At 38.4% G+C, this 60,948-nt stretch overlaps 2 protein-coding genes across 2 annotated transcripts; one reads left to right on the top strand and one right to left on the bottom strand.

Moving 5' to 3' along the window:
- Positions 1-3,362: 3,362 nt before the first annotated feature.
- SPRTN (SprT-like N-terminal domain) lies at positions 3,363-23,412 on the bottom strand. Its single transcript, XM_072647480.1, has 5 exons — positions 23,075-23,412; positions 15,306-15,405; positions 11,209-11,337; positions 8,941-9,214; positions 3,363-4,217 (listed from the first exon to the last, which is right to left on the bottom strand). Exons 1-5 carry the CDS (start codon positions 23,296-23,298, stop codon positions 3,745-3,747), a joined length of 1,200 nt encoding a protein of 399 aa, XP_072503581.1. The 5' UTR covers positions 23,299-23,412; the 3' UTR covers positions 3,363-3,744.
- Positions 23,413-23,795: 383 nt separating this feature from the next.
- Positions 23,796-28,630, top strand: EXOC8 (exocyst complex component 8). Its single transcript, XM_072647478.1, has one exon. The coding sequence runs from the start codon at positions 23,796-23,798 to the stop codon at positions 25,980-25,982; it is 2,187 nt and encodes a 728-aa protein (XP_072503579.1). The 3' UTR covers positions 25,983-28,630.
- Positions 28,631-60,948: the final 32,318 nt, after the last annotated feature.

Raw genomic sequence — 60,948 nt, 5'->3', positions numbered from 1 at the left:
ATCTTGGTACCCTGAAGTAGCCAGAATATAGGTAGCACCCCTAAAATGACACTTCTGTGAAAGGGAATATTTGTGTATAACTAGAAAAGAAATTAAGTAAAATTAGTATGTGAAATATTCACTATGGATGGTTTAATTTCTTTTCATTAAAAAATATTTTAAACCATTTTTCCTTCCCTTTCTTCACTGTCATTAATATCTAAAACATGTTTTAAAATCTGCTGTTTCAAAATCTGAATTATTGTAGCTCAATCTCTAATAGCTTAAAAAAAGTGATCCATAGTTTTTATCTAAAAATTACATGAAACTACTGGAATCTTTTCACAGTAAACAGCTCACCAGGCAACTAGTACCACCTGTCAGGGTGGATGAACTTTTTTATGAAGGTTAGCAAAAACACCTAACTTCCTTATGGTTCCTGAGGTCTCCTCTCCAGTTCAATTCAACACATAAAAAGCACCTACTTTGCACAATGTGCTCAAGGTTGAAAAATTGACACTTGCTGCCTTCTAGCATTGTTACATGTACAGAGAAGTAGAATACAAGGAAATCTGAGAATCAGAAAGACATGATGGAGGTGGTATTACCTGAAGCTTAGAAAAAGACCAAGTGGGCTAGTATTCCAGAGAGTATAGGAAGTGGCATAATGTGAGAGATCGACGCAAAGATAGGTTAGGGAAAGACTGCAGTGAACCTGGAGCGCTAAGTTTGTATTCTATCCTAGAGAAAATAGGGTAACTTAAAGGTATTCAGGGACGGGGGTAATGTGGTCAGATCTGTGCCAGCGAAAACTTTCTTTTGTCAGCTATTTTAAAGGACAGAGTCAGGGGGAAGAAGACAACTTGGTGGCACAATGGATAGATCACTGAGCCTAGAGGAAGATTCCTTTTCCTGAGTTCAAATCTGGCGTCCGACACTTACTAGCTATGTGACCCTGGGCAAGTCACTTAACCCTGTTTGCTCAGTTTCCTCATAGGTAAAATGAGCTGGAGAAGGAAATGGCAAACTATTATAGTGTCTTTGCCAAAAAAACTCCAAATGGGGTCAAAAAGAGCTGAATAACTGAAAAACTATGCAACAATGGAAGGAGAAAAGATGAAAGGAGACCAAGTAAGAAGTTATTACAAAAGTCCAGCTGAGGGATGATGAAGTACAGACCAAGGAAGGGTTCAGGTAGGGGAGCCGAGAATACTGCTGAGTCTGAAATATCAATAAGACATCCAATTGGAGATGTCTAGCAGCAAGTTAGAAATATGGGACTGGAATTCAAAAGATTTTTTGGTTAGTTGTGTGGTGTTTGACTCTGTGACCCCATCTGGGGTTTCCTTAGCAAAGATGCTGGAGGGACTTGACATTTCCTTCTCCACTTCATTTTACAGATGAAGAAACTGAGTCAAATAGTGTTGAGTGACTTGCCCAAGTTCACAAAGCTAGAGTCTGAAGAGACTTAAACTTAGGTCTCCCTGATTCCAGGTCCAGTGCTCTATCCACCACACCACCTAGTGCCCAGGAGAGAAATTACAGGAGACAGATTTGGAAGTCAAATGGAGATGAGAACTGAATTCAAGGCAGCAGATAAGGAATCCAGGAACAGCTGGAGGAATAGTCACATTTAGGAGGCAGGAAATAAATAACGATCCAACCAGAGAGACTGAAAAAGGGTCAGAAGAGTAAGTTTTTGTCAGTACAGAGAACGAGCAGGTGAGGGGACTTCCCTCTAACAATGCAGGTCAGCAACTTCTTTGCAACTTGAGACTTTCTGTGGGTCACAGAGCCAGTAGGTTTCAGATGTAGCACTTACACCCAGGTCTTCCTGGTTCCCAGGCTGGATCTCTTATTCACTAAGCTACAGCTGCCTCTCCTGTCAGGCATCAGGAACTGATGGAGTTTGTTATGTGAGAAATCAGAGACAGTTTGGTCATAGGGCATGTGAAGAGGAGAAACGTCTAATACTGGAAAAGAACCTTGGGACCAAGTTTGAAGGGCTTTAAATGTCAAACAGAGGAGTTTATATTTGATCCCAAGACTGAAGGTGAGTGATTGAGATTGAAGACTTGAGAGATTGAAAACAAGAAGCCTGAGACAGTGAAAATGAGATGATGAGAGATGTTGATGTGATTGAAGATAACTGACATTTATAGAATAGCTTTATAGAGCATTTTAAGATTTAAGTAGCACTCTACAACATTATTTTTATTCTCCTAACCCTGGGAGGTAGGTGCTATTATTATTATTTCATTTTACAAGTGAGGAAATTGGGGCACAGAAGTTAAGTGACTTGGCTCAGAATCCCAGAGCTAGTATCTGAGGCCATATTTGAATTCAGGTATTCCTCACTCTAGGTGCAGCACTGTGTGGTGTACTACTTAGATCTTCTTTGAGTTAAAACCTATTAAGGTTCTGTTCTGTGCTTGCATAGCCTTCAAGAGCCTCAAGGTCATCACATCACAATGAGACTTTGAAGGACTTTTGTGGAGGTTAACATACTCATGGATTCTAATATTTCTACCAGAACAGCAACATTTCTCCATAATTAGATTTTATTCTTAAAAAAGTAAAATGCATTAGAAAATTATCGTTTCGTCATTACAACTTAAGAAATTTTTCAAGAAAATTGCCAGAACTGTATACTGTACTCCAAAAAATTCTGCTTTAAAGTCTGTACAATTTTCTACTGTGGGTGTACTCAGATCAGTCCTTTGTTATGCATATGTAACTCCAACATACTTAACTAAATTTGGTAATTTAGCATACAAATTTATAACGGCTTTTAAATTATTCAGCAATATGGTTAAGTGCAATTAAGTCGGTTGAACCTCAATTAAGCCTGAAATCTACTTATCTTGCTCTAAGTCTTCACAAAATATTAATGAACTAAAATGTTTTCAAAAAACCCTATTATTTTTATTCTTGAAGGTTATAGTTAGATGTTCAAAAAAATGCTTTAAACTGTTTTGTCCTCTATGTTTGCAACTCTGAAAACTATTCTCAGCTTTAAAAGTAGCATCTCAATTTTATAGCTTAGCTTAGGGTCTCTTTATTTGCTAATTTTATCTTTAGAGCTGTTAATTCCCCAAGATGAATTTGATTTTTCTCTGTTTTACGATTGGATCTTGTAGCACTCAGTGGGCAGTTTTGATTAAGCAGTCCTTGTGTTTTATTAATGACACGTGGGTTGCTGAGTTTCCCAACTGAGGATGCACTGCTTGTGCCTCATAGGAGATAGCCTTTTCCATGGACTCAACATACGTGTGTGTGTGTGTGTGTGTGTGTTTTTCAACTTTGAAATGGCATAGTTTTGATGAAGACATACCGATAATACATTTAAATGTCTGAAAAACAAGTCACTACCTTAACTATAATATTTTGAAATGTTTTTATTCATAAGTGTCAAAATTACAAAATACTAAAACTCAGTTAAAAAACTGTGAACTGTGCCATATGAAGTATATAAATTTAGCACCACTTTACAGGGTGTTTCAAAATAATTTAAAAACTTCTGGGACATCTCTATAGAACCAGTATTTATCTAAATTGTGATAAGAGAACAATACAGAATCAACTTTGGAGCTCGCAGAAAGAGCCCTCTCAATTTTATAATCCAACCATATATAGATAGATATTTTATTATTACTCTTTAACTTCTTGATTATTTAGCAGGACACACTTATGAATGAACTTTTGCTACTAAGACAAATTAGTTTTCCAAAGACATTTGCAACTCTTGGCTTTGGCAGTGGTTTCTCACGTAAGGCAGGAATCCAAGTGTTCATTAATTTCTGTCTCCAAAACCTGGGCCTGGCAAACAGGGCAGCTCACTGCTTTTTTATGACTAATTAAACTGCTGGAATTCTGAGATGAGGTGACAGGGAATGAACTGCATTTTGAGTCATTACCATTTGTACATATGTTGTTCACATGCTTTTTCTTGATAAAAAAATTGGCAAAATCAGTTTTGTTTTCGACTTTGGGTCTCTTATTTGCTAATTTATCTTCAGAGCTGTTAATTCCTCGAGATGAATTTGATTTCAACTCAGTTTTAGGCTTAGGTCTTGTGGCAACCAGTGGATAGTTTGGATCAGGCAGTTCTTGGGTTTTATTAATGGCATGTGGGTTGCTGGGTTTCCCAAATGATGACATACTGCTTGTTCCTCCCAGGAGATAGCCTTTTCCACTGAAAGGAGTCAAGAGCGGGCTCCCCGCTTCCTTTGGTTTACCTGCAAAAGAAGGTAATTAATTAGGAGATTTTTTCCATTTACTTAAGGCCAGGAACACATTTAAGCTAAAGGAGACTTCATAATGTAGAGGTTATGTTGTGATAATGAAGTGGAGCTAGACAGTAAGAAGCTAATAATGATGGAAAAGCGAATTTCTTTAAAAGCAGTTTTTTAGGTTAAGGTTTTTTAAATTTTACCATTCTTTAGGATCTAATTCTCTGTGGAATTAAGATAGAAATCCACCATGATCAAAAATAAAGTGAAGAAAAAAAGACAGATGGCTAGAAAACATCAAGAATGAAAGAATAAGACAGTAATTTTTACATAGGAAATAGATACTATATATGAATCTTACATAATATTTGTCAAAATATCCTTTATATATTCTATCTAAGCACTTCCTTAGCATAGCAAATCTTCAAAGAAAAAGTAAATTCCAGAAATACAATTCTTCCTCCATCCTGAGTAGTAGGGAAAAGCCTGATTTAAAGTCTTTCATATTATTGCTCTCAGAAGTTTAGGGTGAGGGCAGTGAAGTAGTTTGTGGACCACCCTCTCCTCTAAGTCACTGCCTTCTATTGAAGAAGGCTATAGAAAGCCATTAAAGAAAAAAAATGTGTGTAGGAACAGCATAGTCTTATAAGAATTTGCAAGTCCTGTGGCACTGGCACACAGAGTCACAAGGGGCTGAGGTAGGGAGGGCAATGCCCTTTTGCAGTCACTCCTCTGCCTGCCAGAAGAGACTTCTGGCCCAGGGCAAGGGGAGGTCAGTATTACCATCAAAGTAGGGCATCTGTAAAAACTGAATTGAAGCTTTTGTAGTGTGCATTTTGGTTGCCCACAATACTCTCATATTTATCAGGTGGTTCCCAATAAACTAAGGAGGAAAGTGGTACCAGTGGAAAAAGCAAATGGCTATGAAAGCAAAGGACCTGGGTTCAAATCATGCCTTTGACTATACTCTTTATGACCTTGGGAAAGACCCTTCATCATCCTGGATCTCAGGCCCCTCATCTGAGAATTGAGTGTTAGACTGGATGGCCTCTCAGTTCCCTTCCTATCAGCCTACAGGCATTTGTTAAGTACTTACACTGTGCCAGCATCATACCAGGGATTCAAAGAAAGGCAAAAACAGCTCCTGCCTGCAAAAAGTTTCTATTCTAACAGAGCAGACAATACATCAACAGGTGTCCAAGATTTATACAGAGTGGATGGAAGATAACCTACGATGGGAAGATTCAAACCCTCTAGCTCTAGACTTAGGATCTTATGGATGAAGTGTCTCCTGTGATGTCCTTTCACCTAACGTGTGTTTTACAAAGTAATCACTGATGTAAGATGGAGGTATACCTCGACTGAATTTGGTGTGACATTACTATTGCGGAAAAAATACAGCGGTAATATATTATTACACCTTGAAGTCTCACACTTGTGCTAAATAATTTCCTATACCTCTATGTAGAGACAAAGTTCACCCCTATATTTCTTCAGATGGCACCAATCACTCACAAACAGGAAGCATAGTTTTTTAATAGATTTATATATATATACATATATATGTATGTATGTATGTAAGTATGTAGTGTTCTGTAGGTCTTTTGCTTCTTTCCGATTTGAAAAATACTATCATGAATAACAACTTACATATATAAAGCGTTTTCTTATACAGAATAATTTCCATATATCATCTCTGATTTGTGAGTAAGGCAGGGCAGATATTACTGTTTCCATTATTCACAGAGGAGGAAATAGAGCGGGGGTGGGGAACATGGGGCCTTCTGGGTCCTTGGGTGTGGCTCTGTGACTGAATCCAAACTTTACAGAATATATCCCCTTAACAAATGGATTTGTTCTGTAAAACTTGAAGGCCGCACACTAGAGGGTCGCAGGGTCCCCACCCCTGAAACAAAGCCTTTGGAATGAGTGACTTACAGAAGTCACCCAGCTTCTAAGTGGCTGAGTCAGGACTCAAACCCAGACTGTCCAACACCATATTCTCAAAAATTTCCCACCAAAATTGGTCACAGATCAAAGATATCCCTCATAACATAAGGAGAGGAGCATTCCTTTCAGAGAAGAATAATCTGACAGATGACCCATTACTCACTGAACAGGTGGAGTGCAAGAATACCATATTACTTCCTGAAAAGTAAAATATTAATAGAGAATAAAATCAAAACAGAGAATAAAATTATACAAGATGAAATTACTAGTAACTGTATGCCACTAATTCCAAGCTATACCATCTCCATTTTGATCTTCATCCTCACTGGAAATCTGGACGGCCAAGGGAACCAGTTGGCTTTTACTCCTGAACTGGGCCTTGTCTTCCATGGAATCGTGCTTTCACCTCACTTTCTAGCCCATCAGTTCCAAAACTGCTCTCTTTCATGACACTCCTTACTTTCTAGCTCCTCCTTAAGAGGTGTTTCCCCTCATCAGAAAGTACACTCCTCCTTTTTTCTTAATATCTTTCTCCATTGACCTATTCTTCTACAACTTCCAGCTCTCTCATTATACCTACAATAATGCCTGTCAATTTCTGTTTGATAAGGAAGCCAAAGAGAGTTTCTTCCTTGTTCTTTTCTTCTAAATATGAAACTAGTCCTTTGAGTCTGCAGAGGTTCACATCTAGCAACCAAGGACAACTGAATCCCTTTAAGTTATCAGCCAGTTCAAAAGAATCAATTATTTCAGTAAATTCAACATCAAGTAATATTTTAGATAATATGAAGAAATTATCCAAGAAATCTACTGTGTCTAATCAAACTGCAAATAAGGAAAAATCCCTGGTTTTAAAGCCTCTGATTCCAAAACCAAAGACTAAGCAGGTCCCAGTAACAAATTTTTTTTAGGCCTGTACATCCCAAACAGATAAAATAGTAGAAGAGAAAGAAAATCCATTATCTGAAAGCCCTGCTACATCTGCTCAAAATATTGAAAATGAAAGGCCAAAGACTGGATTCCAGATGTGGCTGGAAGAAAACAGAAATGATATTTTGGCTGATCATCCTGATTTATCAGAGGAACCAGATATAATAAAAGAGGGAATGAATAGATTTAGAATGTTGTCAGATGAAGAAAGGAAGGGATGGGTCAACAAAGCCAAAGGAGGAGCTATAAAAGAAGCTGAAACCAAAAAATGAAAAGAGTCCAGCGGTGATAATACAGAGAGGACAAGAAAAATCAAAGGAGAATCTGAATTTGTCAAAAAAACGAAAACCCCTAGATATCTCCACCAACCAGAAGCTATCAGCTTTTGCATTTAAGAAAGAATAACATAAAAAATTAACTGGCCTTAAAAAACTAATGTTTTTTCATTATCAGATTAGATCATGTTTTAGCTAAGCAATATGTGTTTAAGTGTTTGCAGACAGTGACTAGTGAGCCTGTCTTTTAAAATACTGTGATTCTATCTGTACTTGTTATTTCATTCGTAAAAAAAATGTTGCTATTTACTGTTTACCCTACCCAAATGTGAAGGGCCATTTCGGACCATTTATAACTACTGGCATTGACTAAGATAAATAGAATGAACCAATCTTTACCCAACTGGAAATTCGTTCTAATTTGTTTTTCTGCCTTTTAAAGTCTAAAGTCTGCCTTGTCAAAGTCTAAGTGTCTCAGAAATACCCTCTACCAAACTGTGTTTATTCTAATCACAAATAACAGGTATCACAGATCAATAGAGATTTGACATTTGGCCCACTAAGTACGTTTTCAAAATGTGCTGACATAAAATGGCTTTTTCCATCTGTCTAGGACTTGTCAGGCCGTTTTCAGAGAGACATTGTTATAAAGATTGATGTTTTATGTATATGTCTTTGTCTATTATCTTTAAGAAATTTCTTAGTGTCTAACTTTTTATGGTTTGTTTTTATAGCTCATTTAAAATAATAAAGCAGTATTTCTACGATTTAAAAAAAAAAAAAAAGAAAGAAAGTGCACTCCTTGAGGGCAGGGCTTACTTGCCCAATACTTAGTACAGCGCCTAACAAACAGCAAGTGTTTAATAAATGCTTTTCCACCTAAGACAGGTAGCAAGTACTCAAGCACCTACTAAAGTCTCACCATGTGCCAGGTACTAGTGATATGGACACAAAGACAAAAGCCCTTAAAAATCAACAGAAATCATCTAGGCACAACCTGACAACAGGCAGGGTATAAGTCAGGCATCATAGTGTAGCCCTGCTACTTGAATTACTGCTTTTGTTTGGATAATCCTTTTGTCTTCCATTTCTTCATAATTGTGAGTACCGTTCAATGAAAGGCATTATAGGGAGGGGTATCCAAAGCAAATATAAATGGGAAATATTTTCACTTTTGCTCACTTGAGTAAACTAAAATCCAAATTCCCCTAACGATTTCATGAAAACTAGTCTTCTGTCAGAAATTTAAAGTATTTTTTTATTTCAAACTCATATTAAAATGAAGTTAAAATCTATCTGAATACCAATGAATAATATAAATGGTACTAACTTTACATCACAGAGGCAGGAGGCACAGTAGAGTGGTAAATTTGAAATCAGGTAGACCAGAATTCAAATCCTGACTCAGGGCCTCAGTTTCTTCTTCTGCAAAATGGGGAAAGCACCTACCTCAGTGTTGTGAGGATCATATGGGACAACACAAGTAAAGAGTTTTGCAAACCTTAAAGTTTACCACTTGGTAGCTATTACTTTTATACCTTGGAGAAAAGGTAGAAGAATGTAAGCCAACGTACCTTTATCTTTACTTTCTTTCCCAGAGTTTGGCCGCTTTTCTAGACCTGTCATTTTCTTGCCTGTTTTTGAATAGCCCTCTGGTTCTTTGACCTTTATGTATGTGCCTCCACAGGTTCTCTGATGCTCAGCCCACCAAAAGTCAGTAGCTGAGGGTGCTCTGTTCATTGCCCGTTTCACATAGCCATAGTAGGGTTTTCTATTCCGGCAGGGCCCATTGCAACGCCACCAATGTTGACGATATGCATCTACCTCATCGTGAAAATTGTGGTATATCTGCATTAAAAGAAAACATGTTAGCATTTATTCATCACCTTAACAATAACAACTGCAAAATCACTTAAAATGGGCAACCTTATTGTGCTTTACAAAATTAATTAGAGACTAGAAGGCAGCATAGTATGATGGAAAGAGCCAGAAAACCCAAGCTCTAAGCAGCACTGACACTCCCACAGCCCATGACGCTGGCCTGACAGTATATCACCTTTCTCTGAGTGTTGGTTTCTTCATCATCTTCTGTAAAATAAGAAAAGCTAAAGTAAATAACATCTAAATTCCTTTAAACTCCAAAATTCTAAGGTTAATATTTTACTTCTTAGTTTCTCCTGGGCTTCTGGAAAGGTTCTAATTTTGGACAGAAAGCATGAGAGTTTCACTTCTATCAAAAGATGAATTTTAATCATAAACAGAGGAATTCTTTCTGAGTTGAATAAATTTAAGGAAATGTGAAGCTTCAATCATTCAACAAACATATATTACGTTATTGTGTTGGGTGTATGGGATAAGAAAGAGACAAAATTTGGATTAGAACACAATCTCCCCTGCTCTCATGGAACTTAATCTGAAATATAATATAAATACCTCTGAATTCTATTGCTTTCAGCAGTCAGATGGAAAATTATCAAAACCTAAGGTAAGAAAAGTTCATGTACCATCAAAATAAGGGTGACAATATTAAATTGGATACTATATTATCAGAGATAAAATCACAGCATAGAAAATACTATTCAAACAAAAAGTACTAAGTGACTTAATGTTTCTAATGGAGAAATCATTGTAGTACACAATTTTCTACAGTAAGTATTCTTTTTGCTCCCTTCCATGTAACAAGACAGTAGGAGTGGGAATGGAAAAAAAAAATCAGTGTCTAGTTGTTTGTGGTTTTGCTTAGAATAACTAATTCCCTAATTTTTGATCAACAATAAGCTAATAGTGGGGAGGAAAGCTGAATTAAAAAAAAACCCCTCTATCTTGCAGCAATCTCTGTTCCTGGTCCCTTATTCCTGCCCACTCAAACACTGTAACCATTCATCCTTCCAAAAGCAAACCGCATTTATTCAGCAAGCATTAATTTAATTCACACTGCACTAAACATGATGGAACTTGAGATGAAGAAAGTACCAAAAGCAAAGATGTTGGTGGAGAGCTCAGGACTGCTCTCTCTTAGTACCATAAAATTAATCATCAAAGAAAGGCTGGACCAGAGTATCAGACATTTAGTGCCAAGAGGAAGCAGTTCTTCCTATATTCGTTTCATAAGATGTGAGTGTGTGCACGCTTATGCGTGTGCGTATGTATCTCTTTATGGATATCTGGTTCAGTCAGGACTCATTAGCTGAATACCCCCAGAGTTTCTATCAGGGCAGAACAAGTCCTGCTTGTGATGCCAGCAGCGAAACCATACCAGCCTAACTTAACCTAAATCACCACAGAGCTGGTCTCCAGTTCCTATTTCCTAAAGAGCACCTGGGATAGAACATTATGTGGCTGAACAGATCTTTCAAAAAGTATTGTCAACATCAGCCACTTTTCCTGATTACGGAACTAACTGATTAAAATTAAGACATCTAACTGTGCAGAAAGGAAATTCTTGGCATGTTTTGTTCTCCATCAACATATTCTTATTGCCACCAGAAGTCAATAAATATAATTGTTTTGAAAATATTTTCTTTCACTTTTCACCTGAGATCTGTATAAATACATGAAAACACAATTAACACAAAAATGTGTATTTATTCCGTGAAGAAAACTGCGTCGAGTAAAATACATGGCATTCATCTGGAAATGGAAGACAGAAGTCCTGAGACTTATTTTTGGCTCTCCCACTGATTCAACTGCACGGTCCTAGATAAATGACAACTTCTCAATGACTCAATTTTTTGATCCGTAAATAGAAGAGAACATCTTCCCTCTACCCAGCTCCTTGAATTTTATTAATGAGATGCCTAAATAAATACAAACACAGAATTTCCCAAATGTAGTGTACTTACTGTTATATTGGCTCCAGTCAGGTAATTGATGCGATGCATATGTTTACAAAACTCTGGCCCATGACTTTCCCGATCTTTATCATTATTAGTGACAAATAAATATGCATGTATCATTTCATGTAACAGTGTCTGAAACAGGATAAAAGCAAATCAAATTAACTTTTATGAGAAAAATTAAATTGTTAAACTAAGCTGATGCTTATGCTTTAATTTTTCTTCTTTGGAGGAAGGGAAGGAAGGTAGTGAACAGAAGGAAAACAAAATTTACAAAAGCCCTAATGCTGTTACATCACTGTATATTTACTCAATATTCATATGATCTCCAGCGTGCTAGAGGTTTTGACTTTCTCCTGATATTGTGCACACCAGCCATCTATGACCTGCTCATATTCTCTGTGTCACATAATTCTTTGATGACACCTTTTACTCCTGTTCTTCTCTGGATTCTGACTTGTCTTACACTGCAGCCTGCTCATGCTCCTACCTTTCCACTGCCCTGTAAGTGACATTCATTTTTAGTTCTTCTGAGCCAGTGGTATTCCACATCTCACTGCCACTCACCACCACCAATAAGATGTTTGTATAGAAAAGGCGTGCCTTTGCTTTTATGGGAAGCTTGAGGTCAATAAAAGTGCTTTGCCATTTCCTAAAAGCAATCCAAGCCCATTCTCCTCCTTTTTCTCAGCTCTGGGCCCAGTTTATATTCCATCTATATACTGTCTGTCCCAGACGCACATACTGTTGGACAAGCTCTACCAGGTGACCGTTCAGATACCTGCTGAAATCCGAGCAACAGACATTCTCATTTGTTTGATTCTACCTTTGTGGACAAACAGAACAAATTCCTTTGAGCAATTATAGATCTTCAAACCTTGGGGTTTGCTGTGATCACTGACATTTCATCTATAGGCAGGGACATCTGGGAGATCTCACCATTTAGAGGGAATCCCTCCTCGACCAGGACTCTGCACTACATCTTGTCACTGTGGTGAATAATTCTGTGGAGCACACATCTCCGTGCTTTATACCTTGCCTGATATTTATTACCAGAGGGTAACTGAATAGTGCTACTTCTGTTCTTAAATCTTTCAAAGAATACTGAATGATCCTGATGTATGAATGGGAGACATCTTGTTATAAAAGCAACTGTAAGATAGCATTTGATGTCAAATATTTTTCTATAATCAACAAATGAGAATGGGATCTTAAATGTTTTACATCTTCTAGTAAATGACGAAATCATAGGTATATCCCTTGCAAAAGCCTTGTTCCCTACTAATACACTTCTACTGAGTATGCCTTCAATTTGCGTCTAGAAATCTCTCCAAACAATTGTATACAGATGGGACTAGGCATGTAGAGGTTACTTTCTTTAGGGGTAGAAATAAGGTTGAGATTTTTTTCCATATCTTTGGTATCTTTCCTTCCGTGAGCTAGTTTCAAATATAACTTTTATTAATTTATAAATAAACCAGCTTGATAAGATTAATGAAGTCTTATAATACTAATGTACTTTTCACAAGTTTCTGTGAATGTCAATTCTGAGAAGTGTTGTGACTACTAGACTTCTAATTAGAATTGTTATTACTATAATTTCTATCAATATTATGAGTTTCTATATTATCAATGAACAAGCATTTAGTAACTACCTACTATAAGCCAGGTATTGGGGACACAAAGAAGAAAATGAAAACTTCTTCTCTCAAGGAGCTTCTAGCAGGGAGACAACAAGTACATAGAAAAATATGAATAAAAAAGATACAGACTATATGCAATAATTGGGGGGGGGGAGGTGGGGGGAAAAGGAGAAAAGCTTCATGGAAAGATGGCACCTGAGCTGGGCTCTGAGGTGTACTAGGGATTCTAAGAGGCAAAGGTGAGGAGGAAGAGCATTCGACATGTTGGTGAAAGCCCATGTGAAGGCACTGAGATGTGTATAGTGGAACAACTATTCATCAACTATACAAAGGCCGAGCAAAACTTTTTATTAGGTTGTTATGCAATATTTATCACATATAAAACAAACCTTATTTAATACTAATAGGTCACAAATTAGAGATTCACTCTAAACTTCCAAAGTAAATAAAAGTTCTGTCAATATCTTGTAAACCATGTTAAGTTTATTTTTAAAAACACACACACACACACACACACACACGTTTCTAGATTTGAAGTAAAGTGACTTAATATTTATTGTTATATTATTATTACATGGTTAATAAATTTTTAAATAAATTTTCATAAATAATATTATATGGTTCATGACTTTTACCTTACTCCAAATCCAGTTTCTGGTATGTAAATGACCTTGGGTCTCAAAGGCCATGCAGATCTAACCAAGCCAGAAAAAAGTATGGGAATCAGGGACAGAAAGTATTTCTGTTATTTGAGGGCTGGCCTAGCTAAGAATGAAAAGGCTTGTGTTTTTGGCCCAAAGGTGCACAAATATTGTCTTTCCTAAGGTGAAAGGAGCATTCATACCAATGAATTTATAGTCCCTTAAAGACCAAAGCACTATCAAGAAACTTCATTTCTATAATCTGCTATATTGAACACTTAGCTTCTTTGACAGTACTGAGCTCATCACAGTGTAGCCCATAAGATTGTTTCTGCTAGCATTTTAAAGAGAATATTTTGTTAACCTCAACCTTTAGCTGACTCAGCAGAATACTGCTGCGTTTCCTGTTTTTCTGCTGCCTATGGTTTAGCTTGTCCTTAAAGATGGAAGCTCTGTGTTGGATTATTTTTTTGCTGCCACCTTCTTGTTCTGTTTTTAACATTCTCCCCTTTAACCAACTGCAAATGTTACCTGAGGTCACTATTTTCCTACTTTATCAACTGACAACCCTCCCTTACTTTTTATGAAGAAAACCCAAACACACTTCTTCCTACTTTCAAAGATGCTATTTAGTTTTTCAACTAAAAAATACAGGAGTTGAACTAGATAATCTATAAAGTCATTGACTTTTAAAGTACTCTGGGCCTATGTATATAGATCTTCTCCATCTTGGAAAAACAATATTGCAGGTTTTTGTCCTAGTCATCGTCAAGCTGTTGGTAGTATAATTAGGACAATACATACATTTTCCATCTCAGAAGCATCAGTACAGGTACTTAATATTTAACAGTGTAGCCAAATTGACCTAATTCTGCTCTGTGACCATTAGGGATCCTCAGTCTCATGAACAAACAAATGGTTACAATTTGATTAGGGAGAGGAATAGAGAGAGAAGGGAGACAGGGTAGAGATGCCTGAGTTGTTGGGGTGAGTGTAGAGAAATGCTCCCTAGAGTAAAAAATCTTCAGGGATTAACTCTTCAAAATTTCATGTCAGCTGAACTCATTTGAAGTTTATAATAGCATAATCTTACAGCACAAGTCTGGAGCCATTTAACACAATCACTACAATGTAAGAAGTCGTCTGCATTCCAGCACAGATCTACCTTGCAAGCTGAGAAACCAAACAGCTCAAATGCAAGTCGTTCGTAAAGAGATTCATGATTTCATACATAAATCTTTTTCTATTCTCTGGTGTATATGGAAATGCTATTTGCCTCGTACAAAATTCAGGGAAAGGGGGTGGGGCGGGGGTGAGGGGGAAATAACTAAAGAAAGCTGGGAAGGAGAAAGACATTCTGAACAAAGACCCTACTTTGACAATTGCCAGAGTGACCCTCAGGACAACAAGCATCAAGCATCTGGGGATCCAAACAAGGGTTTGTCTTAGGCTCCTCAAATGAGGGGAGTCCTCTTATGCTGGCTGAAGCAGCCAGCTTTTTAAGCACATTTCTGAGAAAGGGTGACTGGGGGAGGTCAGTGCTCAACAAACCTGAGTAAAACCAGAACCAGCACTACCAAGGGATACTTGCCTTGAATTTGTCAATTATACCCTTAAAAGCTAAATAACTTTCTTTTATGCTTCTTGTGTTGGGTTATTCATTTAAATTATTCTGCTACCTGAGTTCAGGACAGCTGCTGAGGCCCACCTGAGACACTCATCCATAAAATGAGGAAATAAAACCCTATTTCCAAAGTTCCTTCAAGATCTAATATTTAATTACTAAAGTAAGAGGCAGGATTTATTTGTGAATACCTACCTCTATAAGATCTTTTCTTGGTCTCAATTTTAAAAGAGGTTCACTGAGGCAGATGGAACACATTCCACCCTTTCCCTCATACTTGCAAACTCCAGCACATCTAAAAAAGACAAGTAAAAAAATGCAGTCATCCAAGTTTTAGTTATACTTACTAGAAATTCACAAAAATATAAATAGAAAAGGAATACACCTTTTTTGGTCATATACAGAGAATTCTGATACAAGGCTTCTCACGAGAGTATACCAAATCTATTCTTAGTTGTGCGCACTTATCCTAGATTTGAATGATTCTATTACGAGAGCTAAACTGCAAAAGCTAAAGACAGGCATCTTGTGTTGCTCACCCAACCCCTATCATCAAGTCTGTGGGAAAAGAGTGATGTAGGAAATGACTCATTTTATAGAAATTTTCATGACTGGCATCATGGGTCAATAAGAAAAGAAATGAATTTGTAGTCAAAGGACTCAGGTTTGCATCATGGCTACTTATTACCTGTGTGATCTGGGCATTACCCTGCTCTTCCCAGCTTTAGTTTCTGCAAAATGAGGGGGTTGGGCTAGATTATCTAAAGGTCCTTTCCAGTTCGATATCTGGTCACTTTGAGAGTCAGATAAGGGCTAGCTAGATGGCAAGTGAACTGAAATTCTGAATTCCTGCGGGATGCTATACTAGCCAGAAGATGCTGAAGACTGAAAAATTATTTCTAATGTTCTGTGTTTCCTTTTCTTCTCCAATTAAATACTTTTCCTGATTCTGTTGTTACTTCTGGAGAGTCAGTGTTGTGTACTGGATAGAATGTTGGACCTGGAGGCAGGAAAAAATGAAAAAAAACTCCATTTGGGACAGAGAAGTTATGGAGCCTCTCTGAGCCTCAGGATACTCAGCTGCAAAACTCAAACAGTAATGTGTGCAGTACAAACCTTACAAAGTTGTTGTGGGGCTCCAATGCAATGGTTATATAAAGGACCTTACAAATTTTACAATGCTGGGTAAATGCCAGTTATTACTAGATTTTTGTTAGCAGAGTAATGGCTGAACAGACACTAGCCGACAACAGCTTCACGGACTCACATGTGACTGGAACTGGAGACTCATGGGGTCACTGCTCACTACAAACACCAGTTTCTGTTCCCTCACCCATCCTTCACCATGATACTTCCTTTACTTGACTATCTACTAAGATGGGAAGGAAGCAGGATTCCAAAATTGGTTTCTGTCTGCGCCAGACTAAGAATGACCACTGCTACAGGCAGCAAGCCTGCTCTATACCCTCTATTACTGTCACAGAGATCATTGATGTTCTGCTATCTCCTCACCTACTATAGCTCTCTTCTTCCTGGAAAGGATGGAGAAGACTGTATAAAACAAGGACAAATGTCTGCTGAGAGCAACAGCTAATTGTTGTTTTAGAATCACTGAAACTTGGGGTCCTATTAGAAGGTAAAGTTTCAAAGGAAATTAAAAAATCTAAGAGCACATGAGGTCCCAATAAGAGAGCTGACATTATGTTAATAGTTTTTTTCCCTTTGAATGTGCATATAAAAAAATATGGTTCCTTCAAAGGAAACATCATAATCTAAAAAGACATACAGCACAAATAAGATAACCATATATTATTTTTCTTAAAGGCTAGGCTACAATGCAGGAAGCAGAATTTGCTTTCATTGGCCTCAGCTTCCTTACCTGTAAAAGGGAACTGGTCAAGATAAATAGTTCCCAACTAGGGGCCATAGACTTATTTATTGTAGATTGTCCTTAAGCTCATAAATAAACATTTCTTTTGTGGAATGTCTCATACACGTTTTATTAGTATTTAAAATTTATGTAGATGTTTTTATGATATTTGAAACATAAATTTTAAAGCATTCCTGAATTCACAATAGTTTCTTATTATAAAGTTCTACTCAACACCTCACTGTAGTGGGGAGGTGACCCTAGGTTCCTGAAGTGTGTGACAGTTTCTATCATGATAGAAAGGGTTCCAGCACAGTCAAGGGAACAGACTGCTGATGTCAGTTTTCTGAGGAGGAGCCTAGGTTTAAATTTGTTTCTCTCCAGTAGATTAGCCACTTGGTGATAGATTCTTTGGCATGACAATCCATGAAAGAAAAAATACGGCAACAGTTCGTGGTCCTACAAAGTCCCATTATAGTCCTAGAATGAATAAATTATTTAAGCATTATTTAAGTGTTTACTATATAAGTCAGGAATTGTATGGGTGGGAATACGGGGGAAAAAACCTCCCCAAAAGTCTCAAGGAGCTTATATTCCACTGGAGGAAAACAACATGTACACAGAAATATACAAAATAAATACAAAGTAATCTGAGATTTATTATTAAAGGTGGCACTTGAGCTGAGAGCCTTGAGGGAGCTAGGTGTTCTAAGAGGCAGAGATGAGGAGGGAAAGCATACCAGAAATGGGGGACAGTTGAGCCTAAGGAAAAGAGTCAAAGACAGGGGAAGGAATATGATGAATGAGTGAAAAAGTATTTAAGAGTATTAGGGATACAAATACAGGCAAACAAGACAGTCCTTTGACTTTAAGGAGTTTATATTCTAAAGGATAAAGACCAGGAGAGGGGGAGTAAAGTGAAGGTCTGCTTCTGCCACTGCCCCCTAAATAAGGTAAAGGCTCATCTACCAAGCTCAGAGCCCTCAGAGATGGAGTCCAGGATCAGATGGTAAGGGATAAGGATGTACGGGGAATGGCAAGTAGGTCAATTTGACTGTGATGGAGAATCCTTGAAAAGGCCTAATGTGTAATCAGCCTGGAAAGACAGGCTTGAATCAGACAGTGAAGGGTTTTAAATGAGGAAAAGAGGAGCCTGTATTTTATTATGGTGGCAATAAGGAGCAAAAGAAATTTCTCGAGTAGTAAAGTGATATGGTCAGACTTTAGGATTATCATTTTGAAGAGAAAGGGCTGCATAAAAATGGCTTAAGTAAAATTAATGGTAGGGACAGGGTCCTAACTTAAGAGAACTTAAAAAGAGAACAAAATATTTCAAAATAAAGCAACATACAGAAATGGAGTAAAACGTAAGCCTAATTTTCACAACCTTAAATATATATGGAATAGACAATCTAATAAAACAAGAGTGGCAGAACTGATAAGAAAATAAAACCCTACAACTTGTTCATTACAAGAAACATCTTAAAAGGAAAAACAAACATACAAGATGGTGAATCAGAAGCAACCACCCAAATGAACTCTCCCAGAATTCCCCTCCAAACAACTTTAAAATAACTCCTCAAATCAAATTTTGGAGCGCTCAACCAAATGTCAGTGAGACATTGTTTCTGGCCTGAGACAATTTAGGAGGTTAGCAGCAGAGACCTGACACTGGAGTGGGAGCTGGCTCAGAGTACAGCACAGGCAGAGGTAGTGCAACAATAGGCCTTGAAGGCAGACATGACAGCAGCAGCTCCAGGAACTCTCTGCAGGGGATCAGGGCCCTTCCTGGATAAAGAGACCAAGAGAGCGGTGACCATGCCACATCATGGATCACATCACCTTGAAAGCACTTAAAACTTGAGAAACTCCAAAATTAGTTCTGCAAATAGCAACACAAAAAAGCCTGACGTTTGGGACAGTGGCTCCCCATCCCCAGGTGAGCAGAGTCCAACTTTAACAAAGTACAAAGTCAAGAAACAGGCTGGAGAAAAAGAGCAACAAAACAAAAAAAATAATTTGACTATAAAAAACTACTACAGTGGCAGAGAAGACCAACATACCATCTCAGAAGAATACAACAGCTACAATGCTGTAATAAGTTCTGAAAACATTAAAGAGATACAAGCAGAAGAGGAAAAATTGGGGGAAAAATGAGAATGATGCAAGAAAATTATGAAGAGAATGTAATTTAATTACACCTTGGTAAAAGAAGCACAAAAAATACTGAAGATAACTTTAAAAAACAGAAGTGGACTAAGGGTAAAAGAAGCACAAAAATTCACTGAAGAAAAGAACTCCTTAAAAAGCATAATTTGCTAAATGGAAAAAAAAAAAGCTTACTGAAGAAAATCATTCCTTAGAAATTAGAATTGAGCAAGTGGAAGCTAAGGACTACATAAAACATCGAGAAACAAAGTCAAAAGAATGGGGGAAAAATAGAATATAAACTCTCTCACTGGAAAAATAACTGACCTGGAAAGTAGATTGAGGAGAAATAATTTAAGAATTATTAGACTACCTGAAAGCCATCACCAAAAAAAGGGATCTAGACATCAAATTTCAAAAAATTATTAAGGAAATATGTGCTAATATCTTAGCTCCACCAGGCAATTAGAAACTGAAAGAATCTACCTACCAATTACCTCCTGAAAGAAACCAAAATGAAAACTCCCACGCATAGTATAGCCAACTTTCTGAGATGCCAGGACAAAGAGAAAATACTTCAACCAGCTTGAAAGAAGCCACTGAAATACTATGTAGACAGGATCACACAAGATTTAGCAGCCTCCATGTTAAAGAGGAGGGCTTGGAATATGCTCTGGAAGGCAAAGGAACTAGGATTACAACCAAGAATAACCTACCCAGCAAAACTAAGTATAATCCTTCCAGGGGAAAAAGAATGCTTGAAAATTCCTGATGAAAATAATCGGGATAAATAGAAAATCTGACATTCAAACACAAGACTCAAGAGGAGAATAAAATGATAAACATTAATAAGCAATCACAAAAGACACAAAAGTTTACATTGCTATATGGGAAGGTGATACACATAACTCTTAAGAACTTTATCATTATTAGGGTAGTTAAAATCTATAGAGGTCATAAGTCTAAATCCAATACAACATTGAGATGATTAAAAAAAGAGGGTGGGTGGTAGTGAGAAACGGGGATACAGTAGGAGGAGGACAGGAAAGGCAGAATGTGAAATTTTTCTCACATAAAAGGGCACTTTTTGGATGCTTTCTCCTTTCCTTTTCTGTGACACTACTTTCTCCTGGTTCTCCTCTGTGTATAAAAGCTCCTTCTCATTCTCTTACTAATTAATCATCCAAATTATGCCTCTCAACTGTGGGTCTCCTACACCTTTCTTTTCTCTCTAAACATTCTTTTTTGGTTACCTCTACAGCTCTCAAAGGTTTAACTATCAAATCTATACTGATGATTTGGAAGACACAGAGATCCAGCTCAATTGTCTCCTTGGAGCTTCAACTTCACATGACCAGATGCCTATGGACAACCTGAGATACCTCAAACTCAACATGTCTAAAACAGAACTCATTATTCTGTCCCTGAATCAACTCTTGCTTCTTCCAAACTTCCCCATATCTGCCAAAGGCACCATCATTCTTACAACTGTCCAGGTTCATAATCTTGGCCTTATCTTCATTTCCTCAGTAGCCACATAATGAATCAGTTGCCAAACCTGTTTCTCCTTCCACAACCTAGATCACACCTGATATGTTTTATCAGACCCTTTCTTGATACAGCAACCACCCAAGTTCAAGCCTAAATCACTTCTCACTTGATTACTTTGAAGGACTCCTTCCTAATTGATCATCCAGATTCAAATCTCTCCCCACTTTCAGTCCAGGCTACAATTCCCAGATTTTTTTTATAATGCCTCTTAGCCTATTCTTAAATTACAAGAGGAAGCTCAAAAGAAATTTCAGCTGAATTTAGTCCCAAAACTCAACTTACAAACCCAGCAAGGTAAAAAGAGAGGTACACAACAGGCATTAAAGAGCCAAAACAAAGTAAAACAGCAATTAGGTATACGGCCATTACCAATACAAAGGCATCTTAGCATTCTGGTAAGCTAGTATTTGGGGGGTGGGGGGGGAGGAGAAGGGGAGAACACTTTCTATTTCTCAAAATTTGATCCCTTCCAGATGGTCATAAGGTAAAAATGAGGACCGGAAATTCCTTACATGAACTTAAAAACTACTTAAATTACCAAGCTCTGCCTCTTTTTAAAGGCTATCAGGAGCCCTTTGAATAGCCATTTTCCATAGAGTGAACACCAACAACCTTCTGCCTCAGCATTTCTTGATGACATCTCATCCAACACAATAACTACAAGAGGAGAATCAAAGGACTCTGGTCACAAACTAAGAAACTCACACTGAGATATTCCCATTTGAGGCCTCTGGTTTTTCCATTTGATGCTGTATTTTAACAAGTTGAAATATTATCTCAAGGAATGTCACAAGGAAGAACTTGTCTGGGAAAGCAGAGATCATAAAACCCTGGGCAAAGCCTTCATTTGACTTTCGAATTATTCTTCTCACAGCAGACTTTTTGAAAACATGACTATGAGCTTGTCTCATATCTCGATCAGCAAGCATCAATTTAAAGTGACAGAGTAGGATTAAGGGAGAGATTTCACCAGTATGCCTCAGGTATGAAGAGGGTCAGGCCAAGGCAGGATGAGCCAGGACTCCTGGGTTTCTACTTTAGGGCAGTACTGTCCAAAGTGATTTTTCTTAATCATAAATATGACTAATTCTTCCCTTCTAATTAACCTCCAGTGGTTTCCTGTTTTCTCTGGAATCAAATAAAAACTCCTCTTCTTGACTTTCAGTGCCCTCACAACCTGACCCCACGGTATCTTTCTAGGTTCACTGGACATTACTCCCTCCATTACTCTGAGATCCAGCAAACTGGCCTTCCCTGTTTCTCACAAACACTCCATTTTCCACCTCTGTCTTTCCTTCACTGTCCCCCAAGCCTGAAATGCAATCCAATCTCAACTCAGCTTCATAGAATCTCTTCCTTGAGGGTGCAATTCAAACCACCTTGTATTTATTCTGTTTTTTTGGAGTTTTTTTTATACTTGTACGTCATTGCTGTCTGCCCCTTATTAGGAGCAGCTCCTTGCTGCTTGCAAAAAGGGATTGCTTAATTAATTAATTATACTGATATGCCCAGTGCCCAGCCCATAGTGGTCATTTACTAGCTGCTGACTAATTGCTGCATATCAAGAGAAAGGCCACCACACCAAGTTGACTGCTTTCCTGTGGAATGCTTTTTGAGAAAGATGTGGATAAGAGTCCCAAAGAAAAGTAAGGCATGGATGGAAGATTCAAACTCCTTCAACAAATAGAAGAAAAAACTGAGTCCTAGGAAGGATTGAGTGACTCGCCCAAGGTCAAACATGTATCAAGTGGCAGAGTTAGTAACCAAATTCAAGTCCTGTGATTCTAAATTGGATTAGATGACTTCTGAAGCCCCTTCAAAATCTAAATCCAATCACTGCGGCAGAGGGTGGATTACCAGGTGGTGATTTCTGAGTGCCGGAAGCGGGGTGGGGGGGGTGGAAGCGGAGAGGGGGGTCAGAAGGAGGAAAGGATCACAGACGCTCATACCAATCAAAGTTTGGGGGGCTGCGCTTCAGTAAGAATCCACATCCATTAAAACATAATTCTTACTACTGAAGCAAAAGAAGGGGAGCACTTGTAAACACTAAGGCTGCTAGGACTGGGTTCAAGCCCTGGGGAGGACGATAAGATGCGTATCTTCTCCATCAGATTTTGCTTCAGGGCAAGGCAGGTTCTAGACTACGAAGTTCCGGCCCAGTCCTCCGCATTCAAAAGTACGCAGGAAGGAGGGGGAGGTAAAAGCACAAGACGGCAGAACTCATTTTTGGCTTTATCGCTCCAAGAAGAAATCTGGGCCGGGGCAGCCCAGGTCCGCGCCGGGGGCAGCCCAGGTCCGTGCCGGGGGCCAAGGGGCCCGAGGGACCGCTCCCAGGCGGGGCAGCCCGGGCTTCCCCGCCCCCACGGCCCCCAGGGCACTGCGGGGACGGACTTACAGCGTCATCCGAAAGCTCCACTTCACCTCCACCGCCTCCAGCCGCCCCCAGAAATACAGCTCATTGAACTGCACGAACAGCGCTCGGGGATCCGGGTTGGGGTCCACGAGCTCCCAAGCCTCGTCCACCAGCGACTTGGGCTCCTTCGGGGGCGAGACGAACGCCGGGACCTCCGTGTTCCATTCCTCCTGCAGCTTCAGGGCCAGCACAAAGTCCTCTTCCATCCCGGCCGGGAGAGCGGAAAGGAGCCCGGAGGGAGGAGCCGGAAAACACCGAAAGATGCAAACTCACAGTGCAGCCAGCTGGGCTCCTGCAGGCTGACGCCGGAGTTTTGAATCAGCGGGTCGGAAACGGAAGCTGATCTCGCGAGAACCACAAACCATCAACTTCCGGTATCTCCGGGAAGGCCTGAGTCGTCAGAGCCTTGACTACCGGAGGGAGTTTCCCAGTCGCCGCCTCCTGCTTTTCTTCCTCTCTTAGTCTTAAGTGTTTTTTTTTTTTTTTTTTGCACAGGCGCAGCAGTCAGGTGGCTTCATTTTCCTGACACCCCTTAAGCCCGCCCTCGGCGCGCATGCGTCGTGATTGGCAGCCAGCGCCGGCCGACTCCTTCCGCGCAGGCGCATTCACTTCGCTTCCGCCCGTCTCCCCCGGTCCCTGAACTCCGTCGGAGTTGGGTGGGTCTCGGCGGCCGCGGAGACCGTGACAGTGACTGGGGGAAGCGATGACCATGGCCATGTCAGACAGCGGGGCGAGCCGCCTGCGGCGGCAGCTGGAATCGAGCGGTTTCGAGGCGCGGCTGTACGTGAAGCAGCTGTCGCAGCAGTCGGACGGCGACCGGGACCTGCAGGAGCACCGGCAGCGGATCCAGGCGCTGGCCGAGGAAACGGCCCAGAATCTGAAGCGCAACGTGTACCAGAACTACCGGCAGTTCATCGAGACGGCGCGCGAGATCTCCTACCTGGAGAGCGAGATGTACCAGCTCAGCCACCTGCTGACGGAGCAGAAGAGCAGCCTCGAGAGCATCCCGCTCACCCTGCTCCCCGCCGCCGCGGCCGCCGCCGCCGCCGCGGGAGCCGCCGCCGGGGCCGAGGAGGGCGGCGCGGGCGGCCCGGGAGGCCGAGACCACCTGCGAGGCCCGGCCGGCTTCTTCGCGGGCCACGGGGGCGCCGCCCGGGACAGCCAGAGTGCGGGCGAGGAAGGCAAGCAGCGCACGCTGACCACCTTGCTGGAGAAAGTGGAGGGCTGCAGGGACATGCTGGAGACCCCCGGGCAGTACCTGGTCTACAACGGGGACCTGGTGGAGTATGAGGCGGACCACATGGCCCAGCTGCAGCGGGTGCACGGTTTTCTCATGAACGACTGCCTGCTGGTGGCCACCTGGCTGCCCCAGCGCCGGGGCATGTACCGCTACAACGCCCTCTACCCGCTGGACCGTCTGGCGGTGGTGAACGTCAAGGATAACCCGCCCATGAAGGACATGTTCAAGCTGCTGATGTTCCCCGAGAGCCGAATCTTTCAGGCGGAGAATGCCAAGATCAAAAGGGAGTGGCTGGAAGTGCTGGAGGAAACCAAGCGGGCCCTCGGCGAGAAAAGGCGAAGGGAACAGGAGGAGGCCGCCGCCCCGCGGGGCCCGCCCCACGTCTCTTCGCAGGCCACCAACCCATTTGAGGACGATGAAGAGGAGGAGGAGCCTACTTCTCCCGAGGTCGAGGAGAAAGTGGACTTATCGATGGAATGGATCCAGGAGTTGCCGGAGGACCTGGATGTTTGTATTGCCCAGAGGGACTTTGAAGGGGCGGTGGACTTGTTGGATAAGTTAAACCACTATCTGGAGGGCAAGCCGTGCCCACCTTCTGTAAAGGAGCTGAGGGCCAAAGTGGATGAGCGAGTCCGGCAACTCACTGAAGTGCTAGTCTTTGAACTTTCCCCCGATCGTTCTCTAAGAGGCGGTCCTAAGGCCACTCGAAGGGCAGTTTCTCAGTTAATACGACTTGGCCAGTGTACCAAGGCTTGTGAACTGTTTTTGAGAAATAGGGCAGCAGCTGTGCACACTGCCATCAGACAGCTGCGAATTGAAGGTGCCACTTTACTCTACATTCACAAGTTATGTCATGTATTCTTCACCAGCCTTCTTGAGACTGCTAGGGAGTTTGAAACTGATTTTGCAGGCACCAACAGTGGTTGCTACTCTGCCTTTATTGTTTGGGCCCGTTCAGCCATGGGCATGTTTGTGGATGCTTTTAGCAAGCAGGTATTTGACAGCAAGGAGAGCTTGTCTACAGCAGCCGAGTGTGTAAAGGTGGCTAAGGAACATTGCCAGCAGTTGGGTGATATTGGGTTAGACCTTACTTTCATCATCCATGCACTCCTGGTGAAGGATATCCAAGGAGCTTTGCACAGTTATAAAGAAATCATAATTGAGGCCACCAAGCACCGAAACTCTGAGGAAATGTGGAGGAGGATGAACCTGATGACTCCAGAGGCCTTGGGGAAACTCAAAGAGGAGATGAAAAGCTGTGGGGTGAGCAATTTTGAACAGTACACAGGGGATGACTGCTGGGTGAACCTAAGCTACACAGTAGTGGCCTTCACTAAACAAACTATGGGCTTCTTGGAAGAAGCTCTGAAATTGTATTTTCCAGAGCTGCATATGGTGCTTCTAGAGAGTCTTGTGGAAATAATATTGGTTGCAGTTCAACATGTGGATTACAGTCTCCGATGTGAACAGGACCCAGAAAAGAAAGCCTTTATCAGACAGAATGCATCCTTTCTATATGAAACAGTCCTCCCTGTGGTGGAAAAAAGGTTTGAGCAAGGTGTAGGAAAACCTGCCAAGCAACTCCAAGACTTGAGGAATGCATCTAGACTTATTCGAGTAAATCCTGAAAGTACAACCTCAGTGGTCTGATACACAGCACTTGTATTTTTTTTTTCCAGAGAGGTCTGTTTGTCTATATACAGCATTACTAGTATATTATTTATATAACACATTAAAATCTTCTTTATATCCCAGAACATAGTTTAAAAAAATAAAAGTAAAAAAGGTCATCTCTTATGTAGCAGTTCAAGATGAGAATGTGAAGAATGAAAAAATGGTTAAATTTTATCAAAGGAGTAAAAATCCATTAAGATAATTTGATTTCATCTAATATATTCTTTAATTACCCCTATTCCTTATACCTTGTTGGTCATACCACAGTACTATGCTTCATGATCCTAGGGGCCAAATCACATTTGTTGTATTATTTGTGGTATTTATGCAGCACAGAGAAATATATCTATAATTACATGCAAATCAAACATGTCAACACTTTGTTTCCAAGTTCTGTAAGTCACTGGACTACCAGAAGAATTTTCTGTTTATCTTCAAAGGTATAGTGCCATATAATTAACCCAATTTGCTTCCCTTTAAAAAAAAATGTTATTCAGCAGCATAGTCAAAAAATATTAGCAAACTTAACCTTAGGGTAAATTTCAGACAAAAATGTTCAAGAAGACAGTTTATTTTGTTGAAACTGAGACTATGCCAGTCACTTTAGTGTATTAGAAAGAAACGAGTTAATAAAAATAAATTGTGCAATTAATTTTGTTAGCACAATTGGAATAAACTTAATTACATTTAGTTGGTTATTGTCCTTTAAAAATCTGCTTTGGAAACAAAATGCTTGGAAAACCAAAGTGCTGTGACAGTCATTTGTTTCTTGTTCTTGAATTTTAATTTCATTTTCTTTGTGACATATAACAGTGTGAGGAATATTTAACACCATTAACTGCTTGAGAGTTCCACTTTTGGATTATACACTGTCTCAGACTGCAGGTAGGGGAAAAAGTCCTTAATGAGGAGTCTAGCCTCTTAATCAGGAATCAGAAGAATGATTATAGAATGTTATTTCTCAAACACAAATGTATTCTACCACATTTTACTGGTATTAATTTCAAGAAAATTGCATTTGAATGTTGTAGAAACCGCTGGTAAGTCTTATTCTTGGTTCACCTTTAAAATGAATGTAATGCTTCAGCTTCATTAAATACGAAGTGCTTTTAAAGAATCTTGGGCTTCCCAAGACTATTTCGACTCACTGTTTCAGCTGTCTGATGGATAGATAATAGTCCTTACGCTCTGCCTCCTTTTGTAGCACTCCACCATGGTTGCACAGGACCATGGGCCATTAAAAATTTTTTTTTTGATTAATGAGTTTCTATGGCCAAATGTTTTGTCACCTTATAACCTGCATTCTGTCCTTAGATAACAGACTGGGGGACTAAATCTAGTAGGACCTTCCAGAGTGTATGCTTTGCTGGCTTAGCCTTTGAGAACCCAGGATGTTCCATGCCATGATGGGAGAGTATTGGAATACAGCAGCCTATTCTTTCCTTGGCTCCTAGTTGTTGTAACTTCTGTCACAGGTGCCATTTTTGAAGGTGTCCTTTCTGTTATTTAAAAATTGGCATAATGTGAAAATTATATGTAGTTGTAGATGGATTCCTTGTAATCAAAGTTTCATGACTTAATTAGGAATACACTAAAGTAGCCAGCTATGTTTAAAATGTCTAAAGGCACCAAAATTTCAGATTTATTTGGCTAGTTTCACAAAACCTCAGAGTTATTTTGATGGGAAGAAGCCCACATATGTCAGGTGGGCAGAGAAAATTAAAATATACCTTGGTTAATGCTATTAAAAGATTCAGTTTCAAAAAGTTGGGGGAGAGGAGCAGTATTAGTATTTTTATATGCCATTTAATGTTTTTAAAATCTTATGGAAGCAAACCTCTGTAAATGTATGATGTAGAATATTTGAAATGATGCTGGCAAAATTAAGGTTTTTTTAAAATTCAAAAATAAGGCATTAAGGAATGAAAATTTAAGAAATGTGCACACATCTTATTAATGCTTACTTTGAATAGGCTGCTTTTTAAAAACTAGCATCATTGGGAATTTTCCATGCTATGTGCTGCTTTACCATAGTTGTAACTGGTAGAAATATGGTTTTGGTGGATATTCTAGAGTAATCAGATGATTAAAACTCAACAAAGTGAGGGTGGCTTTTTTGCCAAATTGGAACCATTTGTGTAGCATTGTTAGAAGTGGGTTAATATTAGGTCCCATAGTGGTGCACTCTGATTTTTTCATTTCTGTTAAGTTCCAAAGCAGGTTCTAAAAAGTGAATGTAGTTAGGAAATACTTTGAAATGGAATGTAGAGTGTAAGATTAAGCTTGAATTGATTGCCTTTCCTACTTCTATTCAGGAGTAGAGAACACAGATGATTTAAATAATTCCTCTTCAGAAAAGCTCTGTGGAACTCAGGCTTGTTACTTGTTCAAAGCCCCTTTTTACATAACTTGCACCGACTCAAATCCATTTTTGTTTAAAATACTATCTATCATAGTTCATCTAGGCAGTATCAGCATTTTATAACTGAAAATTTGGGGCATAAATGACAGAAAGTGTTGTATAAAGTAAATACACATTTTTCATATTGGCATTGCTGTGGTGTGAACGGACATTTGAAACTTAAAAAAAATAAAACCTCAAAAGTTTCTTACACTGGACAAAATGTCATGGTGGCATATTGTATTTCCTTTCTTTGATCATTAATGTTTTATGTTTCATTTCTGTTAAATTTCATTGTTTAATTTCTATTCTTGAAAGAGCCACTTAATGGGGGAGCTGTAGGTATCTTGATTATTCCACCTATTCATTGAGTCATTGTAACTTGAAGAAATTACGCTTCTTAATCGACTTGTGCTGTTTAGTAAGCATTTCACAAAAACAGGATGTGAATTTACTTGAAAATACATTTTATACCAAATCCAGATATATTCTGTATAACCTCTCAGTTGCAAAATTCTCCAAAGATAGAATTTACCCAAAAAGGAATTAACAACCACACAATTTAGGTGTAAAAAGACCACTATATGATTTTTCGGAAATGTGACATGATTGGAGCAATTACATATATTCAGTCAAGATGTATTTGTTTTGTTCTTTGCACTATTTTTAGGACTAATGATGTGCAGTGTACCCTTAACTATCTCTCGCTGTGGAAATAAAACTGTATTGTGGTACTGACTCCCCTACAGTTGGATTTCCAAGGTGGTAGAAGTCAATGTGGAATGCTGTAGTTAGAGAAAGCACCATTGACAAGGTGAGATTCAAGCTGAGTCTTGCAGGATAGGAAGGATTTAGATGGGTGGGGACAAGGAAAGAGTTTTCCCATACAGGGTAATAGCACTGGCAAAGATACCAAGACAGGAATCAAGACAGCATAAACATACATATGAGAGGGTAAAAAATCTTGCCTGACTGATTAGAAGAATTACCCAAAAGTGAGATGTATTGCTGGATTTCTATAGTTTCACAGGGTTTTTCATTAAGATGAACAGAATCCTACCAATTTTAATTCTTGTTTGTTGGTAAATGCTTCTTTGTGGTAAATTAATGTCCTCCAATGGAGGGAAAATGAGGGAGAGCATATACACAAGACATTTGTACCCAAAGTAAGTTTGAAAGATAGTCTTTACAGCCAATCAAGGCCTCCAATGGGTTGGAGACAAGGGTGATGCAAAGCTCCAGGTCTTTAGACAGTAAAATTTGTGCTGAGGAGATGCCACTCCCTAACTCGGTCCCTGTGACCTGACTTCCCTGTAGCTAACAAAGATGACTTCCTAACTTTTCTTTATTGTATGGGCAAGGTCCCATCTTTGACTCTGTGTTAGTTTCCCTCATTTCCCTAATGGTCATGGGAAAGTGATGAATCGGGAAGCCAGGCATTTTCTGTTATTTCCCTTCCAGATCTGTGCCGTGAGGGGTTTGAGCATTGTAATTGTAGAAGACAATCTGACCCACCCCATGACTGACTTCGGACTTGTTCTTATAGGGATAGGGGCCTCTGGACTCCATGAAACTCCACCTTGAACAATCAGCTTCAGATTGACAGTGGTACTTTATGAGTTCATACAAATGACACAGGTTCTTACGTTTGTTCATACCTCAAATTCTTATACCGAGTGAACTTCATTCTCCCAAGCCATTCTCTAGACCAGAGATGTCAAACTTGGACAATGCCCACAAAACTCCCATAGCGGTAGGCCTGAACCAGATTAAAATAAAATTGAGAAATATTTATCAAAATAAGTAAAAACACAGTGCAACACAAATAATGTTAATTTTTGGTTTTCTGAGTTTATTGACTGCATATTTACAGCCACCAGGATCTGTTTCTGTTTCAGTTTGACACCACTGCTGTGGCCTATAAGTCATTTTTAAGGTACATTGAAAAGTTTAACACTGACTCAGTACTTTTGCTTAGTACTTCATACAATGATGTGTTTTATGTCCATGAGATGACCTAGCAGATAATTATGGGCTAGACTAGAACCCAGCAGCTGTCTTGGGAGGTAGTGGATTCCTCCTCCATCAGAAGTTTTTAGGCAAACTGTAATGACTATTTGTCAGGGATTCTGTTCAATCACAGGATGCACTATATAGATGACTTCTAGAGTCACAGCTCTGAGATTCTGTGAGAAGTTATATACTAGGAAAGGGGGGGAAATAAGGCTGGCTCACACTGTAATACACCTGATGTGATCATTTAGCCACTGTTGGAAAATCTCCAAGGAAGTGGGAACCTTTCTGGGGATCTGATTGCACTTTCAAACAACTCTAATTGTTTTTTAAAAATGTTTTATTTTCTCCTCAATTACATGTTAAGACAATTTTTTTAACATTTGTTTTCTTTTTTTAAAGTTTTCAATTCTGAATTCTATCCCTTTCTCCCTCTCCTTTCCTGAGACAGTAGGCAATCAGATATCAGTTGTACATGTGCAATCACGTAAAACATTTCCATATTAGTCACTTTGTACAAGAAGACTCGAATAAAAGAAAAAGAATGAAAGTGAAAAAAAGCATGCTTTAGTCTGCATTCAAACTAACAGTTCTTTCATCATTAGTCCTTTGGAATTTTCTTGGATCATTGTATTTCTGAGAAGAGATAAGTCATTCATAGTTCTTCATCGAATAATATTGCTGTTGCTGTGTAAAATGCTCTCCTGGTTCTGCTCACTTCACTCAACATCAGTTAATATAAGCCTTTCCAAGTTTTCCTGAAGTCTGCCTTCTCATCTTTTTTTTATAGCACAATAGTATTCCGTTACATTCACATACCGCAACTTGTTCAGCCATTTCCCAGCTGATGGGCATTCCATCAGTTTCCAATTATTTGCCACCACAAAAAGAGCTGCTATAAATATTTTTGTACATATAGATCCTTTTCCCATTTGTTTGATCTCTTTGGGATACAGACCTAAAAGTGGTATTGCTGGGTCAAAGGGTATGCACATTTTTATAGCCCTTTGGGCACAGTTCTAAATTGCTCTCCAGAATGGTTGGATAAGTTCACAACTCCACCAATAGTGCATTAGTGTTCCAATTTTCCCAGATCTTCTCTAACAGTTATCATTTTCCTGTTTTATCTTGTTAGACAATCTGATAGGTGTGGTGTGGTACCTCAGAGTTGTTTTAATTTGCATTTGTCTAGTCAATAGTGATTTAGATCATTTTTTCATATGGCTATAGATAGCTTTAATTTCTTCATTTGAAAACTGCCTGTTCATATCCTTTGACCATTTATCAACTGAGGAATGATGTATATTCCTACAAATTAGATTCAATTCTCTTTATATTTGAGAAATGAGGCCTTTATCAGATTTTTGTTGCAAAATTTTTTCCCAGTTTTGTGCTTTTAATTTTATTTATATTGGCTTTGTACAAAAGCTTTTAAATTTTATATATTCAAAATTATCTTTTTACATTTTATATTGCTCTCTATCTCTTATTTGATCTTAAATTCCCCCATTCTCCATAAATCTGACAGATAAACTATTCCATGCTCTCCTAATTGGCTTATGGTATCACTATGTGTAAATCATGTACCCTTTTTGATCTTATCTTTGTATACTGTGTTAGATGTTGACTTATACCTAGTTTCTGCCATACTGTTTTTCTAGTTTTCTCAGCAGTTTTTGCAAAATAATGAATTTTTGTTTCAAAAGCTTGGCTCTTTCACTTTGTCATATACCAGATTACTATGGTCATGTACTGTAATGTAATTTGTAGCCAATCTATTCCACTTATCCATCACTCTATTTCTTAGCCAGTATCAGATTGTTTTGATAATTATTTCTTTATAATACAGTTTGTTTGCCTTTCTTCACATTTTTTTCTTTGATTCTCTTGATATCCTTGACCTTTTATTCTTCTAAATGAATTATATTATTTTTTCTAGCTCTGCAAAATAATTTTTTGATAGTTTGATTGGTATGGCACTGAATAGATAGATTAGGTAGAATTGTAGCTCTTATTATATTGGCTTGACCTACCCATAGGCAATTAATATTTTTCCAGTTGTTTAGATCCGACTTTATTTATGTGGAAAGTGTTATGTAGTTGTGTTTGTATAGTTCCTATATGGTAGATAGACTACCAAGTATTCTATATTGTCTCCAATTATTTTAAATGGAATTTCTCTTTTTTATCTTTTGTTGCTGGACTTTGTTGGTAAGAGATAGAAATGCTGATTGTTTATATGGGCTTATTTTGTATCCTGCAACTTTGCTGAAGTTGTTAATAATTTTAAGTGGTTTTAGTTAATCCTGTAGGATTTTCTAAGTATAACATCATATCAGTTAGAGTGATAATTTCATTTCCTCATTGCCTATTCTAATTCCTTCAATTTCTTTTTTTTCTCTTGTTGATATAGCTAACATTTCTATTGTAATATTGAATAATAGAGGTGCTTGCTTCACCCCTGTTTGTATTGGGAAGGTTTCTGGCTTATCTTTATTATAGGCAGTGTTTGCTGGTAATTTTAGATAAATATTATTCATCATTTTAAGGTAAGCTCCATTTATTCCTATGCTTTCTAGTGTTTTTAATAGGAATGAGTATTGTATTTTTGTCAGAGACTTTTTCTGCATCTATTGAGATGTATAGTTTCTGTTGGTTTTGTTATTGATATGGTTAATTATGCTGATACTTTTCCTAATATTGAACCAGCCCTATGTTCCTGGTATAAATCTCACCTGGTTATAGTGTGTGATCCTTGTGATATATTGCTCTAATCTCTCTGCTAGTATTTTATTTAAAATTTTTGCATCAATATTCATTAGGGAAATTGGTCTATAATTTCTTTTCTCTGTTTTGACCCTTACTGCTTTGGGCATCGGCACCATTTTTGTGTCCCAAAAGAAATTTGGTAGCACTTCTTCTTCATCTGTTTTTCCAAATAATTTATATAGTATGGGGATTACTTGTTCTTTAAATGTTTAGTAGAGTCTGCTAGTGAATCTATCTGGCCCTGGGGATTTTTTCTTAGGAAGTTCATTGATGGCTTGTTCAATTTCTTTTCCTAAGATTGGGAACAACCCTAATTGTTAAGAAGTTTTGCCTAACGTTAAGTATCTGGGATCTAACAACAAATCTAACCTCTCCTCCATACAATAGCCTTTCAAGTTCTGGAAGACAGCTATTGTGGCCTCCCTGTGTTTTCTTGGCTAAAACCCAGCTTCTCCATTCAATCCTCACATGACACAGACTCGACCTGTTTGCCCTAATCTGAGCATTATCCTTCTTAAACTGCAGTACCCAAGAATTAAACCCAGTTTTCCAGATGAGGTCTGGCAAGGGCAGTGTACAGTGGGACCACCAAGTACCTCTTCCTAGGGGCAGCTAGGTGGTGCAGTGGATAGAGCACCCGTGCAGGAGTCAGGGGCACCTGAGTACAAATCTCACCTCAGACACTTGACGCTCACTAGCTGTGTGACCTTGGGTAAGTCACTTAACCCCAGTTGCCTCATCCTGAATCATCTCCAGTCATCCTGATGAATATCTGGTCACTGGATTCAGATGGCTGTGGAGAAGTGAGGCTGCACAGCTCTCCCTCACTCAAAACAAAGTCACTTTTTGATTTTCTGTCACACCACCGACTCATTAAGTTGGTAGCTGACTAAACCACCAAGATCATTTTCAGAACAACCTTTGCATTTTCTAGGTGAAGTTGATTTTTTTTTTCATCCAAGTGTAAGACTTTACATTTATCCCCTGTGTGATTTCAACTTAATAGATTCAGGCCACTGCTTTATTTAGTTGGTCAAGAACTCTATTATCTCCTATGTTGACTATCTCTTTACACCATTTACAAATTTAATGTGCATGCTATCTATATATCTTTATCCAAGCCACTGATAAAAATGTGAAATGGCAGAAGGCCAAGCACAGAGCCTTGGAAGTACTCCACTAGAGACCTCTTGCTAATTTGTCATTGAAATAGTACCAGCTATTCTTTGAGCCCTGCCCTCCTACTAATTCTGAATCATCTAATTACATTCTTTTCTAATCTATCTTTCCACAAGAGTAGCAATAGCATGAAATACTTTATCAAAAGCTTTCCCAAAATCTAGGTAAACTATACTGACATTGAAACCTTGAAGTTCATTAATGACTCCCTCGTTTCCAAATGTTCCCTTTGCAGTCCGCAGCCTCTCTGACCTGTTTGCTGAACTTTGCAGTCTGTCAGCAATTTCCTCCTGAATATTGTCTTGTTTCTTGGCTTCTGAGACATTGTCTGATTATTCTGTTCCTCTTTGCTCATTGCAATTCTTCCTCCAATGCGCTGTGTGGGCACCTCTAAAGATAGCTAGGTAGCAATGGAGTATTGAAATCGAATCAGGAAAACTCCAGTTCAAACCATTCTCAGACACTTATAACTTAGGTGAACTTGGGCAAGTTGCTTAACCTCAGAGCCCATTTCCTCATATGTAACAATGAGGATAACGATAGCACAGTTTCACAAGATTGTTGAGGAGATCAAATGATCAAATGTGTAAAATACAAACCTAAATGCTGGCTATCATTATTATTACTGTCTTCAGCCTCTTCTTTTCATGTGCTTTCTCCCTTGTAGATCTCATATGCTTCCATGACTACAGTCATTGGCTCCCAAATCTCTAGCTATCTCTATCCTTTCCCCTAAGATCTAATTCCACATCTAAATGCATGTTGAATATCTTTACTTGGATGTCCCATTACTACCCTTAAATTCAGTATGTCTTTGTTCTATATTCTGCTTAAATACCTTGATCAGTAGAACTCTTCCCATCCCAGAGGAGTCTGAATTTATTCCTCACTGGTTACCAAACGCCTTCTTATCTCCCTATCCTTCTGGTATTGATTCCTAGTCAACCAAAGAATAAATCTCTCTATCCTCTGCTTCCTGGTCCTGCATCCTTATACACTTTAACCCTACCTCTTCAATGTTCCACTCCATATTTGCCTGTCATTCCAATGTGCACTCAGAACTACAATTCTATAAATAACAAACTTCTCTTCATTTTGGACCTCTTTTATGCTCTTTCCATCCTTTAGCTCTCTCTTAGACCAGGTTCCCCCTAGATAATATTAATTTTTTTACCATTATTTTCAGTACTTTTTACATCCATCTTCTCTCATACTCCCTGACTCAGTCATGCTAGTGGAGGAGCCAGTAATAATAATAGTCAACAACTAGCATTTATATAGCACTTTAAAATTTGCAGAGCACCTTACACATGTTATCTCATTTGGTCCTCACAACAACCCTGGGAGGTAGCTGCTGTGATTATCCTCAGTTTAAAGATAAGGAAACTGAGGTTGCTTTGACCAGCTAAGGAAATGTCTGAGATGGGATTTGAACTTAGATCTTTCAAACTCCAAGTCTAACACTTTATCAACTGCACCATCTAGCTACAAAGGGCATTCTCTATGACACTAAGATAAATCTTGTGAACATTTATGATCATATGACTTCCTGTTCTCCATTACTACTATCGGACTCTCCTACTACAGTCATTCAGCAGTCTTTCCTGCTTTGAATTTTTCTCTCCAAAATTATTACCTAATCCAGATAATGTGGTGACTGTTATTGACTAACCCCTTGAGCATTCTCCGTCTTTTCTCAATGAGTTCCCCTAACTCCTGATCTCATATCTGAGCACTTCAAGTTTCATGTTGATGATCCTTAAAATACCTAAACCTCTCAGTATTTTAATCTGCTCAATTGTTATGACCTGTTCCTCTATTCTACCTCAGCTACTCAGATTAAACATTAAACTTAAACTTAATCTTGCTATCACCCACAAAGGTTCCACTTTCATGATCTCGAATTCTGAAATTCCTTTAGTTTATCACAGAGCTCCCTTCTCCTCAGTCCCTGCCTTTCCCTCCCTTTGTCCTATCTCTGAAGTTTAAATTATAAAGTTAAAAAGAAAGTAAAAGGAGAGGAAATAGATGTACATATTGTAGATGGCTTTCTCAAGAAGTTTGGCCATCAGCATCATAGGAAAGAATATAAAAATTGATGAGCTCATTGATCTAGTTGAAAACTTGAGTGATAAAGTTTGGCTTAATTATACTACACATCCTTTTAGGATTTAAATGGATCTACTTGCCTATGCCTTTAAATCCAAAGTACTCTGGCTCTCACTGGATGGCCAATAACAGGCTCCAGCCCTAGCCTCACTAGCTTATTGTTTGCCTTTGATGGCTCAGAGTGAGTGTAAATAGCAATTGTTTCTATTCTGGCCAGAAACCCTGAGTCTCTTCCCTTTCCTAGATTGATTGTTTTGTAAAAGCAAACTAGACCATCTTTTGCCTCAAGTCTTAACTAGTCTTTAATCACTGGATGAGTGTTGCCTCGTACAAACTGAGACCTGGGAAAGACCCTAACTTAAAAAAGGCTGAGGTCTCCCACTGCATCTGGGGCCATTGCCAGTTTTCTGACCTAAAGCATTTATAAGGATGCTAAAATGATATATGTATCATTGTCATCACAGTGGAAAAAAAAGGGGTATACTGCATAGGTGACTTTGAAAGAATATTGTTTATGTGGCAGGCTTTGTAAGCAGGATGCTTTCATGCCCCCTTCCTTATCTCCCTCTCCCCACTCCCCCCTGCCCCATCTTGCACTCCTTCTTCCTACCATCCTAGAAGTCATCCAAGAAGACTCTAATAGGGTGGGATGATCTGACACTTATAGAAATGTCCTCTGTCCTTGTTTTCCCCTTCTTCCCTCCAACCAGGACCTCCCAGAATCCAGCCATACTGCTTGATCACTCAGATGGTTTGGATGAGGTGGGAATCACCAACTCACCAACTCTCAACCTTGCCCCTATGTCCTGTAAACCCTTCAGAACTGTCATCTGATTTACTGACATAGCCTGAGGTTATCTGGACCTTTCCCATGATACTCTGGTGTACCTTTAGGACATCCAGGGTTTTTTCTGCCTGCCCTGCAGTTGAACTTTATTTCATATGTGTTCTTCCCTAGTTATAGTGTGAGTTCCTTGGAAAAAAAAGGCTTTTCCTATTCATATCCTTAGTTCTTATTATAGTGTTTCACACATAGTAAGTACTTAATAATGTGTTTTCATTCATTCATTCATTCATTCATTCATTCATCATTCAGTATCTGGACTGAAAATCTGTATCTTAGATGATCTTTCCATGAAGAATTCTAGTACTGCTCACCAAGAGTCAGGTTTACCTGTCTCTAGAGATGCAACCAGCTTCCAACCCATTGGAATTTAATATCAGGCATCCCATAGACCTTGTCAGGTCTCATTCACCAGGCTGATGATTTTTTTATAGTTCTACTAGAGATTATGGAAACATTCAATCAGTTTTTTCAGATGTTGCATTTGCTGACTCATAATGCTAATACAATGCATTCTGAACTTGTAGAGTATCATTATTAGGGCAATGTCTCTCGGTCCATGGACTGAGCTCTTAGTAGACTCTGGACAATCACATAGGGATAAAAGGGATGGTAAATGCCAGGGTTTTTATTTTGTTCTTGGCCAAATTGATTATATGAAAGTTACAAACACTCTAACAATAGAATGTAATATAAGTAATAGCTTGTTCTTATATAACACTTAAACATTTGCAAAGAACTTTACATATCTAGTGGTGGTGTATACCATATTGAACAGAAATAGGCTAACAGTTACTCTAGTCCTAACCTTGGTTTTAGGCCAGGCTACTTTTCTCCGAGTGTAATTGCATCTCTGTACTTCCTTAGCTCATCTCCTCTGGGAGTGGCTTACCTTTTGAACCAATCCAAGGAAAAGAATGTCAGAGGCTTCATTTTAGTAAGTCAGGCTTATAGGAGCCTTAGTCATTGATTCCAACTTACTTCCTAAGGGAACTCCAAGTTAATTAATCTCTCTGTCCCAAAAAGTTACAAAAATGTATCAATAATTCACTGCTATAGCTTTGAGCCCTCAGCCACAGATATTGTGCTGACAAAATACGGAATTTTCATATTTCCCCTAGTATGAGGTAGCCTCTCAAACACTTCCTCCTAGATTAATTTCCAAATAATACCTGCAGATTTAATGTATTATTAGATTAGCAATGTGAGTGGTAAATACCTGTTTGTTGTGATTATTGGCTTAAGAGACAAAGTATAATTTTAAAGAAAGATAAGCAAATACGTTTTAAGGAAGGTATCAAGCTTCATTTTCTCTGAAGAAGGAGATGAAGTATGACTGACTCTGAATTAAGTCTTGACTGGTTCCCACAATTTAGCACTTGCCAAATGCCTCCCTCATGATGCACTCAAAACCTCTCTGTTCTGGAGTTCAGCACTGACAAACTCTTATGCCAATGACTGCCCCTGTTTAACTTTCCTACGGTTCCTTTGTGTGTTGCTGTCCAACTGTGTTTCTTTGGACTCTTACAATGGCTTAGAATGGGAGGACCTATGAGTCATATTAGCACATTGACTCACTAGTCTACCAGTTTGGATGACCATTTTCAAGGACAGGGCAGAGCTCTTCAGAGGGAAACTTGAGAGATTTCTTCCATATCAGGGGGCATTCGTCTCAAATATCTTCATTTTTTCCAGTATCCTCTAATGGCCAAGACACGTATATTATCTCATTTGAGTCTCACGACAACTTTATGAGATTGGTGCTATTATTATTCCCATTTGACAGACCAAGAAACTAAGGTTCATAAAACTTAAGGGATTTGTTTAGGATCACACAGCAATTGAATTTCTGAGGTGGGATTTGAACTCAGTCTTTCTGACTTTAAGTCTCATGGTCTATCCACTATTCCCTGCTGATAAGTCTTGAGTATATATATTGTGAACTGGTACTCTTACCTCCTCAATTCAGAGGGAAGGGGGATAAGCACATGAGTAGGCCTGTTCCAGGTCAAAAATTCTGATTTTGTTTATTAACAGATACAAAGAAAAAGTCAGGGAAGGAAGTTGCACCTAGATTAATGAGGCAGTCTGGTGTGGTAGGGAGAGAGCTAACTTTGGATCCAGAAAGACCTGAATTCAAGTAATGCTTCTGACACATATTGGCTAAGTGACTAGGAAAGTCACTTAACCTGCCAGTGATTTGGGCAATTACCTAAAACTATTTGTTGTCTGTTGGTAGAGGGAATCTCCTTATGTAGCAGTTGCCTGTGTAACAACTAGTATTTATGTAGTGCCTTAGTGTTTGCAAAGCACTTCACCAGTTTTATCTCATTTTGTCTTCTCAACAACCCAAGGAAACTGTGCTATTTTCATGCCCACTTTCCAGCTGAAGAAACTAGTATAGACAGAGTTTAAATGACTCACCCAGAGTTATCCAGCTGGTAAGCTTTTAAGGCAGGATTTGATCAGATCTTCCTGTTTCTAGGTCCAATGCTTTCTCCACAATGCCACAAAGCTGCCCCTATCAATGAAATCATGGGTCTGTAGTCCCTATGCTACCACAAAAAAAAAAGCTGATTCTCTTCTGAGAACACGTAGGATTTTCCATAATCTTCATTTTATGGAGAAGCTCCCTCAAACCCTTGTTCTCTGAAGAGATTTTAAGGAAGTGTCTGTCTGGGTTCTTTGTTTCTAATCAATTACAGGAAGAGCTCTCTGATCCCTACTCAGAGGGAGTCAAATGGAAAGTATCATGTTAGAACAACTTGAGTTTTTTCCATGGTTTCCTGTCCAGGGATACTTCAGCAAACAAAAATCATGAACAGCCATTTGCACGAAATAGTCAAGAGATTTGATACATTCCTGGGCGCAGGCGGGAAAAAGGAGGGATACAGTAGGAGTTCACAGCAAGTTGGCATCCTATTCTTTTATTATCAGAAATGAGAATTCTTCACATGCAGACAAAGTAGTTGCCTTAGTAACAAGCCAGCTAATAAAGGCAAATATTTCACAAACAGCCTTATTGTAACAAATTGGTTTGAATGGCAAGGAGGCTTATGAATGAAGATTAACCACCTCATGAAAATGATTATATGCTAACAAAGAATATCTAGTATATTAGGTCAGCAGACAGTTTTAGAAAATGTCACTGCCTTCTCCCTCTTGAAATTCTGCTGTATTACTTAGAGTGCTTGGCAGGAAGACTCATCATCTTCGTGAGTTCAGATCTGAACTCACACACTTACTGGTTGTGTGACCCTGGGCAAGTCACTGAACCCTGTTTGCCTCAGTTTCCTCCTCTGTCAGATGAGTTGGAGAAGGTAAAGGCAAACCGCTGTAATATCTTTGCCAAGAAAACCCCAAATTGTGTAACAGTCTGATTCAACTTGAAAAAACCCAACAATGAATGAACAACAATAATATTTTGTATTTATTTACTTATGTGCCATTTCTTACTCAGAATATAAGCTCCTTGAGGGCAAACTGTTTAATTTTTTCTTTGTGTGTCTGGTATAGAGCAGATGCTAGTAACTGTTTGTTGAATTCCTAGGATTTCCACATCTCTTGAAGGCTAATAAATGACATATAGAATAGCATCTGCTTTTTTTTTGACATCAGGTAACAATTTGATTCAATGGGATAGGTAGTTTTGGGGTACATTAGATGGGTAGTTTTGGGATACATGAGATGGTAGTAAACTCCTAGAGATCAGGGATTATCTTTTAGCTTTCCTTTTTGTCAGTGCTTAGTAGATGCTTAATCTACATTTGGTTACTGACGGAAACATTACAGGATGCTTATTTTATAAAGGAAACTGAGATCCAGAGAGGTGGACCAAGGTCACAGAGTTAGTAAGTGACAGACTGGCTCCTGAGGTCCTTGGATTCCAAATTCTGAATTCTTTTCACTTTATCCTACATTTAGTTCAATTCAGCCATTTTGTACCTATGGAAACTGAGGCCCAAAGTTAAATGATTTACCTAAAGTCACACAGGAAATAAATTCTGGCTGCAAAGGGGGGCTTTTGATCCCAAACCTAGTGCTCCTTCTGCTTGTAAATTTGCTGAATTTCTGGAGCTAGATGATTATCAGTGAATGCTGTCCAAATACAAGCTGCCCCAGGATAGGTCTCATTTTTTTAAAAAAATTCTCTTAATAGGCAACAGCTATTGGTATATGGTGGACAGAGATATGAAAATGATCTAGTCTTTCAACTGAGTGAAAGCTTCACTTATTTTTCAAGATATTTGTTCTCAAACAATGAAATAGTAATTAATTATTCACTAGAGTTGTGTTTGGGGGGAAATATGAAAATAATCTATACTACTGGAAACATGATTAGAAACCAAACTAAGATTTAATGTAAGCTAGGTCTGGGGGGAAAGTCTATTTATATTTGATTCTATAAAATACTATGTATTATTTTCAACAATTCCCTTTAACAAAGGAAAGAAACTGGGATTGTTAAAAGAGAGATTAGGGACATCTTGTGGTGACTCTAGGTATCTCAGAAATTTAGGATGGAATTACTTCATTAGTTTTTGTTTGTTTTGCTTTGTTTTGTTTTTTAGAGTAGAATTGAATCTTACCTAATAATAAGAATGAGGGTGCACATGTAGAATAATACCTAATAGGGAGGGTAAAGTTGGTAGATTTCATGAGTTTGGGAGTTCTGAGCTGCAGTGAGCTATGGTCAACCATTGTCTTCACTAGGTGAGCTTTAAGAAGCAGGCGAAATAAACCAGCTCAGTAAAAGTCAACGTTCCCATGATGATTAATAATGGAATCAAGCCCACAAGTAGCTCATGTACTTCTGTCCTGAGAGTATTATAGGGAGACAGTCTTTAAAAACTGGCAATTGGAGATTTTAATGGATCCCTAATTTCTTCAGTATAGGTACTCCTTTCTCAGGTAGATATTGCAGTTTATTCATACCTTATTATCCAGTGTAACTTTTGCCCATGTCCTCCAATAAATCCTCCATACAGCATCTGCACAATGTCATAGAAGCCTTCCTGAGGACTTTTTAATATTTTTCACATACCAACGTAACACATAGACTATCTTCTCTTTCACTATACCACGTGCCAATTTCCTTAACGATCCTGTGATGATGCTTTTAATGTCACTTCTTGCATATGACTTATTATTGGTAATATGCTTCTAGTGGCTGAACTGAACTATGAGGACCATTCCTTGGAATCTACGCAGATATTCTCTACCTGGTTCCAATAATTCAGGTGGTTGCTTGGGGTGTTGGGGGTAGCTTTTGGCCATGTATGATTCATTGTTGAGGAGTTGTACTGTGTGACGATGAAGAGTTCCCTAAGTGAACCAAAAGAAATGATAATTCAAGGGATTTATAAAAACAAACTACTAGACTCTTTGAGCCTCTTCCCCTTTCCATCACCAAAGTTTATGTGAACTGGTTCCATCTGTACCCTGAGAGGCAGGTGGAGGATGGGAAGGAGAAAGAAAGGAAAGGAGGAAAGGAAAGGAAAACATTTATTAAATAAGTGCCTAGTATGTGCCAGGCATTATATGAAGCACTTTACAAATATTTTTTCAACAACTGTGAGAGGTAGGTGCTCTTAGGACTCCAAGCTCTGTCCATTGGGCGATTGTCCTTTCTATCACTTTGCCTCTATAAGATCATTTGCTTTTTTTTTTTATGCTTATGCTTTCCTGATCTTAGAAGAATGGAGATCCCATGGTATACAAGTGACCTTGTAAGTTCTGAAAGGTCTGAAGGCATCATCTACAGGCTGGAAGTGAAGGGTGGCAACAGAAGAGTTCTCTGCATTGACTAGTGGACTTGATGTGAATAGCCACTATCAGAAGTAGCCAGTTTTAAGAAGAGAGTTGATTGGATTGAATTTAAGTGAATATAAAATGACTACTTAGAAGCCTTTCAAATTGCTTTATGTCCTCATAAGACTCCCAGCAGATTATAGATTAAAGTAGTTATAAGTTAAGTTACTAAATTCTGCCTGCTGTTCTGTTAAAGCTCATAATGATTCTTCTTTTGTCTAGCATTTCTCTCTGTACAGGAATAAACTTCTTCTATAATCAATTTATACAGTACATTGGTTATATCTTTTGCTCCATGCTTTAGGGAGACACAAGTCATAACCTAAGTCATAAGTAAAATTGTCTCAGAGATGTCAGGATGGGAGTTTGTTGACAAGCCAATGAATGTGAGAATGGGGAGGCCAATTACTCTAAATAGAGGTGGACTCTGCAGGACTAAACCAGGTCCACAATTGCATAACTGGGTACAGTACAAGGAAGGATAAGTACCCCTATTCCAGCACTTTCAGTAATTCCTCTATGCTAAATACTACAGCCTAATTGTGCCTACCATATATCTTTCTATGATTATATGGGTTGCCTGCAGTTTAAAGTTTGTTGGAATGATAGTGTTCCAGGCTTTTTAGCCGTCAGTGTTATAACCGTGATATTAAAAATATGGCCTTTGGTGCAGGGTAACAGGTTGAGATTAGTGAACCTATTGTACAATTTAAAAAATATAATCTAATTCACTCACCTTTTACCAAATAATAAAATTTATTAATATTTGTTTAACACTCAAAGGTTTATAAAGAGCTTTCCTCAAAACAACGTGGTAAGGATGGTTTCGAATCTAATCAAAATTGCTTTTAACTGAAAAGGAAGGGAGAGGGGGAAAAATGCTTGAATATCAATGTGGGTACCATAGAGAGTAGCTGCAATGCGGATAGAGTATCAGTAGAAGCATTTAGAAATTCACAGTCAACAGAATCTAGGCAAGTAGCCAGCAGGTCTTGAGATGTTTGTAAACATATCCCAGGTCTGGGTCAAGTCAAGTCAATAAGCATTTATTAAGTTTTTACTATGTGCTAGGCACTGTACTAACACAAAGGACACAAAGAAAGGCAAAAAATTGCCCCTGCCTTCAAGGAGCTGCTAACATTCTAATTGTCCTCGCTCACTCAAAACAAAATCAAGTGCAAGTCATGTCATCATTTCCCTGATGGCATGGTGTTCTTCAGCAATGAAGGATGAACACAACACAACAACAACAACATTCTAAGGAGGGAGACAACTTGCTAACAGCTATGTGCATGCAAGATCTATGCAGAGTAAATTTAAGATTTTGTTTTTGTGTTTGTTCTTTGTTTTCTAAGAAGACGGTGACTTCAGAGAAATGATGACATGACTTGCACTTTGTTTTGAGTGAAGGAGGGCTGTGCAAGGTCACCAGCCTCATTTTCTGGAGCCATCTGGATCCAGTGACCAGGTATTCATCAGGATACGATGGGAGATCTTGGCCTTTTTTGGCTAAGCCCTGTTCAGGTATTCTTAGAGGAAGGTGATGCCCATTCAGTGAACAGAGCTCTTTAAGAGACAATCAGGGAATGGCCCTTTTAAGGAGCAAAAGAAAAAAAATATACATAAGTAAATCAAGCTGGAAGGGAAAGAGCAACAGGAAAGAGCCAGGAGGGTCCAGAAAATAGCCGTTAAGTGGAGTTTGGGCAATCTATGGACTTCAGAGTGCACTGGGTTTAAGGTTTCGGGAAAGATAAAAAAGAAAGAAAGAAAGATTAAAGGAAGGAAGGAAGGAAGGAAGGAAGAAAGAGAAAGAAAGAGTTAGCTGGTAAACCCCAAGTTAACTGGGCATTCTCTGGTCATCCAAATTTACCTTACTTTGGAGAGGAGAAAGAAGAGGACAGAAGGGAGAATCCAGATATCTGGGTTCCCATTCAGGTAGCTTGGTCTACTCACAGGTTTGTGTTAATAATTTCAGAGAGAAGACATCGAAGTAGATTAGAAAAGCTTCTCACCGAAGATGGGACTTTAACTAAAGCATGCTTCTATTTATCAGTTCTTTCTTCCTTTAGGTCCTTTGTAGTTGATTTGAGTGTTTGTAATACTCAGAATAACTTAGTTGTTCACAGTTATTCTTCAAACAATGTTGATGTTACTGTACACAAGATTCTCTTGGTTCTGCATGTTTCATTCTTCTTTTATCATGCAAGTTTTCCCATGTTTTTCTAAAATCAATCTGTTCATCATTTCTTATAGCACAATCGTTTTCCGTCACAATCGTATACCACAACTTGTTTAGCCATTCTCCAGTTGATGAGTGTCTCTTGCATTTTTGGATCTTTGATACTACAAAGAGAACTGCTATAAATATTTTACGAATATAGGCTCTTTTCCTTTTTCACTGATCACCTCGGGAAACAGACCTAATGGTGATATTGCTGGGTCAAAAGGTATACACAATTTTTTAACTCTTTGGGGATAATTTCAGATTGCTTTCCAATGTAGTTAGATCAGTTCACAGTTCCCCCAACAGTGTGTAAGTACCGATTTTTCCACATCCCCCTCAACATTTGTCATTTTTTCCCTTCTATCATTTTAACCAATTTGATGGGTATGAGATGACATCTCTAAGTTGCTTTAATTTGCATTTCTCTAATTTATAATGATTTAGAGCATTTTTTCATATGACTATAGATAGCTTTGATTTCTTCATTGAAAAACTGCCAGTTCATATCTCTTATCAACTGGGGAATGACATATTCTAATAAATTTGACACAGTTCTCTGTGTATTTCAGATATGAGACCTTTATCCAAGAAATTGTCTATAAAAATTTTCTCTAATTTTCTGTTTTCCTTTTAATTTTGGCTACATTAGCTTTATTTGTACAAAACCATTTTAATTTAATGTAATCAAAATTATCCATTTTATACCTCAAAATGGTATTTCTTATTTATTCACAAATTCTTCTCCTGTCCATAAATCTGAAAGGTAATATGCTCTATGTTCTTCTAATTTACTTATGATGTCTCCTTTTATATCTAGGTCATGTATCCATTTTTACCTTATCTTGGTAAATGGTATAAGTTACTGGTGTATACTTGATTTCTGCTGGATTGCTTTCTAGTTTTCCCAATTTTCTTTTTTACCAAATAGCAAATTCATATTCCATAATTTTACATTTGTCAAAAACCAGGTTACCATAGTAATTTACTACTGCAGATTGTATGTCTACTCTGTTCCACTGATCTACCTTTCTATTTCTTAGCCAGTACCAGATAGTTTTGATAATTACCACCTTTTATACAATTTTAGATCTAGTACTGCTATTGACTTGGCATTGAATAAGTAGATTAGTTGGACTTGTCATTTTTATTATTTTGGCTCTGTCCACTCATAAACAATTAATATTTCTCCCAATTATTTAAATCTGACTTTATTCATTTAATAAGTATTTTATAATTATGTTCAGATAATTATGTCTTGGCAGGTATATTCCCAGGTATTTTATGCTGTCTATGGTTATTTTAAATGGGATATCTGTTACTATCTCTTCTTGAAGGGCTTTGTTGATGATTTTTAGAAATGCTGATGATTTATGTGGGTTTATTTTATATCCTGCTACTTTGCCAAAATTAGTAATTTAGCTGTTTAGTTAAATCTCTAGAATTTTCCAAGTATATCATCATATCGTCTGCAAAAAGAGATCATTTTATTACCTCATTACGCATTCTGACTCCTTCAATTTCTTTTTCTTTTTCTATTGCTATTGATAAGATTTCTAATAGAGTATTGAATAACATTGGTGATAATAGCCATCAAGTGAGGTGTTCTTAAAAATGGGTGAGTTCCCCTGGGCAAGTTACTTAACCCTGACAGCCTCATATACACAAAAAATGGGTGAGATGAGCTTATTTTTAGTATATTTTGACAGCATGGAAGCAGCTGGTAGATGGAGAAAATGAAGATTAGTGAGGGAGTGAAGATGATAGAGAGTCAGTCTAGTGCAGAGGATAGGATAGAATGGTATCCCTTGTGCATGTAGAGAGATTTGCCTTGGTAAGAAAAGGGCTATCTAGCCATATGAGACAGAGGTAAATGACATGATGAGGAAGATATCTTACTGAAGTGAGATGAAAACAAGGGATGAAGAGGGAGTGCTTTGAATGACCTTAATTTTCTTTTTCAGTGAAGTATGAGGAAAGATTATCAACTAAGAGGATGGGGGAGAAAAAGTTAGAGGATTTTTGAGGAGAGATGAAAAGATTTGGAAAAATTACTGTATGAATGAAAGAAAAAGAAACATTTATTAAGTGCATACTATGTTCCTGGCACTGTTAGATGCTTTACAAATATTATTTCATTCGATCATCATGATAATCCTGGAAGGTAGGTGCTATCATTATCCCCATTCTACCACTGAGGAAACTGAGACAGAAGAGATTAAGTGACTTTCCCAGGATTACATAGCTAATTACTACTGTCTGAGGCCAGATTTAAATTCAGGTCCTCCTGACTTCAGGTCCAGTTCTCCATCTACTGTACTATCTAACTTGTAGTGACATAGTAAATTGATTAGAGAGGTATAGAAGGATTGCCTTGCTGCAGTGAGATTATGTCATATCCCTTACCCAGCTGAAATTACATAATTATAAATTTATAGTAGACTCCGTCATCCTGGTTTTGTTTAAATAATTATATTAATGAATTGATGTCAACTGAGTAGGAGGTGTCTAATAGAGTCTCATGAAACTTTCTTCTTGGCTTTGTTCTATTAAACATTTGGCATGACTCAAAAGTGGGAGAGATATATTGGATGACTGGATGCTGATCCAAATGGATTTTAACAGGTTGGAATGGTGGGCTAAAGCTAACAAGATCCAGTGTAATATGAACAAATAATCCATTTTCTACTTTATTCTAGAATTCCTATGGATGAGTTGCTAGGTCCAATGAAGAGGTTCTTTAGACAATTAAACTATTTAGATCAGCTTTACATCACAGATATACTGGGAACTTTTATCAGTGTCTAAATTCAGTCACAACACCTTATTGACAGACCAGGATAAAGAGCATACATTTCAAAGGGAAAGTTGTTAGGATTAAAATTGTTAGTAGAGGAATGATGGGATAGGAGGTGGGGAGTCTCATATGCCACATGATGGATGAAACTTTCATTCTTGAGCAGTTAGGAATGGGGGAAACAAATCACAGACAAACTCATGCTTTGAGGTAAAGAGGCACTGATAAATGTCTACAGTGCCTTGCACACTGTACTTTCAATTGTACACACAAGTACATTCAATTGAATTTATGTTGAATTGAATTGACAAATCAGAGTCTGTCAAGAGGATGGTGCCTAGGATAGTAAGGGGACTTAAAATCAGGCTTTACAAGGATTGGTTAAAAGAAATGTAGAAAAGATTGGGTCGGGGTAAGGGAAACAGTCAAAATAATTGAATTCAGGTATTTGAAGAAGTGTTCTATGGAAGTCCTTCACTAAAATGCTACCCAGATGCCCTAAGCTGGGCTAGACGTGATCCTGAATTCTTCAAGGTTATGACAGTGTCATATAAGTTGCAGCAGATCCCACCAAGTTGAAAAGTTTCAAGTATGGACCCAGGGGCCCAAGTACCCCGAGCAGAGAGTAAGTCTCCATATCCCTGGCATGGTGGTCAAGCAGCTAAGGACCAGAATATATCTGTCATGTGAAGACTAACGTGTAAATACAGAAAGATTCATTATGAGAAGATTAGAAAACAGAACATTTTTGGTCACAGAAGCTCGTTTACTAAGACAGCAAAGATTTATAGTCTATATTTTTGAAGGGCGTATCTACTCCCAGTGAAATGACTGATTCTTGAATTATGCTTGTTGCGGTTGGTTCCAGAAGGCAGAACTAAGGTGAAGGCGTAGTAGTTATATAAAAACAGATTTTGCTTCAACCTAAGGAAGATCTCCCTAAAAATTACAGGTGTTCCAAAATGAATGGGCTGCACTGTGGAGGAGTAAATGCTCCATCCTTGGTGCACTTCAGGCATAAACTAGATGACAACTTTGGGGGGGATATTATTGATAGGACACATGCTTTTGATAAGAATTAAACCAGGCTGATAGCTGAGGTCTTCCCTGACACTGAAATTCTATGAGTCTGGGATTCTTTTTCCACGGGTAAATTTCTCAGATGCTTTCTATGTATAAGGTGCTATGCTGATTATTGGGACCAGGGGAATCCAGAGGCAGGAAGGAAAAAAAAGATGACTCCAAGTCTGGGTGTCTAGGAGGACATGAAGCCAGTTATAGAGAGAGAGAAATCAGGAAAAGAAATATATTTTGGAGGAAAGACGATTAATTTGGTTTTAGAAATGTTTAGCTAGAGGTGTCCATGGGACATACAAGTGGACCTACTGTTTGCCCTTCTTTCTTGAAGAGGACCAGTGACATTGTTAGCGTGATGTCTTGACTTGTAGTGAATTGTATGTAAGTGAGGCAGAACTGCACAAAGTCATCATGGAAGTCCAGTGGCAAGACATAAGTCAAAAGGTTTACTGATGGTTCGGATGCAATGGGTGACCTTGACCTTTCTAAATTAAGGTCTTTCCCAGGCCTCAGTCTGCCTGAAGCAATGCCCTTTCAATGACTAAGAATTAAGTAGGAACTGAGGCAAAAGATGACCTAATTTACAATCATAAAAGTATCAAACTGGGAGAGGAAGACCCTCAAAGTTTCTAGCCAAAACCTAAAACACTTGCTGTTTACATTCATTCTAAGCCATCAAAACCTAAATTACAAACCATAGAATCTTGGGCAAGGGACTATCATTGACCATTCAATAGAAGCCAGAGTGGAGTGGTAAACCAATAGTTTTAATGCCAAAAGTCATAGTCAAGTAGCTCCATTTTGAAACAGTATGGGCTGGTGCAGAGAATCATAGAACTTTTTTTTCAATCACCATTTTTTTAATGCCTGTTTTCCCAGAGTTACATTTCAAGAAATTTTAAATGAAAACTGTACAGGACTGAAGCCCAGTAAGCAGGTGGAGACATATGGTTAGAGCTCAGGAGAAAGATCATTGCTAGAAACTAAAAAGCTGCATAATATAAAAAGCTATGCTCAGTGCTACTGTGGATATGAAGATGCGTAAGATATGGTCTGCCTTCAAGAAATTTATATTCTAGTAGGGTTTAGATGTGCTTTTAAATAAATACAAATCCAAAGTGGTGTGTTTAAGGGTATAAGAAAAGCACAAAGCTCTATGGGAGTACAAAATTATTTCTTGCTGGGATGATAAGGGAAAACTTCATGAATATTATATAATATTAACATTCTAGGAAGCTTTATGTGAGGAAGATGGACATATATTAATGACACAGCTGAATATCTTTGTGAAGTTTGACTATAGAAGAAGAAACAAGCTAGCAAGCTTGGAATGTGGACATCTCCAATCTTTTTTTTTTGGTCACTCCAATTTTTCTCTCACTGATCATGACTAATTCCCTAGTCACCAACCACAGCTCTGATCTGGCAGAAGGATCTTTGCAATCAGTTGGGGAAAGGCAACATGACCAACATGGCAGCCCAGGGTCACCAGAAAGCCACACTGCTCTTTTTTAAGCCCACAGCTTTACCGTAGGGGAAAAAGAAGACCAATTTCACCCACCTCAATCTTTCTCGAATATTTGGAAGTTTCTAAAATACAACAACCCATAAGTTTCTCTTTCTATAGTTCGTGAGCTCCAAACCAGATCACTCTGATAAAATTCAGAGAGTGTGTATTCATGTTCTCCACTTTCTTTTCACCTTACCATCACTGTCCTGTGTCTTTTTGCAATTCCCTATTCACAGATAATGGAGCACACAGATCAGAAGCAGCTATGACTGATCATATCTTTGTCTAGTCAGCATTAATTCCAATTAAACAAAAAAAATGAACAAATCCTGAAGAATAAGAAAAATTTGGATTTAATATTTGTCCAGACTGAGGTGGCAGAAGAAACAAGGCCCATCGCCATCTTTTATCACTGGATTTCCTGGAAAGAAAAGCCCTGCAAGCCTACGTTGGCTTCAGCTGTACCAGTCGGTACCACTGGAGACACTGATTGGAAGGACTCAAATTCTGGCCCCGCTAGCTGCTTTGACATCCTTTTTCTGCCTCTTTCCTCTCCAGTCCATCTCTCTTGGGTTGCCCATTCTAACTTCTCTCAGTTGTGTATGCTGCCTCTTTGCTCATTACTGTGTCCTAGTGCACATCAAGGCCTCTGAAAATAGCTTTTCTTTCAGGTGAAGGGAATGATATTATCTTTTCCAAAAACAGCCAGGGGGGCATCTTCTTCTGTTTGCAGAGAACTGTCTTTCAGTATGTGATGCTACATTGAAATAACCTATCATTTAATTTATGTCATATTTTATTGTCAGACAAGAAGAGCAAACATAAAACAGGCACCAGGAATTTGCTTTGTCTCTCTCTTTAAATTCATTCAGTCTTGATGCTTTTCCTTGGAAATGTGATTTATTAATTTGCTAGTGTGAAAACCCCACCAAACCGAGATGACTTGGGGAAAATGAATCAAGGATAATGTGAAAGACCCCAAATGCTGTCAAATATGACTTTATGGAGCAGTTTCCTGGGCAAATCTGTATCATTAATATCAACAGCCTGAACAATTAGAAAGCTACTTGCGAAGCTTTAGCTGAGTAGTGAAGGCTGTCACCAAAAGTGCTATTTTCTGCATTCTGTCATCTAAGGTGATTGCTGAACTTAATCTTGTAGAACTGACACTGTAAAAAGCAAAGTCAATCAATATCCAGAAGAGGGCAGCATTGCCCCATAAAAGCACTGCTTCTCAATTAAGTGGTTCATTCCTTTTTTCAGTTGTGTCTGTCTCTTTGTGACCCCATTTGGGGCTTTCCAGGCAAAGATAGGGGAGTGGTTTGCCCTTTCCTTCTCCAGCTCATTTTACGGATGAAACTGAGGCAAAGAAGGTTAAAAGACTTGTCCAAAGACACATAGCTAGTAAGTATTCAAGGCCAGATTTAAATTCACAAAGACGAGTCTTTCTAACTCCAGGCCTGGCACTCTGTCTACTTCACTACTTAGCTGCCCTACAATAATAGAAAAATGTAAACAAATTTACCAGATTTGAACTCAAGGAGATGAGTTTTCTTGACTCTAAGCCTAACACTCTTAACTACTGGTCTACCTTGCAGTTTCCTAAATTAAGTAACAAACTAAAAACTGAAAAGAGCCTATCTAAGTAGACATGGTAGACCTTCAATTTAACCAGCATTTATTCAGCAAACATCCATTTGTTAAGTAACTACTGTGCATGTTCAAGGCAATGTTGTCAGTGCCAAGTATATAATGAGGCATTTATTAATGCATTTTTAAAACACTTATAATTTGCCAGATAGAGTACTAGGTACAAAGGGTACAAAGACAAAAAAGACGGTCCTTGTCCTCAAATGACCTTTGGGGGATACAACTTATACACATATAAGGTACACTTGGAGGATAAGGCACTATCAGCTTGGTGGGACATGCCAACAGTACCAAGGAACTCACTTTCTAGTGGGGGACACATGGAAAGAGATAACACAGTGAACTGTGTACTGTGTCCAGAATTGGAGGGCCTGACCTCAAGTTCTGGCTGTTTTACTTACTATTAGTATGACCTTGGGCAACTTACTTTATCGCCCTGACCCTCAGTTTCCTTAACTGTAAAGTGAAGTGGGTTAGTCTAGATGACCTCAAAGGTCCCTTACAGGTTTAAATATAAGCTAATACAAATTCCTTTGAGGAGGTAGAGATCATGAATAAAGGAAACTCAGTAAAGGTTTCCCATAGGAGGTAGTTCCTGAGTTGAACCTTGAAACAAGCTTAGAGGCAGAGATAGAGAAGGATAGATCAGGCATTGGGGGACAGCTATGGAAAGTTATGGATGGAGAAGATAGAATTTGGGTAACATTAAATGGGGCATCTGGTTAGAATGAAACAAGTCTGAAGGAATAGGCTAGAGCTAGATGGCTGGATAAATGTGTTTATTCAGGGATGAGGCTGATTTCTTCAAAGTGGCTCATTTTATAAGTTATGGTTATCATCAACGTGTTTCCTACCTGATTTGGTTTGCCCCTCCTTAGGCAGCCTGGGAATGCTCCCCAGGACTCCCAAGGGGCCAGCATATTGGTGCTAGATTTAGCATGGAAATCCAATTGGTGTACCCAGTAATGGATTACAGGAATATACCACAATGTCTGACCTCTATATGGAATCCGTAGGAGGAAAAAAAAAAGCAGTCCTCTTATTCTAGATGACACAATATCCATCAATCATGTGATTGATTCATCATTGGATTATAGTAAGTAATAAAATGATAATAGTAAATTATGTTATTATCAGATATTTAAAGAACATTTTAAGCAGGAGTTGTCACTAAGTCAAAGTGAAATTAAGTAAGAACATGGTGTGGTGGATAGAGATTTGGGAGTCAAGGAGGTCTAGATATGAGTTCTTGCTCTGCTACTAACTTTTAGTGTTACGGTGGGTAAGTCACTTGGTCCTTGTCAGGTCTCACTTTTCTCAGCTATGTGGGATTTGGACTAGACGGCTTCTGAAGTCTTTTCCAGTTCTACAGTTACCTATGATATCTATATTCCTTTCTGGTTCTAATACTCTACAATTCTATAATTTAGGGCAGGAGTGGTAAAGTTCTCAAACCCAAGAACTGACTTAGGCCCTAGGTATAATTCTATCTCAACTTATTTGCAGATTTTTGAATGAAGTTTCTTCAGATCATCTCTTTCCTCACCCCTTAAGTCACTTTAACATAAACATGGATGATTATGCACATATGTGAGAGCTCGCACAGTAAGATTCAGCCTTGATGTCCTACCCTGGGATTGTATGCCGTGGTGATGTTCTCTCTAGCAGCACAAAGAGAGCAAAAAATCCGGGCCAAATCATTCAGAGTCCCAGGAAGGTGAGGGACTGGGGAAATTGATGAGGGGAAATTAGTTTGCCTTGTCTCATCATTGAGTAGCTTTTGACTCTCTTGAGATGGGTCCTTGAAAAGGGAAGCCTGACCTGAGGAATAAGGGTTGCAGAGGGAAGGGGCTAGGGAGTTAGATGTTGGCTTTTCTCTTCCCCCTAATTCTTTTCCCTCCATCCACCCTCCTTTTTCTACTTCCCCATATTTTCTCTTTTTCTCTCCTTCTGTAGGTCTCTTTCCCCTTCAATCTTTCTCTTTTTGAAGATCTTTCCCACCTACCTATAATTTTCCCTGACTGTTTTTTTGCACAGATTTCTCTTCTTCTCTCCCAAGATTCCCTCTCTTTTTTTGTTTCTATTATCTTTCTCTGTATTTTAATAGATTGTAATATGAATTGAATTTTCACCTTTATTAAGCAATGTCATTTCATGTTTTCACTGTTAAGCAATTCTGAGATCACATACTACTGAATTGAATGCACCAAAGAAGATGCTATATTCAACAGTGTGTATTCTGGTTTTTAAAATGGTGTTTTAGTAGTAGCATGAGTTATCCTTTTATGAGATCTTTCATTTAGAATGATGACCTTATACAGTAACACTTCATATATCTAGTATGATAGATAATGTGGCATTCTGTATAAGTGAATTTTTTAGATAACTGAAACATACCTTCATTTAGCATCAACACATTTTCATTTTCACCAGTCTTTCATGGAAAATCCTTCTAAAAAGAGGCAATATGATGGTGCAGTAAAAATAGCACTGGCCTTGGAGTTAAATCACCTGGATGTGAATCTTACCTCTGACATTAATTAGCTGAGGAATTAAAAGCAAGTTACCTAACTCCTTACAACCTACCTCACAGGATTGTTGTGAGGAAAGTTGATTGAAAACCTTAAGTGCTGTATAAATTAGTCAGTTTATTATATCGAATTTAAAGCTGGAAGGATCTTGGAGATCATTTAATCCAAACCCCTCATTTTACAGATGAGTACTAAGTTGAAGAGCTGAGATTTAAACACTAAATCTAAATCTGGTTCTCTTACCACAATACAAATATGGCTTAAGGTTTACAAAGTATTTTCCTCACCAAAAGTCTGTGAGGTAGGTAGGACAAATATTATTTTTCCCATTTAACAGGTGATGAAATTGGTGTTTATAAAGCTCAGTGACCTGACAATGGTGGTGGTGCCTAGTAAGTGTCCGAGCTGGCTATAGAGATAATTATAACACAGAAAATACCTGCTCTTATTCTAAATGTATTTCTAATACTCAAGCTTATTAATTGGTTTATTTCATTCATTATATAATCATGCACATTTTATAACTTTGGTCTTACTATAGTTCTGGTTTCACTTCTCTAAATCTGGATTTACCATTTATTGTTGGCATTTAAACTATAATTTCATATTTGGCCTTCTCTTATTATTGTGTAGTGCCTGGGCCACCACTCTCTCACATATAGAGTACTCATAATAGCTCCTCTAGGATCTAGGTAATCTTTGGGTCTGCATTCACTCAAAACAGTAATTTATGAGCCACTATGATTGGGTTTGCTTTATCTCTAGTGAACTGAAGGATGTGGTTAGTTTAAAGCAAAGGTATCTAATGAACATTTGCAGTAGACTTCCCTCCATAAATGTGTGGCATGCTCTTCTACAAATATATACACCTTCAGTACAGAGAGTGAACATGCAAAGGGATCACACATGAGGGACACCCACATGGCAAATACATGTGGAAGGGAAGATTCACCTCTGACACTCTAGGGCCCTGATTATCTTCTGTTGACATCATTGTGCTCTGTCACTGGGCTAGTCCCAGCATCTCTGCTGGGAGTATTGTTCCTCTGGCCTCCTCTCTTCAGTGCCAGACAAACCATCTCAGATTCAGTCTGCTAAGGTTTAGTGGCTGGAATTTATGATGATGACAGACTGACAGTTCTTGGAGTCATAGCAACCAAACATAGCCAACAAAAACCAGCAGAGAAACCTCATATTAAGATTAGATTTTTCTTTTTCCATTCCTCTATCTCATGAATGATATCAAAGTCTTCTGTTACAGATAACTATCTAACTTAAGGTTCTGTACTCTGAGATACTTATTCCTTTGGCACAGCTACAAATGAATTTGAATCAGAAAAAAGAGTAAATAAACCAAGAGGGCAAAGTTAGTGTTTTCCATCCAATTAATCCACATTTTCTCTATTTATTATACATATCTTATTATATTATTACATATATATATTATATTATTATACAAAGCTTGATTGCTTTGTAGCATGAATGTGTATATCATATAAGGATGATTTTTTTGTGTCTGCTTCTTAAAAAAAGCAGGAACAATTATATTCTGACTAGTGGAAAACCTTGTATTATTGAAAATTATTAACAAATAATAATATGAGAACAACTGATAGTCTCCAAAGGAAGATAATGCAAAGATCTAGTGCTTATAATAAAAGAGATCATAGAGTAAAGATGGAATTTTACCCATCTGTGTACATAGCTTTCACAGGTTACAAAAGAGCATATTATAAAGTAAACAGACGGAAAATTATTTAGGTCCTGAGTGAATTTACCTTCTCAAATCAAGGAGAAAGTATAATTAAGGATACTCAAAACTGAAAGCTGCATTAGAATTACAACTAGCAACCACATAAAGGAAATTCAGGCAAACATAAGATTTTGCAAGGAAGTGTGGGTCAACTGGAATTAGAAAACCAAGAATCTGAAAGGAATTAGATTGACATCTGCTCTTTGGAAAAAATTGGTTTCTATTGGTAGACTTTTGTTTAGTCAAATGGAATTGCTCTCTGGTTGTTGATGTATACAGATACCATAATATGTTTGGTGATGGTAGGACCCACTTCTCAGTGGGGTCTCATCTCAGTCCATATTTCTTCAGGGAGTAGGCAACCAGTTAGTGACTCAGGACAGAACCAAGTAGAAAGAGGAGATGACAACCATTTAAGTGTTAGTAGCTAGCCCTACAAAGCATCTACTTGCGTGTATACATTAGCTCAATGTAGAATGTATGAGTGTATGTGTACACATATGACTGTTGATAATATGCCTTTCCACACAAACCCTGGTATGTACCCTTCATCAAAAAGCATTTATTAAATACTTATTATATGCTGGCCACTGTGCTAAGAGTACGGAATATAAATACTAAGAGAAAGACCATCCCTATCCTCAAAGAGCTTATATTCTAATAAAGGAAAAAAACCATTTGAAAACAGAGCTAAAAAGGTGGTGGCAGAGAAAGTCCAGAGAGTCAAGAGTAGAGCCTGAAAAGGAGTGGAGACATATTTGGCCTGGGCATTTTCCTTAAAATGGAGGTTCTGGGAAAAACTGAACCAATCAGAGCATGTGACCATAGGGGTGGAATATACTTCCAATGAGAGAAGGCCAGGAGCAGAGTGAACTTTCAGGGATAGAAAGCTGCACATATTGGAGAAAGTCAGGAGACTCAGCACAGGCTGGTGTAGGTATATGTTTTACACCATTATCGTTAATATTCATTTCCAAATCATGCCACCTGCACTTGTGTCATTCTGTTGATCCCTTTCCCATTAAATCCTGGACTTTACTCATGGGACTCTGGACTCTGATATGGGAACTGTCATATTATCTTTAAATATGTATATATTTAAATTATTAATTTTTAGTTTTCAACATTCACTTCCATAAGATTTTGAGTTTTGAATTTTCTCCTCTCCCCTCTCCTCCCCATCTTGCCAAGAACCAGGCTTCCCTGTTACTTTCAGCCATTCCTAAAACATTCTACCATGTGCCCTCCCTCCCCTCCCCTTTTAATTTCTCTTCATGTGTTGTTTTCTCCTCCACATCCCAGGAGAATTTAAGATCCTTAAGGAAAGAGGACTATTTTGATTGCTTGTATTTGAATCTCCAGTCATTTAGCACAATATCTGGCACACCATAAGTGCTTCATAAATGCTTTTTTATTCACTCATTTATCATTGGAGCCTGGCCATTGGAGCTCCATCCTTGGAACATGTGTAGCCAGTCTACATGGAAGAGACAAGGGCGTCAGCTTCCACAAAAGTGTAATGATAGGTAATGGAAGATTCCTGGTCCTCCATATGAAGCATATGGAGATCTTCTGTAAGTGGGTCTGGTCTGGTCTGCTAACTGCATGGTGAAGAAACCGTCTCTTGATTAGAGAATACAAAGCACCATCTGGCCAAATCAGGTCTCTGCTGATTATGTTCAAGGGAAGATGTAAGGATGGCTGTCAGTCCTTTTTGGGGGAGAGACTGTATTCCCACAAGCTCTGCTAGCATCTCTCCCAGTTAGCACATGACTCGACTGTGGCTTCTGTTTCTGTTGTATCTATTTTTCCTGCTTTTAGGTGAATGAGTATTGGAGATGCACACGACTTTGTGAGTTTCAGATGATCAGAATAGCTAGTGCCAGAAGTCTGGACTATAATCTGTGCTTTGGCTGAGCATATGTGATGTGACAGCTTATAGCCCCGAAGGGAGATCCAACCTAGCAGTAGCAGAGACACAGACTCATCTATGGGCTGTGTCAGGTGTGAAAAGTGAACTTGTTGAGATAGATGCTTTGTAGCAAATGCTTTAAATATACCACTCTTCCCAAAGATTGAGGTGATAGATGGAGAAGTAGTCATCTCCCTCCTTCTAAGAAAAATTGCTTTATAATTTCTGCTTAAAAGAAACTGGGGTATTAATCACTGGAAGTTAACATTGGAGAGAATAAATCAGAATGAAGCCTCAAACCAGTACCATTAGAGGCATTCTGTTCCCCACTCCCCAACCCCACCCTACCCAAGGCTACTCAGAACCCTGATGGAGAGATGTAACCTTGTTCTGGAGGACTAGACTCATTTGTGAGACTGGGAGGTGGGATAAGTATTCTTTGTGCTTTATTAAGGCTACAGATTTATTCATTCTTCAAAGGAGAAGGGCTGATCATTTGAGAAGAGTGTGTGATAACAGACAACCTGTATGCTACACTGGTACCCATGAAATGAAAAAAAACAAAGAGTAAGACTTCTACCATGTTGGGTGTATCTTTTGTGGAGGATCTATGGCAGGAGAGAAACACTCAACAACCTGCTTTGTGCATTGTGTGCCAGGCCCCTGAGTATGCAAAGACAAAAAGGAAGTAATCCCTGCCCTGAATGAGCTTACTTTAATATTAAGAGAGACAAAATGTTCCTATAGGATATGCAAAATACATACAAAAATTAATGCAAGGTAGTTTGGGGAGAGAAGGCAATAGCAGATAGTTTTGAGTTGGATTTTGAAGGAAACAAAGGATTCTGAGAGGCAGAAATGAAGGAGGACAACTGATGAGAAAGCATGCAGATAGGAGATAAGGCATGAACATGCTGCAATCTATGTTGATGAATGGAGGGCTCATGTTGATTGATGGAATATACATTAAAGTATTAAGGATCAGAATAGGCTTGGGAAGATATTTAACTGCATTTTTCTGGAAAGCAGCCCAACCTTGTTATTCATTCATTCATTCATTCATTTATAATACATTTTATTGGTGCTTGTTGTCTTTATAGCATATCATTTCAAACCCTCCTCTAAAGTGAATCTTTTCTGGTGAAAAAGGAAAACAATTAAGTAAAAATATCTGAGACAGTGACTATATCTGACAATGTATACAAGACTTTATAATGGCTGTCTCACATCTCTCTACAGGAAAGCAGGTGCGGTATGTTTCAAATGGCATGTACTGTACTCTGGAATCTTCATTGATTTCTTATTTATTTAGAATTCAACTACTTTTTAGTGCTATTTTTATTTAGATAGTTGTAGTAATTGTGAATTTTGTTTTTTTGGTCTTGCTCATTTGACTCCATGTTAATTCATTATAAACCTTCTCACATTTTTCTAAAGTCCTAAAACTCTTTTTTTAAAATTACATAATAACATTCCATTACGTGCATATACCATCTTTTCTCCACTATTCACTGATCAGTGGCCATTTACTTTGTTTCCAGTTTCTTGTTACCACAAACAGTGCTACTGGGAATATTTTCCAAACTTGTTTTCAAATAAAGATAGGTGAATAGACTCAGAAGTAATTAAAAGTTTTTTATTGCTATTTAAAAAACAAGGCACAACACGTCATTTTTATAAAATATACATATCCGTCCATGTTTGATTGGCTTTATTTATTTTTACCCTGAAGGCAGAAGTAATACAAAAAATTATTTCGATGTTTGTGGAAGTTGAGCCTAGGGAAACATAGCTTCCTGATTAATGAAACTAGCCATGTCTGCCCTTTACATTCCTGTCACTTAGGCCATTTATTTGATCAAAGTAATTGCTTAGAGCAACAGTTAATTGGAAGATGATGCATATTTACCCTTCCTTCAGAAGGAGAAATGCTTTATTAAGTGTTTAGCTTCCGGCCATTTTCATTAATTCTAATATATGTAACGAGTGGAAAAGGCAGCAAGAATATCTCATTTATTATTTAATTACGAATTTTAAGTAGGTGCTAATTCACTGATCTTACCCTTTACCTGTCAAACAATTACATCATGTTGAGAACATATCAAGAAAGACAGCCTTTCCATTCCTAATCAGTCAAGTCACTTGTTCCTTTCATTTTTCCATATTTGAGAAATCCTACCTCGTGTAAGAAATCTAGATTATTAGTGTAAATGTGTGTATCTTACTTGTCTCCCAAAAGTCTCTTCTGTATTTGTCCCCATTGAAGTGAATGGTGTGTGTATGTGTGTGTATGTATATATATATACACATATGTGTGTGTGTGTGTGTATGTACACATACAACCTCCCATTATGCCATTTCATAT

Source organism: Notamacropus eugenii, chromosome 2, assembly GCF_028372415.1.
Source record: "Notamacropus eugenii isolate mMacEug1 chromosome 2, mMacEug1.pri_v2, whole genome shotgun sequence".
In the NCBI taxonomy this organism is placed as follows: domain Eukaryota; kingdom Metazoa; phylum Chordata; class Mammalia; order Diprotodontia; family Macropodidae; genus Notamacropus; species Notamacropus eugenii.
The sequence above is the reverse complement of the archived record's forward strand: the minus strand, read 5'-3'. Positions and strand labels throughout refer to the sequence as shown.

Excerpts from the sequence above, each read along its gene's own strand:
- EXOC8 (XM_072647478.1), top strand. The coding sequence starts at position 23,796 with ATGACCATGGCCATGTCAGACAGCGGGGCGAGCCGCCTGCGGCGGCAG.
- SPRTN (XM_072647480.1), bottom strand. The coding sequence starts at position 23,298 with ATGGAAGAGGACTTTGTGCTGGCCCTGAAGCTGCAGGAGGAATGGAAC. Across the intron at positions 11,338-15,305 it reads CAAGAAAAGATCTTATAGAG|ACACTGTTACATGAAATGAT; the intron begins GTAGGTATTCAC and ends ATCCTGTTTCAG. Across the intron at positions 4,218-8,940 it reads GAAAGAAAGTAAAGATAAAG|GTAAACCAAAGGAAGCGGGG; the intron begins GTACGTTGGCTT and ends CTTCTTTTGCAG.